The sequence below is a fragment of the Papaver somniferum genome, chromosome 7, assembly GCF_003573695.1.
Source record: "Papaver somniferum cultivar HN1 chromosome 7, ASM357369v1, whole genome shotgun sequence".
Taxonomy (NCBI): Eukaryota; Viridiplantae; Streptophyta; class Magnoliopsida; order Ranunculales; family Papaveraceae; genus Papaver; species Papaver somniferum.
Genome location: NC_039364.1, coordinates 164,500,055 through 164,572,143, shown reverse-complemented (window position 1 = coordinate 164,572,143; position 72,089 = coordinate 164,500,055). Strand labels below are relative to the sequence as shown.

At 35.6% G+C, this 72,089-nt stretch overlaps 2 protein-coding genes across 3 annotated transcripts; one reads left to right on the top strand and one right to left on the bottom strand.

Moving 5' to 3' along the window:
- The first annotated feature begins 42,437 nt into the window (after positions 1–42,437).
- Positions 42,438–43,978, top strand: LOC113295492. The gene is made up of 3 exons (XM_026543823.1): positions 42,438–42,693; positions 42,809–42,878; positions 43,120–43,978. The coding sequence occupies exons 1-3, from the start codon at positions 42,438–42,440 to the stop codon at positions 43,976–43,978; spliced, it is 1,185 nt and encodes a 394-aa protein (XP_026399608.1).
- Positions 43,979–51,723: 7,745 nt separating this feature from the next.
- On the bottom strand, positions 51,724–55,140 carry LOC113298974 (methyltetrahydroprotoberberine 14-monooxygenase-like). Of its 2 annotated transcripts, XM_026547881.1 has the most exons (4): positions 54,762–55,140; positions 53,054–53,613; positions 52,641–52,978; positions 51,724–52,555 (listed from the first exon to the last, which is right to left on the bottom strand). In XM_026547881.1, exons 2-4 carry the CDS (start codon positions 53,514–53,516, stop codon positions 51,947–51,949), a joined length of 1,410 nt encoding a protein of 469 aa, XP_026403666.1. In that variant the 5' UTR covers positions 53,517–53,613; positions 54,762–55,140; the 3' UTR covers positions 51,724–51,946. The 2 variants fall into 2 exon arrangements, with proteins under 2 accessions (XP_026403666.1, XP_026403665.1); XM_026547880.1 differs by lacking the exon at positions 54,762–55,140 and having other exon boundaries at positions 53,054–53,840.
- Positions 55,141–72,089: the final 16,949 nt, after the last annotated feature.

The following is a 72,089-nucleotide window of genomic DNA, read 5'->3' as shown; positions in this document are numbered from 1 at the left end:
CTGCAGCTTTTGTGTTTATGAATAAAATATCTAATACCAGAAAGTAGTTGTCCTTGTGGAATAAGAATACTTTTGGTCGTATTCAAAGAACTATTACTCAGCTGAAAGAAAAGTTGACCAATCTTCAATAAACATATTCAAATGGGAGTAACACTGATAAGGTTCTTCAATTGGAATATGAAATGCTCAATGGAATGATATTGAGTCAAGTTTTTGGAGACAACAAAGCAAGGATAAATTTTATGGAGAAATGGATCTGAACACAAAATATTTCCATACAAAAGCAAACATGAGAAGGTCAAGGAACAAAATTGATAGTCTTTTATCTCCTGATGGTACTTGGTGTAGTGATAGAGTTTCACTGGATAATCTTCTAACTTCTCATTTTAAGAAGATCAGTACTTCAGTCGAGACAAAAAATTCTTATTGTTTTCTACAGCATATACCTCAGTGTATCTCAGATGAAGACAACATAAAAATTCTTCAAATTCCTTCAGAAGCAGAGACATTTGATACTCTTATATCTATGGAAGCTTGGACTTCACCAGGACCAGATTGTTTCCATCCTAGGTTTTACCAAACTTAATGGAATCCAGTAAAAGTGGATCTTATTGAAATGATCCAAAACTTCTTTCATTCTGGTTTTCTTCTCAAGCAACTCAATAAAACAAGATTTTCTCTTATTCGTAAGACATCAACACCTCATAAACCTGAAGATTTAGACCAATATATCTTTGTAATACCTCTTACAAATTAATATCTAAAATCATAGCCAAAAGGATGAAAAAGCGTATAGGGAAGATAATATCTCCTATGCAAGCTGCATATGTTCCAGGGAGGTTAATATCTAAAAATACTTCCCTTGTCCAAGAAATGGTTCATAGTATGAAGAGACAATCAGGTAGAGTTGGATCTATGGCTCTGAATATGGATATGTCAAAGGCTTTTGACAGGTTAAAATGGGACTTCCTAATGCAGGTTTTCAAGAAATTTGGCTTCTGTAATAAATGTTGTCATTTGATCCACTAGTGCGTTAGCTAGCACAACTCAAGTTCAGTTTATTCTTCTTAATGTTTCTCCATGTCAATCCTTTCACCCTACTAGAGGAATTAGACAGGGAGACCTATTGTTTCCATATCTCTTTATTATTACTATAGAATCTCTCTCTAGGAAGTTGGCATTCTGTGAGCAGGCTAAGACTATAACTGGAGTCAAAATATAAAAAGGAACACCAAAAATAAATCATCTTTTATTTGCATATGATTGTTTGCTTTTCTCTAAAGCAAACCTTGATCGAACTAGGAATCTCCTTGAAGTCATTGATGAGTTTAGTAAATGTTCAAGACAAGTTATTAACTTCAATAAGTCTTCAGTTTACTTTAGTAATAATGTCAGTCCATGCCTGTTGTGAGACATTAGCTGGTATCTTAGAGGTTAATATTATGGAATATAAAGAAGAGTATCTAGGGATACCTTTCTTCATTGATGGAAACAAGAAAGTTCCTTTTTCTGTTCTGGTTTAGAAGATGGAAACTAGACTATCCAAATGGAATTCTTCGAATCTTTCTGAACCAGGTAGGACAGTTATGGTCAAGCATGTTCTTAATGCAATTCCAATTCATCATATGTGTAGTTGCAGGAAATCCTACACTACACCCCTCATAAGATTTCATTAAGATTCAACTCATTTTAGATTAATAATCTTAATTTTATTGATGAATCTTTCAACAATCTTACAAGAAAAGATAAAGGAATCGAGAATAACCACTGCTCTAGATTTTCTCTCTCCTATTTACTTGCTTCTCACTCAGAAAAGATCTCTCTCCTTTCCTTTACAACTGAATCGGCTATTTATAGGGAATTACATAGTGGATGATAGCTAATCTGTCCTTTATTTTCGGATATGGCCTGCGATATTCTCGCAACCTTACAAATGTTAATCTCGCAAACTCTCTAATTTTCGCAGGACCATCAAATTTTTCTTATGATTTAGCTGACGTCGTTTATTATGTCCTTTCTGAAATTATCCTGCGACACTGTTGTGTTGTGTTGTTGACAATTTCCCTGAGGCAATACTGCTGCGAGATTCTGATCCTACATCTTGCCTCTTCTCATATCTTCTCCGCGAAGTAGAGAACGATGTGAGAAATGCCGCAACTGTTCATCTCTTCATATTCTGCATTTATCACACGTATCCTTTCTTCCATCTATTTCTTGACACGTCTTCTGTAACCGTTGCTTTTTAACCGCTTACGTCTTTTGGTATTAATGGTGTTTATCTCTTTGAGAAAAAAAAATCTTCTCTATATATTCTTCTTACTCTTTTTTCCATTTTGTTTTTACTTTCTCTTCTCTTTTTATTCTCTCATCTCTACAACTCTATTGTTCTTCCATAAATTCCGTCATTGCAACTTTTTCTTCTTTCTTCTTCTTTTAGTATTTTAATTTCTTCTTCATCTCCATATTGTTCCCTCTGTAGATCTTCACTGTTCGTAACTTTCTTAACTTTTACGAATTAATCTTCCTGCTAGTGTTTTCCATGGATTCATCGAGGTTCGTTTTATTTTTTCTTTCTTACGGGTTTTGCTGAAATTGATCTTGCTTACTGCTTTATTTGATGATGCTGTTTATGTGATTCCCGCACTGTTGTTATTTCAGCAAAAACGCCTCTAACACCAAATTTACGGTTCAGAACCCTAATATTCCCAAATCGCAGCATAATATTGTTGTAAACAAAATAAAGTCTGCGAATCAAAAGGTACTAAGAAACATTATTCTTTTCTAATAACAATATTGTTGCCTGTGTTTCTTATCTGGATTGTTATTCGCAGGGTGATAAGGATGCCAACAAACCTCTCAAGAAATCTCGCCACCTTAAAACCGTTGAAACCTCTGTTCCATTCCACTTACTTATCTCTTCTAAATCTCCTGCGACATCTTCGCAAGTTAAACCATTATCTCCAATTCGCGAAAAGGATGCCTCAGATTTCATTTCTTCAACTGACCTTTCAATGATTGAAACCCCTCTTATTAATCCTTGGTGAATGAAACTTCTTCTCCTCATATTGATAATGTTTCTCAACCTTCTATCATTGCCAGTTCTCTACCTGAGCCTCTTCCTTTTTCGAAAGAAACCGTGGAAGGAATAGATATTGCTTTCAAAGTTTTGTCTGAGGTCCTGGATGATGGCAAGAAGTCTCCCATTGATCCTGTGAAGTCTGGTATTTGCGAAATTCTGATTTTGTATTTTGGCTCTGACAGAGCTGCTTCGCAAACAACTTAGGAAAAAGAGTGTAATGCTCTTCGTCTCGAAAATCAAAAGCTCCAGAATGTTTTGCTGGATCGCGATAATCTTCGCTAGAAAAATGATGAACTGAGAGGTATGATTTCCTTATTTGTGTCTTTAGTTTGCCTTTTTAATGATTTTATCCTTTCCATATTTAATTATCCTTGAAATCCCTCTTTCGCATGTTAAGCCTTAAACCAGAAACGAATACTGGAGAGATATCAATTTGAATCTGCTTTTGAAGAAGCCCGTGTTGATAAAGAGATTTTGATGGATCAATATAACCAATTAGATAACCTCTATTCATACTCTGTTGATCATATAAATAATCTTACCAATGAAAATACTCAATTAGTACGGAGGCAAGATTTATTAAGTAATGAAATATCTCGCCTCTCTTATTCTTTAACTAAAGCTAATCTTGGGATGGAATCTTTATCAGAAGAGAATAAAACTCTATCTCAAGAGAAGCGAATTTGTTTAAATAAGATGGCGATATCTTCGCAACAACTTAGCATCCTTCAGAAAGTATGCGATGACCAAGAACAATCTCTTCGCTCTTTGAGAAATGAACTTAAAGAAGTAATAGAGTCATCTATCGCTGAAAGAGATGCACTCATTCAAGGTAGAATAGCTTTAAGTGTAAAGGCGAATCAACTTAAAGAACAATATTCCAAATTAGAATAATTTTATTCTTCTCTTGCGAAGAAAAATGCCTTTCTTATTTCTAAAGAGAAAAATCTTCAGTCTCGACTTAAAGGTTTAGTCGGAGATAAATTTGATGATGCGATGGACCGTTGGGAGAATAGTTGTCTGACCTTGATTCAACACCTTATTTCGCAAAAGGAAGGTAGTCATAATAGTTTGACTGCCTTAACTATCTTTTCTTTGTCATATCTTTTGAGTTCTTCATCTTATTGAAATTTTGTATTCTACTTTTCGCAGAGTCTGAGAAAAATCTTCATTCCTCCATTTCTGTTTTGGAGGCTAAATTTGCCAAAATTCGCAAAGAAAATGCACTACTCGTCTCTGTCCTTACTGGTTCTCGCGACCGAGCAGAAAGAAGACTTGATTATCTTGCTTACTTTAAGGATATTCAAGATAGGAATCATCAGAGAGCAATTCTTCGTCAAGTTCATCTCCGGGCTGAAGTCCTTGTAAATGATATTTTATTGTCTAAATCTCTTCCTCCTACATCAATCGAACCTTTGGAAGTAGATGATGATGAAGTTCCTCTTCCTGCTGACAATGATTATGATTATGAAAGTGGTGAAGAGAATAGTCTTTTGGAAGATGGAGGTCTTACATTTGTCTTATATGACGTACTTTAGGTCTTACATTTGTCTCTTGCGAAATTTTATTCGCGAACTAGGGTGTACGCTTCGCCCCTTTCTATTATGTCATTGTTCTATGATTATCTCTGCGAAATTTTCGCACATCATGATCTTGTTTCGATATGAATAATCTCGCAACTATTCTTTCAGAATCCGTAACTTCTCAAAGCTTCTTACGGAAATATCTTTTTAAGTACAATCTGTTCCATGGTCTGTCAAGTCTATGACCAACATCTCTACCTTCTGGATCCATTAATTTATAAGCTCCTGTTCCAACTATCTCCTTAATGATGTAAGGTCCATCCCATTTTTTCGCTAATTTTCCACCATTTTCTCGCTGATATATTGGTGTCTCTCGCAGAACTAAATCTCCTGGTTGGAATTCGCGTACTTTGACACGTTTATTATATTCTCGGGCTAATCTTCGCTGATAATTCTCCATATGTTGTAAAGCTCTTTCTCTTTTTTTCTTCTAATTCATCAAGTTTGTTTAAGATCAAACCCGCACTAAGATTTTTCTCCAAAGCTTCTCTCTTTGTTGTCGGAATAACAACTTCTGTCGGTAACACCGCTTCAACTCCGTATGTTAAACAAAAAGGTGACATTCCAGTAGCTTCTCTTCTATTTGTATTATAAGCCCATACTGCATTATGTACTTTTTCGCACCATGCTCTATGATGTCCTTCTAATTTCTTCTTTAATATATCTGTAATTGTTTTGTTTGTTGCCTCTGCCTGCCCATTAGCTTGTGGATACAAAGGAGTAGACTTTCCACATTTTATCTTAAATGCATTAAGTAACATTTCTATGTTCTGTCCTTCAAACTGTTTCCCATTATCAGATACCAACTGCGCAAGAATTCAGAATCTGCAAATGATATTTTCAAATATGAATTTAAAGATATCTTTGTCGCGAATATGCTGTACTGCCTTCACTTCTGTCCATTTTGTGAAATAATCTGTTGCGACTATTAAGTATCTTCTTTGTCCAGATCCTGGTAAAAATGGACCCACAATATCTAAGCCCCACTTTCCAAAAGGCCACACACTGGTTAAAGATGACAATGGTGCTCCAGATGCATGTATTTTCTTTCCATGCCGCTGACAATCTTCGCAACGTCTTGATATTTGTTTTGCATCTTCGTGCATGTATGGCCAGTAATAGCCTTGCATTTTTTCTCTATGTGCCAAAGATCTTCCCCCGCTATGATTGCCATCATCTCCACTATGTAACATTTTTAACACCTTTTCTCCTTCTTCTCGTGTCAAACATCTGAGGGATGGTCCATTAAAGGATTTTCGGTATATCAGCCCATCTCTTAATTCATAATTTGTTGCGTGGATTTTTAACTTGTGTGCCTCCAGTCTATTTCTTGGTGTTTCTCCTTTCGCCAAATATGCATGAAGTTCTGTTCTCCAATCCGTGATATTGTTCGTTTGTTCTTCTTCTTCACCGTCTATTATCATCACGTTAACTTCTTCTTCTTCTTTATTGATTGATGGTGACAGAAGTGTTTGTATTTTTATGTATCTCGCAGTTGGATCTGTCATCATGATTGAGATGAAAGCAAAAGTGTCTGCCAGTCTGTTATCCTTCCTTGAAATGTGTCTCCATTTTATTTTTGAGATTTTCGCTGACAATTCTTCAACGAGCTTCTTGTATTTCTTCAAGGATGGTTCATTTGTAGTGTACTCCCTTTATTTGGCGAATAACTAGATGCGAATCACTAGTGATTCTGGCATTTTCTAGTTTCATTTTTATTGCGAACTTTAAGGCATGTATCACAGCTTCATATTTCGTTTCGTTATTAGTGGATGCGAATTCCAATCTGAATGAAAAAGCCATCTTCACTCCTTCTGGAGAAATTAAAACAATTCCAACTCCATTGCCTTCTCCATTTGATGATCCATCTACCAATATCTCCCATCTATTTGGTTCTGTTAATAATTCTTTTGGATCTCCGTGTTCTTCTTTTATATCCATCATTTCTTCTACTGCTTCATCTTCTTCTAAAGGAAATTCTGCCAAGAAATCTGCAACAACTTGTGATTTTGGTGAAGACAAAATTTCATATTTAATATCAAAGTTGCCTACTTGTGCATTTCATCTCTCCACTCTTCCTGATCTTTTTGAATTCTTCATCACTGATTCAATTGGTACTTTTGTTAATACCTTTATCTTGTGTGCTTGAAAATATATGCAGAGCTTAAATGATGCATAAAATAATGCTAAGATTATCTTCTCAATCTTTGAGTAATTCTTATTGGCAGTATTAAAATTTTTTCTAATGTAATAGATGGGTTTCTCCACTCCTGCGTCTATTCGCAATAATACGACACTTAATGCATGCGACGTCGTCGCAAGATAGATTAATAATTCTTCTCCTGATTCTGCTTTTTGTAAAATAGTTGTATTCATAAGATGTACTTTGATCCCTTGAAAATATTTTTCGCATTCATCATTCCATTTGAATTTCGCACCCTTCTTGAGTATATCGAATAAATATTTTCATTTGTCTGATGATCGCGAAAAGAATCTCCCCAGCGAAGCTAAAAGTCCATTCAACTTCTGTAATCTTTTATTATTGCTGGTGTTGGCATGTCACGAACTGCTTGCACTTTTTCTGGATCAACCTGTATTCCTTCCTTTGATACAATGTAGCCTAAATTTTTTCCCGATGCAACTCCAATAGTACACTTCTCAAGATTCAGTTTAATGTTATACTGCGGCATTTGTTCAAAAATCTCCCTCAGGTCCTGTACATGGTCTTTGGCTTATTTACTCTTTATTAACATGTCATCCACGGATACTTCTAATGTTTTGTGTATCCATTTTGCGAACACCTTCTCTACCATTCTTTGGTATGTTGCTCCTGCATTTCGCAAACCAAATGGCATTTCCGTGTAACAATATAAACCTCTAGGGGCGAAAAAAGCAGTATGCTCTTGATCTTCTTCAGCGAGAGGGATCTGGTTATATCCTTTGTACCCATCTAAAGATGATACCCTATCATTTACCGCTGCTGATTCCACCATTTGAGGAATATCTGGTAACGTAAAGCTATCTTTAGGGCAGGCTTTGTTTAAATCAGTGAAATCTATGTAAATCCTTATTCCTTTGTTTTTATTTGGAACAATGACCATATTCGCTATCCACTCTGGGTATTTAGCTTCTCTTATAATTCCTGCATCAAGCATTTTCTGTAGTTCTTCTTCTATTTGGGAATGGTAGGTTGTGGCGATTTTTCTTATTCTTTGTTTAAATGGTCTCACATTCTTGTTAATCTCCAGTTTGTGACATGCAATTGATGGATCTATTCCCGGTCTCATCCATGCTCCCTGCGAAAATGTCTTTATATTCTCGCAAAAGGTTAACAGTTCTTTCTTCTTCTTCTTCTACATTCATCTTGGTTCCAATTCTCAATATTAGAGGTTCTTCTATAGTCCCAACGTTTACTTCTTTTATTGGTTCTGCGGCAGTGTAACTGGACTTGGGTTCTCCCATTGGTGTTGGTTCTTTTATTGTTTTCACAGGTCCTTCTCCTTCTTCCGGAATTTCGCTGGGTATTCCCCTGCCTTCTTTTACCCTTATCGTGTACACTCTAAATTCTTCTTCTTTCTTTGCCTTATTTGCCAACTTTCTGCGAAATTGTTTCTTTTTTGCTCGTCCTTCATCATGCTTTACTTCAATTTGATGACATAATTTCGCACTGTCAACATCTCCTCTGATTTCACCTATTCCATTTGGTGTGGGGAATTTAATACATTGATGCAACGTTGATACTACAAATTTTATCGCATGTATCCATGGTCTTCCTAGCAACATATTATATGGCGATTCCATATCCACCACGCATAGTGTCACATGTGTTTCGATCTCTCCTAGTGGAATTCGTACCACTATTTCTCCTTTAGGTTTTGTTGTGGATTTTCCAAAGCCATGAAAAAGATATGTTGAACTGGACATTTTTTCATCTTTAAATCCCATTCCCCTGAACGCATGATAAAATTTTATATCCACTGAACTTCCTGTATCGACTAAAGTTCTGTTCAATATCCATTCTTCCGTGGATTTTGTTGTTGTCCCCTTCTCTTTTCGCGTAATAGGCACTGTAATAACCAATGGAGATGTGTAGTTCAAATTTTCTTTTGGTATTTCTGACGCCATGAATGTTATTTTTTGCTTTTCCAAATATTTCAAGGGTGATGTCTTTTCTACCACCATAACCTTCCTTCCTTCAAAATTTCGTTTATGTATTCCTCCTTTGATGTTTTCATGGAATTCATTAACCATTGTTTTTGTTATCATATTACACTCCAATATTTTGTCATCTTCATTGATTCTAATCATTTTTCTTTTAACTGGTTCACTAATTTGCTTAATCACTTTCTTGATTTGAACAACCTCAACAACAATCTTCAACTTTCAATCTTCAACCTCCATGTTTCTAGCGCCATTATGTAGTTGCAGGAAATCCTACACTATACCCCTCATAAGATTTCATTAACATTCAACTCATTTTAGATTAACAATCTTAATTTTATTGATGAATCTTTGAACAATCTAACAAGAAAAGATAAATGAATCAAGAATAACCACTGATCTAGATTTTCTCTCTCCTATTTACTTGCTTCTCACTCAGAAAAGATCTCTCTCCTTTCCTTTACAACTGAATCGGCTATTTATAGGGAATTACATAGTGGATGACAGCTAATCTGTCTTTTATTTTCGGATATGGCCTGCGATATTCTCGCAACCTTACAAATGTTAATCTCGCAAACTCTCTAATTTTCGCAGGACCATCACATTTTTCTTATGATTTAGTTGACGTCGTTTATTATGTCCTTTCTGAAATTGTTCTGCGACATTATTGTGTTGTGTCGTTGATAATTTCGCTGAGGAGATACTGCTGCGAGATTCTGATCCTATAATATGATTTCTTTTAAGTTTCCTGATCAAACAATTAAAGATCTTAATTCTATTCAGGGTAAATTCTGGAGAAGAAAAGACTCTAACAAAGGTGTTATTATTTCTTGGACTAACTTGAGTAGAGAAAAATAAGATGGAGGTCTAGGATTTAAAGATTTAGACTGCTTCAACAAAGCTGTACTTGCTAAATCTGCTTGGAGACTATGCACAAGAGGCTCAGATCTTTGGTCCAAAGCTATGTGAGCCAAACATTACCCTGATGGAGATATTTTTGATTATACAGTGAAAAGTGATTCTTCTTATGCTTGGAGAAGTATTAGTTTTCAAATTCAGTTTATCAAGGATAACAGTTCTTGGGGTCTTGGAAATGGATCTTTAATCAGGATTTGGAGGGATGTATGGATTCCTGGTCTTCATTCCCCTTTAGAGACAAAATCAATGCAGTCAAGAAACTAACTCATGAAATATTGATCTTCTATATGATCTCTTCTCGCCCGAGCTAGCAAGTACCATTTCTGGTTTATTTATTCACCATCAACAAAAAGATAAACTCATTTGAAGGTTGGAAAATAATGGTTCCTTCACGGTAAAACACTACACCAAATATGGGGTTTAGCAACTCAGATTAGCAACATCTTAGAAGCTGTTGCGAATTTTCAGTTGCTAATTTTAGTTGCAAAAAATTCGCAACTGTTCTATTCAGTTGCGAGTCACAACAGAATTGAGTTCTAACCGTGTGAATCGTGCGTGTGTTTCCCACACTTTCAATCTGACTCGGTTTCAGCCTATTCAGATTCTTGGAGTCAGCTTTAAAACTGACTCGGGCATTATCATTATCGAGAACACCTCTTTCTCTTCTATTCTCTTCTCTTCTTTACATCTCATTCCCTCTCTGGTTCTCTTCCTCTCTTCCTCACTCTTTGAGTCGATTTTTTCCCAATCATAATAAGTCGCTTGTGAATCGTATTAGGTTTTGCTTCCTCTTCTTCTTCAAACGGATCTATCACAAATGAATTTCTTAGACCTATAGTTTTGAAATTTCTCTTCTCCGAATTAGTATGAAGAAATCAAAGGTTCTTAGAATGATTTCTCTATTTCACAAATTTTTTTTGCAATAATGGAAAGACTTTTGTATGAATTTTATTCAATTTCTGTTTTGATTCTTAAATTTGGGTTCTAGGATTTTTGATAATGAATAAATTGATTTTTTTCCTGTTCGGTTGGTGTTGAAAAGGATTTTAAATGAACCGCTTCAACGACTTATAAGGTATACAAACATTATTACTTCCTCTGATCAACTTCTTAAATTAAGGCTTATTCAATTTAACATTTTTTTTTATTATTTGGAGTTTAAATTCGTAAAAATTTGGGTACTTTTGATAGATTTAATTGCTTATGTTGTTAGTAGACATTCAACTTTGGTACGGGTTTTCAGTTTTTCTCTTTTTTTTTTTCAATTTGTGTTGCTGGAGATTGATTACCTATGACATGTTGTATTGCTCATCTAGGCAGCTAGAATCACCTGTGAGCAACAAACTATTCTTACATCAGTGAATCCAAGGTCTGATTACCTTCTATTTTATTTTGCTTTTGGTTTGGTACTCGCGAGGTATCCTTAACAAGAAACTGATTTGAATGTTTCAGCATATGCAGATGTACTGATGTTGGATCTTAGACTAAGTTCAGAGCTGAAGTTGGCATGTAATTCTGAATTGCTTAACAATCAGGTTAGTGAAATTTTATTCTGGTCCTTTGTTAGTTTGCTTGGTAATGGAACTAATCCATTATTTTCTAATTTTCAAAAATAATCCATGGAATATTCAATTGAGACTGCAATATGAAAAACTGTCTCCTGTTACGGTTGGAAAGGTATCGTACTTTCCTAATTTGGACTTAAATGTTCTATTGTCATGCTTCTTACTGTATGCGTTATAAACCTTATGGTTCTGATTTCATCTGTCATTCGGTTTCAAGTGAAGCAGCAGTGTTTAACCTTAGTTTTGTCCCAGTATGATCCATTCAGATGCTTACTGTATATTTGTTGTCTATAAATTTTCCAGTATTTAGCTGTGTGTCGAAATACTTTTCATTTAATTAAGGTTTTCCAGGTTATTGTGCCCTTATTAGAGTGAAGATGAGAATACTCTCATTTCTTGCATCAATTTTTCGACCAAGGTATGTGTTTTTCAACTCTTATTACATACCCTTACATGTGTGATAAGTACGAAAGTGCGATGCTTTTACAACCCATAATTACATTGGCTATGCCTCATTTTTTTGCTTATAAACTTGTTTTGAGTCTTTTGAAGGGAATAAGCTCTTGAGAAGAAAGTCGCTCGAAAAGCGGTATTTGGTCCCAGAAAAGTACTAAAGGCACCCCCAAAAATGTGTTAAATGCACTCAGAGGAGTTGATAAAGGCACCTAGGAGTTTTTGCTATCTACAGCCCAAAATTACTTCTTATACCCCACGAATTGCTACTCGCACCCTCAAGATTGCTAAATACACCCCCGGATTGGATAAGGGGAGGTCATCTTCAACCTTTTGAATTTTAAAAATGGCGGGAAAACTGGTTTTCAATGGAAGAGAATTAGGGTTTGCGATTTGGGTGAATTATAACGAGATTCAATGGCTGAAATCAAATGGGTTTGTTGCTCGGGACTAAACAGGGCTGACATGGGTCTTTCTTTCGGTTAAAATTGGCTAGATAATTGGGACTTCAAGAAAACAGAATAGGAATTTTGGCGGGAAAATTGTGCAGCGAAGTTCAGAGTTTGGATTCAATTTCTGGGCGAGTTTATGGAGATTCAATTACTGTATTTGAGTGGGCTGGACCTGTTAAGACCAAGCAAGGCTGGTAAGGTCCTTGGTATCGATTATATTTGGCTAGAATCGTGGATTTGAAGAAAACATGGGAGGAAAAGTATTACCAAGTTTCTGGATTGGATTTGACCGTGATTTCATGGGGTTTCTTCATGGACCTGGGTTGATTTGAGTCTGTTAGGATCAAACAGAGTTGGTAACTTCATCTCGATAAAAAAAGAAAGATTACGTGGACGGGTAGTTATTCACGAGATTTTGTGAGTCTTATTCGTGGAAGTAACATGGAGAAATCATCCTGGGAAAACTTTACTCAATTTACAAGTTGTTAACAACCTGTTTGGAGTGTGCAAATCGATAGAAAAGTGTAAAATAGAGAAAAGAATATCTTGGGATTTTTGTTGTCTTCGGAAAGTTTACATGGATAAAACAGGGAAGATATGTTTTCTCTTTAAGTCGTACTCTATCCTTGGATGGTTCGGCAGCTGCAGAGGAGAGAAGAAAGGAAAGACTGGAAATAAGATCTTGAAAATACGCAGGGGAGTAAATGGAGAATATATGGAGTTATTACAAGGATTCATATGCTTGTTGAGTATAAATAGAGTGCTAGGGAGAGCCTGAGAGGTCATGGAGAGTTAGGGGGTAAAGTTATGGTTCGTAGAAGAAGTTGCAGACGAGTTCTGCATTTCCAGGGAGGATGAAGAAGAAGAAGAATATAACGTCCATGGACTGCCGCAGAGAACTGTCATTTATAAACAATAACAGTCAGTTTGGCACGCTTATTTTAAAATTGCAACAACTCTTCTAACAGTGAATTCTGTAACGTCAATAAAGCGTTGCAAAGTACCTGTATTATTACTCTTCTTCAATAAAAACACCATTTGAGCTATGAGTTATCTTTTTGAGTGTTTTTTTACGATGTGAATCTAGACCCCTGCACTAGGTCGACGGACGAATCCGAATTTCATACATGGATAAATTTATTTTATTCTTTTTATGACTTTTGAACTTAACTTAAATTGATTTATGATTTGAATTAATTAGTTATTATTTTATTTGATGGGTCATGCTTTCTTAAATGTTTGATGTCCTATGCTTACGATTTATAACTAATATTTTGAGAATCTACCTTGGCAAAATCAGAGTCGATGATTATTTTATTTATTGAGCGATAATTGTTGAGAATAAATAATTGAACCTTATATTATGAATTCGGTTAAATCCTAATCCCAGTAACTCTCGCTTTTATTTATTATTTTCATTAAGTCTTTAAATTTAATCTTCACAAGTCTTAGAGTTTGAATCCTATTTACTGCAACAAATTAAAAACCTATCAATGTGCTGCTGCATATCATAATGTTCTGCTGAATTCTTTGACCTGAAATGATATACATCACATGGGGCATCATAGTTCTACTGCTACCGGGGGGGAATACCAGAGAGAACTGTTTTCATGCAGAGGTAGAAAGGGTGAGAGGATGACACCTAGTAGATAGAGATGAACTTAATTAGATGATATAAATGAGTTAAAGAGAATCATTTATCTTGGTTGATATCTTGTAGAGGCTAGAAGTAGTAAATATAGAGAGAAAACTAGTGAGATTGTCTGTTGGGTGATGTAAAAGATTGAAAGGAAGTTGAGAGTATACATGAATTGCGAGAAATTTTTAGCTAGAGAAACAGAGGGACATCTAGAGTAGTGATAGTTGTTGGTGTGGGTTAACTATTTAGTCAGGGAAATAAATTAATGGGAGAGGTTATCTAACTACAAATCAAATCGATGGCTATATAGTGAAGATGACAAATGAAATTAATTTGAGAAGGACTCAATAATAGAGAGACGGACGAGCTCTAGAGCTAATAAGGAAGTGCTCACTTGGGTAGGATGATATGAACCCTACCTCTTTAACTTAAATTAAAGATTAATGTAGCTAGTGATTCGTGTATATCATTTAGTTAAGATGAATCATTAATTATGTTTAATTGAATAGCTAGTGAACAAGAACTTGTTATGGTGTAGCTAATAAGTCAAATTTATATTTGTGTGAATAAATACAGTAGACACGCTATGTTTTAGGAGGAAGTTGCAGGGCCTTCAAGTGATATGAAATTATGGATCATATGATAGTACACCTTCTCATGTTGGTCCAATTAGTACTAATCAATGCCATTAGATTCTAAATTTCATCCAGGTACGAATATGCAGGGTATGGACAGTCATCTAGGAGGTTTGTCTCCATCTGAATTTGTCCGTATCAAAATTTTCCTATACTAAACATTGGTAATTACAGTGCGACAGTAATTAATCTGATAACTTCTAATTTCACATGCCATGTTGTGCAGTCAAGTGAGCATAACATGTTTGCAGATGTAGAAGTTGTATGTAAGTGTGGCGCAAAACAGGAAAAATATCATTTTTTACGGTCAACCGGTTGGAAGTGTTCCCAAGATGGATCAAACAGCTCGTTTTTCTCAATTAAGAGTCGTTGTTCTCCACAGTCCTATACTGTCAGACTTTAGAGTCTTGTATCATGTAAAGCGAACATACTGGTTTGACACCTACAAGAGTCTTATCGAATGTTGAGTCTAAATGGGTTTGAAAAAAGTTAAGCAAATTCATCTCATACCAAAAGTACTCAAACACTGAACATCTTGTTTTCTTTATCATATTTGTTTATTTTTTCGTTGATTTACATCTCACGAGGACTGCTGGATTTTCAGGTTGTTGGTTCTACATGTTGACCCTTGATTTCAAGGTACAGGGAAAGTGCTAGTGAAGAGACTCATATTTGTGTCTCCCATTTTCAGGGCTCAACGACAAGAAATAAGCACTTCTTGTGAGTGTTTTACTGATCTCTTTGGTCTGAGTTCAGGAAATTTAGTAAATAGAAGTTCTAAGGTTCCACTTTTGACTGTGTCCAGGTTTGCTACTTATATATCGCGGAGCAAGGGAATGAATACCTCTAGTTCATACGCCACCACTGCACTACCAGTCCATTCCACTACCACCTGTTGTTGCTTTGGTTTGCTAATTTGGTTTCAAATTGCGAATTCATGATCAGGTATTCAGGTGCATATATGTTTACTATTAGCGAATATCAAATACTGGTTTTAGTGAACGTATTTCCTATGAAGATTCTAATCTAGCTTTACCCTTGTCCTAAATTTAGATGATTATGTTGGAAGAAGCAAAAGCTACAACAGAGACTGTTGCAATGGAGTGGAGCTGTTGCAGTGAAGGCTATGCAAAAATCAACGTAAGTAGATGCTCCTCCTTCCTCTCTCTCTCGGAGTATCTTTCTATATCGTTGCACGAAAGTTGATGTCACCCTCTCTTATTCAAACATATATATGTCACTATCATTACACTCTCTTTTTGGTGCCTTTTAAAGACTAAGAAAAAATATGCTTGTGCGAAAGTGGAAGCACTTAATTCAGGAACTCCAAAGTAACATAGATGGTCCTTCACCTTGTTCTGCACGCTCCATGCCTTCATATAACTTTGTTATCATCTCTGTTTTTTTCTTACTGACACGGTGCTTGAGTTTAGCATTAGGCATTTACATGTCTGGCGAGTAAAAGGATAGCGTTCTCATTTCGCATACTGAATACGAATAGTAAATTGGGGTTCGAGCAGCTTCACTGAAAGTAGGCGTGCGATATCTATCACATTGCTCTTGATGGTTCCGGTTGAAAGTCCTCACAACCCATGGTGACAACTTAAACTTCAACCTTTGGTCATGCCTCATGCAGCAGAAATGTTCACCTAGGTAACGAGTTTCCTTAGTTCCAAAGAATGTGAGAGTTCTTTTTTCTTTAAATCATTTTGTAAGAACCTTGGTGTGAAACTGAATTTATAGATTTATCCACATGACAATCCTTCATATGATTTTTGTGATGTGCTTCATGCTTTTTGTGTATGAGTTCATCATTGTGAATTAACTCTAAGAACACTTTCTTGATACTTTTGTTGGATTAATTTGATTTTCAAATGAACAGAGGAAACTTGATTTTGCTACAGGGAACTCTAATATTGACCTGGTTTTGACCGGTCGATCTGGTCAAAACCACTATTTTTTAGATGTTACAAAAATTTCGCAACTCAAGAACCTGTTGCGAATTTCCAGTTCGCAACTGTTTGTAGCTGTTCGACCAATCAATTACGTAACTGTTGCGAACTTTCAGCGTTGCAACAGATGTGAACTATTGCGACCGAACATTTGCCGCGAAAACGAAGCCGTTGCGAAATATTGCAACATCGACTTTCTTTACAGAGCAGAACTGTTGCGACCCCACTTTGCAACTTCCACCTTCCGTTGCTAATCACTAAAGTGGTGTAGTGAAATCTGCATATAAGAAACTATATTTAGACACTCATGGTCAATCAGACACCTCTGAAGAGATGAAGAGAATTTTCAAGATCATGTGGAAACTCCATGTTATTCCCATATGCACTTCATTTGGAAATGTTTACGTGATATTGTTTCTACAAAAGCTAGAACTCTACGATATACTGGGAATGATGGTATAGGTTATCTTGTGTATGGACTTGCCGAGGAAAGTGCATCTTATATAATACTACATTGTAGTTATTTAAGGGAAATATGGCTTGGAAGCTCTGGCTTGCAATTTGATTCTCATTGCTTGATCAGTCAGAAATGCTCTAACTGGATTCTTCAGTTCAAGCAAGGAATTATTACTTCTGAAATTATCATAAGAAGAAGGGTGACAGCTTGGGAAATCTGGAAAGACAGATGTTCTAAGGTTTTTGAAAATAAGTATTTAGACCCTCAGAAACTTATACACAATATTTCTTCCTTATCCATAGATCAAGTAGTCCCTAGATTGAAAACTTCTATTAAGTTAGTCCCAATAGAAGTTAGATCTAACCTAAAATGGATTCCTCCTGTGCAAAGCTTTTTCACTGTTAACTTAGATGACTCTAATAAAAATGCAGATATTGGAGGTATTCTTCGTAATTCTGCAGGTACTGCAAGAGGAGCAAAATGCAACTATGTTGATCAAGCACTGAGTCTAGAGCATGTGAAGAGAACGACGTTATGGGAAGCTGTTAAGTGGATTGAGCAGCTGAAGCTGGAGACAGTTAACTTTGAGATACAGATTTTATGATCCTAGTTGAAGCTATTACTAAAGGCCATGGAAGTTTCGTAACTTTATTAGAGATATCATCTTATGTAAATGTTTTAAGAACTTTAAAAACCGGAAATGTAATTATGTTCCAAAGGAAAAAAATAAAATGATAGTAGTAGCTTGAACAGAGAAGCTAACAAAGATATGATCTGATCATCAACCTAATTGTATCTCACATCAACTCCGTCTTGAAATTAAGGAGTGATCTTTTTATTTAATGAATGTTTCTTCGTACAAAAGAAAACATACGCTAAATCCCGGATCTTGTGTCGTACGGGGTCGAGTCTTGACCGTGATATAATTTTTGTAATTTGCATTCCTCTTATATATCCGTAGGCATTATGAAAAAAGAAATAAAAAAATTCTACATTAGTATTTCAATATATAAAGGGAACTGTTCTACATACGGTTTCCCTTGAAAATGTATTATTTTTGATCATTTTACCCTTGTATCTATTAAAAAGCATTACCTAGATGAGTGAGCGTTTGTGTAATATTGTGTAATCTATAGTTATAATTAAGTTCAACCTATCCCTATGTATAGTTTTATGAGTATATTTTTTGTTCTTTTTCAGTTTGACAAGTATAAGCGTGAATTAGTTACTCCATAAAAAAAGTACTTTTACAAGTACAAGAACAAATACAAGTATAATGGATTAACGTTATATGCTAACACGGATTGACTTTTCATTTTGTACTACATAAAAAAAGAACCAAGCGATCAACTAAATCTAATATTTTATTTTGGTTTTTCAGTTATACTCGGTGTATTTTTATTTTACTTTTTAATAACGAGGGACTCAAAAATTTTATAGGTCTTGTCTGGTAAAATTTATGATTATCTATTTATAATTATAGATAATAGTCTGCGAGTTACAACCCCAAAGATGTCACTATCTCTTCACAAAAACTCCAACAAAACAAATTGTTCACAAAAACCCCATTTAGCATAAACTGTCTATATTACCCTCCTAGTTTAAATCACCCCAACAAAAATGAAAAATAACCCCACTTTTAATTTTTATTATAACCCACCACCAACAACTAGCAACAACCCCGACCACCATCCGCCGCCGACCACCACCGCCGATCATCGCGCCACCGCCGTCTCCGCCCACCACCAACGCCGCCCACCACCACCGTCACCCACCACCACGCCATCGCCCGCCGCCCAACTGCCACCGCTGCCCCCAACCACCACCGCCGAGCAACACCACCATTATCTCCGGCCACCACCACCACCACCAACCAGCCGCCATCGCCACAAAAAATGAGTTTCATGATCAATATCCAACACAATGAGAAATAAATGATGAAACCAAACAGAAAAAATGATGAAACCAAATTTTGGTTTCATCATAAAAGAAATGAGAAGGAAGAAAGAAGAAAAAATGAAACACAATAAGATGAAACCTACCACCACCGTCTGCACAACCCCCATCACCGCCACAACCACCATCACCACTACCATTACCTCCTCAACTAAAACTAGTTTCAACAAAAAGACAACCCACTTGTGTCTCACCATCAAAAATTGGTTTCATAAAGAACAATATTCAACAAAAATGAAAAAAATACGATGAAACCTAATTAGGTTTCATCATTTTTCCACATATTGTCATTTCACCAACACAACTTCAATGATGAAACCAAACACGCCGACTTCCAAGTCAGGCCGAATAAACTAGGAAAAAATCAGGTGCAACCAAAATTTGATTTCATCATAAAAGAAAGGAGAAGGAAGAAAAAAGAAAAAATGCAACACAATAGATGAAACCTACCACCACCGCCAACTGCACCACCCCCATCGCTGCCACAACCACCAGCACCACAACCACCACTACCATTGCCTCCTGTACTAAAACTAGTTTCAATAAAAAAACTAATCCACCTGTGTCTCACCATCAAAAATTTGTTTCATAGAGATCAATATTCAACAAAATGAAAAAAATATGATGAAACCTAATTGGGTTTCATCATTTTCCTACATATTGTCATTTCACCAACATAACTTCAATGATGAAACCAAAAACGCCGTCTTCCAAGTCAGGCCGAATAAACTAGGCAAAAATTAGGTGAAACCAAAATTTGGTTTCATCATAAACTTAATTTTCATCATTAAAAAATTTGGTTTCACCAACCAAAACTGTCAGAATTTGATGAAACCAATTTTGGTTTCAACATAAATCTATCATTTCCCCAACACAATATTGATTTCGACGATGAAGATTTATCATCAAAATTTTCTGAAGAAACCTGCTAATTTACAACCACCAAATTAAAAAACAACAAATCCCAAAATTCCAGCCCAATTTAAAACAAATCAGAAACAAGAAATTCAACCTAATTTTCACTCAATGTCTCAATTAGAAACAAGAAATCCCCCAAAACTTTCAACGTAATTCAAAACAAATCAAATACGAGAATTCCCCAATTTCGGCCTAATTCTTACTCAATCGAAAACCAAAACCAATTAAAAACAGAAAATCCCCCCAAATTTCAACCTAATCTCGAAAAACCACCTATATTTCATTTCCAAATCTCATAAATTCCCAAATTCCACCTAGATCGGATTTCATATAACACGATCCCCTAACAAAATTACCTTTCCTCTCATAATTTTCGCTGATATACAACCAAGATCCAAATAATAAAAGGCATCAAAGAGACAAACTAAAAGAGACGAGAAAAAGAGAAGGAGATCCTGAGTGCGAAACTTCAAACCCTAGATTTTGAGGAAAAAAACGAGAAAAAGAGAATGAGATGGAGGTGTTGTTGGCGGAGCTATTGTTGCTGCTGGTGGTGATGGTTGTGAGGAGAAGGAGGCGGAAGAAACAAGAAAAAAGAAAGGAGAGAAGAAGAAGAGGAAAAAATCAAGGTAAAAAGGGTATGTTTGACTATTTTTTAAAAGTAATAAAACTAAATTTAAACATTTTAAATAGAAATGGGGTTTTTGTGCCATTTTTTAATTAAATGGTTTTTGTTTATTAAAAACAATATGGCTGGAGTTTTTGTAACTCAATGAGTATCACCTTGGTTTTTTAGAGCTTAATATGTATAGATAATCATAAATTGATAAATGATTTTGATATAATCATTTTTAAAATAAATTTTTCCAATTTTTCGAATAATTGATTATCTTAGAATGATGATCTCGAAAAAGAGAAGAAAGAACAATGATCTACGATATTTTTCTAGTCACATGTTGTTTTTTTGTCTCTCTCTTGATAATTTATAGAACATAAGAAGAAAAAATTCAATTTGAGTTTATTAGAAAAATAATTGATTATAATAAATTTTCAAAACAACTTTTTTCGTTTATGAAAATAATGGATTTTTTCAATTATGATTAAAATAAGCAATTATTATAATGGTTACTAAACGCATATATAACCATTATAATCTGCATAATGGATTATGGGCTGATAATCCATTAAAATAATGGTTACCAAACAACCTCATAAAGGTCTCTGAAAATTTCTCTATCAATCAAACCCTCGATTTCGAAATTTACATGAAATAACAAAGAATTTCAAGGATTTTCTCCAAGTCTTTATCCAATGATTCCTGCACTCGTTTGTGTCATCTAGTGTTCCATAAATAGAAAATTTTGTGTTGAAATTGCGGTCAGTACTAGCGGTGGCAAAGTGGCACATATCTAGGTATATGGTGAAATGGTGTGGGTGGTGGGTCTTTGGTTGAAATAGGGGTCACTCGTGGTGGCATAGTGACAAATTATCTCGGTGTGGCTGATGGGGCTTGGGTTGAGATTGTTGACTTGATCGAGCCATCACGCAAGTAACAGTGTCTTATCGTAGGAAAACCACCCTACGCAATCAGCAAACTCATGAGGATGATGCGCACTGATTATCCACGATACACGCACGTGACGCAACCTGTACCTAATTCACCACAAGAAAATTGTCATTTATTATCGGCCAAAAGACAAAGGTCACCATATATGATGGTGAAGGAAAGCAGCCGCATGTTGTTCTATTTTAAAACATTTCAATCAACTTGATTTCGGTGACAAATGAGATGAGACGTGAGTTGCGAGAATAGATGAAATAGAGCTATAGAAGTGGATTGATTTTCTTGCAACTTCAAGCCGCCTCAAATCATTGTCATTATTGAGAAAAATCAGGATCAGATGACGATCATGTTTCTATTTTTCCTTCTTTTCGATTAGCGATAACGATAATCGTGTTTCTCTATAATTAAACTGAGGATCATATAAGCCAAGAAGTAGTGGGTGGAGAAAGTGTACTATGTTTGCATTATTGTGAGTCACTTGTTACGTAGAAGTTCCAGATGCACATAGATCAATTGAACCGAAGGAGCTGACGTTCACCAACTACTGTCCTTATTTCAGGCTGCATTATCTTTCGATGTATTTGGTCTATGCTAACTCCAACCAATGAGCTGATCTTGCTCACTGTTGGCACTTAATCAACTAATACCATAATGGAGCAATTCGTGAATAACGCGCGGGCTACAATCCCAGGGTTGTCACTATTGGTGTAAGATAGGTCCAACGAAACAAATGACATTAAAAAAACCCAAAATTCCAGATTTGTCTGAAATACCCTTGCTTTTTCAGACCAAAATAAGTATTTCCTCGTTCCATCGTTCTCTTTTAGCTATTCTCTTTCCTTTTCTTCTCAAAAATCAGAAACAGGTCTAGGAAAATCTAGGATTCGCCTGATATACAATCGATTGGAAACCTAAGATTAGAATTCAATCGATTCTCCTGAAACTTAAGATTAGAAATCAATCAATTCTCCTGAAACCTAAGATTAGAAATCAAAATTGAATCAAATTATGACCTAAAATCAGAAAAGCTGGTAAAAATGGTGAAAAAAAGTGCTCAACAAGTGAAGAAGAAAGATGAATTTCTCTGTAAAACGATCAAAAATACTCCAAAAGGTAAACTGAAGCTTTTGTTTCATGTTCTTAGTAAATTATTAAGTGTGTGAACTAACATGGATCGGCATTTTACGTGTTTGGATTCATCATCGTTTATCTGTTCTTCATAAACTAATGAATTGCTTAGTAAAATAATTAATCATATTGATCTTATTTAGACTGAAACCATTTTTTGGGCAAGTAACTCTAGTCAAATTTGGTTAGAGTATTTTCACTTTTGTCAAATTTGGTTCCACCAAAAATTTGTTGATGTGTTGATTAACTCTGTAGTTTTGATGAAACCATTGTTGGTTGCATTATTTCAATTCGTATAATTCGGTTCCACCAAAACTTTGTTGGTGTGTTGATTAACTCTGGTAGTTTTGATGAAACCAAAAATGGTTTCATCATTATTCCCTTGTCGAATTTGGTTCCACCAATACTGGTTTGGTGGTGTTGGTTAATTCTGGTAGTTTTGATGAAACCAATTTTGGTTTTATCATTCTTCCCTTGTCGAATTTGGTTCCACCAATACTGGTTTGGTGGTGTTGGTTAATTCTGGTAGTTTTGATGAAACCAATTTTGGTTTCATCATTCTTCCCTTCTTGGTTCTACCAGTATTGGTATGGCAGTGTTAGTTTATTCTTGTTTTGGCTGCTAAAATCATTTTTGTTTTGCAGGGAAAAGACGTGAAGATTCCCTTGTTGGTTCTACCAGTAATGTTTGTAATTTCATACCAACAATTTTCTTTTGCAAGTGCTAACCATTGAGAAATTTGTTTTGTAATTTCAGGGTAGATTGTGGCCTTCATGTTTGCTATTACATGAAGAGCCTCTTGAAGAGAAACATGGAGTCTCTTGAAGAGGATATTTCAGAAAAGGTGGAAAACATGAGAGCAAAGTTGTTCTACAAGATCCTGATGGACAACCTACTAAAAGAATCATAAAGGAAGACATAAAAATTAGTGTACTGTCAACTAGTTGTAAACTTAAATGCTTATAATAGTTTATAAAATGTTTAAATGGTTTATGAATGGTTTCGATTAGTATACTATCAACTAGTTGTAAACAATGTTTGTAATGGTTTTGCTTATGTTTAACCCAAACCATATTGTCGCATAATGTTATGTCTGTTTTTCGATGAAACCAAAAAAAGTTCCAGCATATTTTTATTCCGCCGTAGTAGTAAAATGATGAAACCAGAAAGGGTTCCAACATATTGCATGTGAAACCAAAAGGAAAATGGTCGTATCACGGCTTGTTTTAAACTCAAAATTTTGATATATTTCAAGGCGTTGAACATTCTCATGTTCCAGGGAGAAGTCTAATTACAACGAAATATTAAACTATAACAGGAAACACACCAATGGCTTTTTTTTGGCGATCGACATTCAACACAATGTTATCAAGTCATGATAATAATTAATAACACAACAAGCCAAGCCAAATTCGATATACTTTGAAAACTCAATAGTGCACAGTTAGAAAATCAATGATGAAACCAAAAAGGGTTCCAACCTATTTTAGTTCCAAAATAACAGTAGAATTGATGAAACCAAAAAGGGTTCCAACATATTGCTGGTGATTATCTTCACTGCTCGTATCCTCCATTTGAAGCAACTACAAATGCATCTCAGTCATGAACCAAAACAATATCAAACGGGTTCATTCCCTTCATTCTTCAACTGATTTTACATGCACAAACTCAATCACTGCAACTTCAATCATTCACTACCTCTATTAAACCCATCTTTTCATCTCCAATATTGATCACCATACCCACGTTGATGTTGCTGCCAATCTATCAAATCCACCAGCAAAGCCATCTCTTCTTTATAATTTCCGACATTAAACATCACCGCTCTTATTTCCGTGAAACCCATGAATTTCAACAACAACAATCAACCAAATTCATCAAAATCTCAGCTACATCGATCTTTGTCTACTTCAACAATCAATTCCACCATCAGTTCCATAAATAACCCATTTAATCTCCTACATCGATAAATCACCAGTCTCAATCTCAGATCCAATATGAGCTCTCAGCTGCAACTAACTAATTTGGGGAAAAAATCGAATGAGAAGGAGGCGATGAATGAGGTGGTGTTGATGTCAGATCTGAACATCATAACCTGTTTGGTGGAAGCAGATATGTTGTTGGTGGCGATGTGAAACGATAATAGGAGAAAAAAGGAGGTGTTGGTGGATACGAAGTAGGAGGAAGAGGATGAAGTGTTGGTTTCTGATCTGGAAGTGGTAGTGGTTTGGTGGTGGTGCTGTGGGAGGAGGTGGTGGTACTCTTAGGGGAAGGAGGCAAAAATAAATAAAATGAAATCACGAGAGGAGAATAAAGATATATACGCACATCATAAGGGCAGGTTTGGAAATACATAAATTAATAAAAACTAAATTTAACAATTTTAAATGGAAACGGGGTTTTTGTTTCATTTTTCATGGATATGGTTTTCATTCAGCCCAAATAATATGGATGGTGTTTGTGTAACTCAAAGAGTATCACCTTGGTTTTTTATAGCTTAATATGATTCGTGAATACAGTAAAATTCGTGAATAGTACGCCAAAAAATAACTTTTTTACAATCTCTCCGTATGACTCCCTCTCTCTCCTAAAATCTATTTTCTCCCCCCGGCGAGCTCTTCTACTAACCGTTGGCATGTTTGGTAATGTTCCAACGGCTAATTTTAGCCGGAATTTTTAATCGGAACTCATGTCTACCTACTGATTCTAACCCCCTTTCTTCTTTTGGATGATTCCCAACACTCTTTCTATCAATCTAGTATCTAATTCTACATCAAATGTCTGATCTCATCGAAATCACTGTTACTCCGGCAATCTCAAAAAACTCTAAAACTCATTAGTTCATCTATAATCCGAGAATTACCCGCAGCATTGAAATCACAGATGTTTCTAACCTGACCCAAATCGAAGAAGATATATACAAGTCTGGAAGCTGGAACTCCCCCTTCCATGAAATAACAATCACAAACCAACTCATCTGAGAAAGGAAATCTACTCTCAACACAATTGTCAATGTAATTGTCTCAATCTCAATGACTCTGTAATAGATGATAAATTTCGAAATGGAGAAGGTATTATACACCACCCCATTACTCCGAAGAATTACCTAAACAAGAATCTCAAGTATCAAAAGACACTCTCACTGGTCTCTTTGAAAAGCTTATGCAACTGGAATCTGAACAATCTTCACTATCACCTTCACTACAACATTCACTACCGTTGGAAGTACCTAAAATTGGTTTGATCTGGTATGTCCTCCTAATACTCCTCTCTGCATCTCTATCTATTATGTCTCTGAGGCTTTACCTCAAACCATTCTAAGCTTATTTCAAAAACTAATCCATCACAACTGCCTCCTCATCAGTAGTCTCATTCCCAATTCATCTCTAATTTATCTAAGATATTATAATAACAATCACAAAACCCCCTATTTCCTATCTAATTTTTTTAAGCATGCTTTAATTAGAATCATCATAAACCATTGGTTTAGTTCTCAAGAAAACACTAGTCTACTCAACAAGCATAGTTTAAACACCTGTTTCAATTTAAATACCACATTCAAATTAAGCTACCAAATCACTATAGATACCAAAAATCTATTGTGCCACATGGCACAATATTAAAGGTGGAGCAACTTATTATGTTACAACAACCCGCACTACATCTCTACTTAGGATGATTAGTTATGAAGTTATATCCCTCAACGTGTGGCGTACTATTAAAGGAGGGAGTAGCAAAGAACGCTACAACGGAATACACCAAATCACTACCAAGATTGCTTAGTTATTAAGCAATAGGTTGTAGTATAGGCACGTGGGTGTGTCTGTCTGTCAGAGGTAGCTGAGCAGTCTGCACAGCTTTTAGTACGAGGGCGCAGTCGTCAACCACGTGGGCTCAGAGTACGTGTCATCCTCTGACTGGCGAAGGTACGCGGCCAACGAAGGTACAACTTGTATGGAGGTTTCACATTTCACGATGGCACGTGGGGGAGCTAAGGTGGCATCTTCTGATTGGAGATGGTGGGCGGCCAACAAAGGTACCATATTGACCAAGGACCATCAGATCTCGATGGAATAGAAGACAACAAAGATATCATGGACACAAAGGGTCTATAAATACCCATCCTTATACCACAAGAGAAAGAGGATAATTGGGTTAGCTATAATTAGGGAAAAGACTCACTTCCTCTCTCTACTTTCTCTCTTATTTTCTAGAGCTTCATACTTTCTTTAATGGAGTTCTTCCACCCAAATGTAGCAAGATCAATAATAAACTTATCATCTTTACCCGTGGACGTAGGTTAAGATTAACCGAACCACGTAATCTCTTGTGTGATTTATCAACTTAGTTGCACTTACATTATCTTCTCACTTAACTATTTACTTACTGAGTTATCTCTGTTCTCTGAGTTATCTCTGTTTTCTGAGTTATCTGTTCATCTGAGATATCTCTTTATTTAGCTAATTTGCTTATTTATCTTTGTTTTACAAAGATACCTTTGTTTTGTTAGTATCTTCTCTTGCGAAGTATCTTTACTTACTTAGTATATGATCTTCTGAGTAGATCTTATTTCGAACATACCTTTTATTTACTCAACAGTATCAGTTCAACTTAGGTATCCATACTACTTAGTATCGGATTCTCTGAGCTGTTTATATTACGTAGATTATGGGAAAATTAGTAGTCACAGTTTGGCAGTAGAACGAGCTGGACCGATTTTCGTTATTTTTGTTATTTCATCATCTTTTTTCTTTAGATCTTCGTTAGAAAATCGGATCTAAGAATAAGAGAGTTGGATCTTACTTTCTAGTAAATATTTATCATTCTTTGACAAGTTTTCCAGTATTAAACCTTGAAAAAAGCTTGAAATCTTACGGATCTATAAAAAGTGGTTATGACACACCATTAAAAACATTTTTCAATGCTTAAAAAGCTATTAGTTTATTGTTATTTGCTTGCTCATGAGAAAACCTTATCTTGATTTGAATACCTTTGTCTTCAAGGAAATCTCAGTAAAAGTTTTGGAGTAAAATCCCTAAGTGTTAGAGCATAGCTCGGTTGAATCCACCAAGCATTGATATGTCAAGTTTGGTTGTCATATTTTAGTGAATCAAAACTAATTTAAAGAGTCGCTTGATTATGTACTAGATTCAACTTCGTATAGGTTAGCTTGAAAGTATTAGGATATGAGACACTACAAGTATTGCGAGAACTTGAATAAGTGAATAAGTAAGAAGCTACAACGACAACATCATCCTTCCACTTGAGGTTAGTGATATTTTACTTGAACTGTTTCATTCCCTAACGTATCTTTCGAGTCGTGCATATTGAAAACAAAACTGCGAAGCATGAACACTCTAGATAGACATAGTATTAAGGAATACAATACGAGGTTTATTGCTTAACCATTAAAATTTATAGATAAGACATCGACATAATCGTTTAAATGCTATTGCGATTATGTATGGGTATGAGGTGAGGATTTCATCCTAGGACACAATGTTTTACATGTGTTTTAAGGAAGTAAATTCATGAACTTGTTTTGTGAATCGGAAAGGAAATCGGCAGGCGTTATTGGTATTGTTATTCATTGCATATCTTGTGAACAACCAATATGTGTGATTAGTATAACCGCTCATGACTTTTTTGTGTTCTTGGTAAAACTATTCACAAAGGCTTGACTTTTTTATTGGTATGACTTTTATTAGTGAAACCGATCTTAAGTAATCACTTGAGATGGTATGATCGAGTCTGTGATTTTGTGTAAGACCGACTCTGGGTAAAGGGGAACCGACCCTAGTAAGAGGTGCACCACATCACAAAGGGGAACCGATCCTTGTATGAGGTGCATCATGTTTTAGCATAAAGAGGAACCGATCCTATGAACATGTGCAACACGTTTTTAGGAAAAGGGGAATCGATCCTATGGACATGTGCAACACATTCAAGTTAGATACCAAGATCTACAAACAGTCTAAAGATCATTGTCGAAACTTTGATCTAGTTTGAGTGAATCTTATATCAGAAGAGAAGATCTCAAGCATAAACAAAGTAGGTGCAATCAAAGTTCAACCACTGTTAGTCAATCAAATCAATCGAAAACACAAGATAAACCGTAATTATCTAGTTTACCACCAACGGTACTAATAGAGCTTCTGAATCCCAAAGAAGACTTTAAAGTGAGCGGTCGTAAGAGATTTCACCTAATTAGGTTACTCTCCTGTCCAAATAGGCGCTTTCACCAGTAACAACACAACCGAGGAAGTTTGTTGTCACGAATGATTAGTTTGCTAGAAATGTAAACTTCAAGTATTTATAGACAAGGAAGTTTGGACACCAAGGAATTTCCAAAACCAAAAATATTCTCAAGATATGCAATATATTCCAAATTCGGTTTCCATAATTCCTAAAAATGCTTTGTCCAAAATATTGACCGAAAATCTCTTTGAAAAATCTCCAACTAGTAAATGCTCATTACTAATTCTCATTTTCCTAAAATAAAATTAAAAACCTTAAATAAAATATTCTTAACTTATTTATGTTTCGATCCTGGGATTTTCTTCCTTTAGCTATTAAGGAATAACTTTGAACAATTAAAGATTAGCGTTACTGCACATGTTCAAAGTATGTCGACATCCTTACTTTTTTAAGTCCTCTTTCATACTTACAATCTTGAAACTGATTTTTCACACTTCCAAACAAGTTTAGAATTGGTTCATATGACTTTCAAGAACTATGTGATTGATCAAGAACACTCAATCACAAATCATGGGTTTCACAGTTCTACCAAAACAAGTTTCGGTTCTACCTCCATGTGAGTACTGTGCATAGTCACACTATCTTTCCAAAATTCGGTGTAGGGACTAGGATCGATTCCCTACATATATATGGTATCTAACTTGAATGTGTTGCACATGTCCATAGGATCGGTTCCCCTTTGCCTAAAAACGTGTGCACATGTCCATATAATCGGTTCCCCTTTCTGCTAAAACATGATGCACCTCATACAAGGATCGATTACCCTTTGTGATAGGTTGCACCTCTTAATAGGATCGGTTCCCCTTTACCCAGAGTCGGTCTTACCAATAACACAAAATCGATCATACCATCTCAGGTGATTACTCAAGATCGGTTTCACAAATAAAAGTCATACCAATACAAAAGTCAGGCCTTTGTGAATAGTTTTACCAAGAACATAAACAATCCATGAGAGGTTATACTAATCACACATATTGACTGTTTAAAATATATGTTATGAATAACAATACCAATAACGCCTGGCGATTTGCTTTTCGATTCACAAAACAAGTTCATGAATTTACTTCCTTAAAACACATGTAAAACATTGTTTCCTATGATGAAATCCTCACCTCATACCCATACATAATCACAATAGCATTTAAACGATTATGTCCATGTCTTATCTACAAATTTTAATGGTTAAGCAATAAACCTCATATTGTATTCCTTAATACTATGTCTAACTAGAGTATTCATGCTTCGCAGTTTTATTTTCAATATGCACGACTTTAAAGATACGTTAGGGAATGAAACAGTTCAAGTAAAATATCACTAACCTCAAGTGGAAGGATGATGTTGTCGTTGTAACTTCTTACTTCTTCACTTCTTCAAGTCTTCGCAATACTTGTAATGTCTCATATCCTAATACTTTCAAGCTAACCTATATGAAGTTGACTCTAGTACATAATCAAGCGACTCTTTAAATGAGTTTGATTCACTAAAATATGACAACCAAACTTGACATGCCAACGCTTGGTGGGTTCAACCGAGATATTCTATAACAAATACTATTACTCTAAATGGTGGTGAGATTGACACAGAGGAGAACACTACTGCTCCTTATAATCTAAATCTCAACAACAATATAGATTTTGGCATTATCATCAAAACATGCACACTACAAGATCCTAATAGCCTCACTTGTTTTTCTGCACTAATTATGTTGGACTTTGCAGGACACACCATTGGTACCATAGGACATTCAGGATACACTGGAGAATGGGGAGCAACAAGAGGAGCGGATTTAGCTTTCAGCTGGGCCAAAGAAATGCAACACATCAATATTGAAATAAAAGCTGAGTCCATGGAAATCCTGATCAGATTCAAACTCTTATACCATCAAGCAGTCAAAGGAAGATTTCACCTCAACTACTATGACCATATGAGAAGTGAAGAACAAGACGTTATCACTAGAATTAGTCCAATTACTTTTTTTTAACTAGTCTTAAAATTATCCACAGACTCCAAAACTTGGATACTCTTAATATTGCTATGGCTTGTAAAAACAATATCAGCAGGCGTGATGGCATTCTTTCCCCCGCTGTGCTCGTTTCTTAGACTTCGGTCTAAGTTTTTTCTATAAAAAAAAGGGTTTTCTCCTTGGGCCGTGCTCCATGGGGAAATAGGGGTGAGTTTTGAGTCTCACAAATTTAGGTTTTCCATAACTTTTTTGAGATTTAGGTACGCCTAAAAAATCTGTCATAAGCAAGCTAAAGCGGATATACCCGTAGGCATTTGTCACAAAAAAAATATTAAAAAAAAAGAACATATATTCTACACTAGTACTACATTATATAATCAGGAACTGTCCTACTTACAGTTCCCTTGACGGTGTAATATTTTTGACCATTTTATCCTTGTATCTATTAAAAAACATCACCTAAATGAAGTAGTGTTTATGTAATTTTATGTACAATTATAATTAAAATTCAATTTATGCGTATAAGTCTGAATTAGTTCACTTATTGAGGGGCCAAAATGTTCTTAACATGTTGAGGGGCCAAAATGTTACATATGAGATTTCAATGCGATTTCTTCAGTTAGAGAAAAATATGGAGGTGACCAATCCATGAACAGCACGATAACTCACTTCAACAACTTTATTCGAGATAATCATCTCCTAGATTTGGGATTTTCTGGTCCAGCGTTTACGTGGACAAATGGAAGGAAATTTCAGAGTTTGATTAGACAACGTTTGGACAGAGTTATAGATTCTCCGGACTGGTGTCTATTGTTTGAGAATTCTGGGGTTTTACATCTACCAAGATTATCGAGTGATCACTCTCCAATCATCCTCAATACTTGTAGAAATATCCCGCGGAATCCACCTTCTTATAAGTTTGAAGCTTACTGGTGTTCTCATCCGGATTTTCTGAAAGTGGTATTTGAAAGTTGGAATATTAACCTTTCTAGTGATCTGATTGGAAAACTGAACTCTCTGGGTACTTTTCTTAAAGCTTGGAGTAAAGAAAAAATTGGCTGCATTAAAAATAAAATCAGCAAACTAAAAAAGAAATTACTCCATCTTCAGGGGCTTAATCCTACAGTGGAAACTATTCAACAGGAAAAAATTACTTCAGATCAGTTGAATGAATATATTATCATGGAAGCAACTTACTGGGAACAAAGAATGAAGCAGATTTGGTTGAAAACGGGGGATCAAAATTCTAAACAATTCCATTTATCGGTCCAGCAAAGGAAAACAAAAAATAATATCTCTAGTCTACAGGATAATAATGGACAATGGATTTCAAACCCAAGTGCGATAGCAGATGAATTGATTACGTTTTTTAAAACCCTTTCAAGAAAATATGAGTATTCAACCTCCATCTGATTTGCAACAATCTTCTTTCTCTATGGATGAAACCTGTAATACTTTTATTTCTTCAATTTCTACAACTGAAGTCATTTGGAAATTGGTGAAAGATATGACTTCGTTTGGCTCTTCGGGACCTGATGGATTCCCAATTATCATTTACAAAAAATGTTGGTCAATAGTGGGAGAAGACACAACAAAATTCATTCAACAACTGTGTTAGAGCATTGCTCGGTCGAACTCGCATGCGTTGCTATCTCAAGCATGTTTGTCAATGTTAGTGATCAAAACTATAAGTCTTGATTTCTAGTCTACTATAGCTAAGGTCTCGGACTAGGATAGAAAGTGTAGTTGAGCTCAAGAACTCCATGGCAATCATCATACAAGACGAATGACTACTCAAGGAACCGTTGGATCTTCATCGACTAAAAAGTATGTGGAGACTTGAACTTATCTATCACTCAAAAGTCTATTTATCTCCTATCTTGAGACAAAAGTCGTTTTGCTATATAGACTTAGATTATACACATTTGCTATTTCGAGCCGAGTTTATCTCGCCTATCTATTTCTCGAAATATGTGTTGGTAAGCTTTCGCTTTATCCAAGTTCATCTTTACCTAGTGATGAAAGTCATGACAAGTTTCAGTCACTTTGAAAATTGCTTACTTTGGCGAAAAATAGTTTGTGAATAACAATTATAGAATATCAATGTATTCTAAGAATGTTTCAATGATTGAAATAAGAGTTTAGATAACATAACCATTGGAGGATATAAACATTGTTGGGGAAACACATATATGTATAAGTCCTTATTCCTTGAACCGAAGTTTGCGAACTTTGTTAATCAAGAGAACCGGAATAGTGGCGTGAGCTAAGTCTGTGAACTCAGTCCGCGAACCCAGTCCGCGAACTGGCGGAAGTTCTCGACCTGACAAATTCTGCTGGAGTTTGTGAACTCCGTCCGAGAAATTAATTCCGCGAACCCAGTCCGCGAACTTGAGTAGGTTATATCTAAAAACGATGTTTGTGAACTTATTCTTATATAAAATAAGGAATGCAAATTGCAAACCGTGGCTATATAGTTCATGAACCGATTCGAGTCAATCAAATCGTTTTTGCTTCGATTGTGTCTTGTGTAGTTACATAAGATTTCCTTGCAATTGAACAACTCTCTAACTAGTTCATTTGAGTCACTTGAACTAGTTATAGTGATGAAGAATATGGTTGATATGAAAGTGATCATATGGATAACCATTTGGTTAACTATTGTTGAACCAACAAATGTACAAGTTTGGGTACGTTTACACAAGCCTAGAAACGTGCATTTCATTTGTGTGTAACAAGCTAGCTTTCGATCTAATGGTTGAAAGATATTAGCTTGAATCTAATTAGGTTTTCATCTAACGGTTAATATTGAATGCTTTGTTACCAAGATAACATTGATTACAAACCCTGATTTGAAAGACTATAAAAGGGAGAACTCTAGCAACTGGGAAACCTAATCCCCGCACCATCTGTGTGATACTAGTTGTGCTAAGCTAGAGTAGATTCTCCTTTAACCTTTGGTTTATTATTCTAAACCAGGTTAACGACTTAAAGACTTCATTGGGATTGTGAAGCCAGACCGATACTACTTTCTTGTAGTTGTGTGATCTGATCTTGCTGTTTCTATCATGGGAGATGGATTTATCTATTATCGTAGACTTTTCTGTGTGATACAAATTTGTTTATTAAAGTATTCGATTTTGGGTCGTAGCAACTCTTAGTTGTGGGTGAAATCAGCTAAGGGAATCAAGTACGTAGCATCCTGCTGGGATCAGAGACGTAGGAGCATAACTTTACATTGGATAAGTGTGAGATTTATTGGGGTTCAACTACAGTCCAGACCGAAGTTAATTTGGAGTAGGCTAGTGTCTGTAGCGGCTTAATACAGTGTGTGTTCAGTCTGGACTAGGTCCCGGGGTTTTTCTGCGTCTGCGGTTTCCTCGTTAACAAAATCCTGGTGTCTGTGTTATTTCTTTTCTGCATTATATTTTGTTATATAATTTAAATATACAAGTTGTGCGTTGTTCAATCAATTATAATATCCGACCTTTTGGTTGTTGATTTAAATTGATTGACACTTGGATGTTGGTCTTTGGTACCATCCAAGTTATCTCTCTAGTATTTGATAAAGACTCGCAGATTTCTATTTTCTTGAGTATATATCAAATCGAGAGATTGAGATATCAACTCTTTGATATACTTTTTATCTAGATTGAGTCTGACTGTCTAGTTGATTCTCTAGAAAGTATATTGGAGTTTGTCCATACAGATTGCTAAGCGAAATATTGGGTGTGGTTGTTGTACCCCCGCTTTTTGAATTGGTATCAGAGCAGGAAAACACGTTTAAGACCTTACAACTCTGTGTTTGTAGCGATCTGACTCTATGGACGATAAAGTATCTTGTAACGCTTCACCAGGTTTAAAATCAATCGTAGAAAAAGTTCTGATAAACTGGTTATTCTCCAGAATAGGTTGGATGAACAAATCCGGATAAATTCTGATCTTGTTGCTGAAATTGCGATACTTAAGGATTTGAAACCCATTATAAATCCTTTGATGGATTTGAGTAACTCCTGTTGTTCCTCTCTGAAGAACTGTCGTAGATCAGATGATAAACAACGACTAGATGTTGTGAAAACTGATATGACTCATGCTCTGCCAAACTAAAAGGTGTTGGCCCATGTTTGTTTTGTGATTCCTCCAATCACTTTCAACATGATTGTGTGTCTTTTCAAAAGAGTCTAAAAGTTGCAAGTAATCTTTACAAGAGAACTAAACAACTTTTTGCTTCTCTAAAAGAACATACAAAACTATCAGGAAACCTTAAACAGAATAGTACTAATAGTATGGGAGCTTTTGCTTTAAAATCAACATCACCCTTTCAATGGTTTCTTGACAATGGATATAGCAGACATATGACAGGTGATCTCACTTGGTTCGTCTCCTCAGACGACTATGAAGGCGGGCATGTAACATTTGGAGATGGGAGTTGTTGCTACATAAGAAAGAAAAGGACGATCAAATTACCCGGTGTACCTGAAATCCATGATGTAGTCTACGTAAAAGGTATGACTGCAAATTTTCTTTCTGTTAGTCAAATTTGTGACAAATGTCATCGAGTTGTCTTCAATGCAAATGGATGTGACATTGTATACAAAACTGGGAAAGTAATTTTTCAAGGAACTCGTGGTAAAAACAACTGTTATCTTCTTGATACTCAGTTCAGCGATTGTTGCAATTTGACTAAGGTGGAATCTACACATCTTTGGCATGAGCGTTTTGGTCACATCAACTATCGTCTTCTAACTAAGATCATAAACAAAGAACTTGTTAGAGGCGTTCCTAAAATCAATGCAAAGGTTGAAGGTGTATGTGGTGCCTGTCAAAAGGGTAAACAAACAAAAGTTCACCATAAATCATCTCGATATATTCTCACTAAAGCTCCACTTGATTTAATTCATATGGATCTCTTCAGACCAATTCAACAACCCACGGTTGCTGGTAAGAAGTATGCTTTAGTTATGGTAGATGACTACACCATATTCAATTGGGTTACATTTCTGTCTCATAAGAATGAAACCCTTGATGAATTCAAGATTATTGTTAAAAGAATCCAGAACGAACAAGGTCGCAAACTAAAGAAAATTAGGAGCGACCGTGGAACTGAATTCAAGGACACCAAAGTATTTGAATTTTGTGACGAACTAGGGATCATTCAACAATACTCACTACCCATTACTCCTCAAGCTAATGTAGTTGCAGAAATAAAAAAATAGGAATATTCAGGAAATGGCCGGGCTAATGCTCCATAATAAAAACTTACCATTAAGGTTTTGGGGAGAAGCTGTTTTTACAGCATGTTATTTGATCAACCTTGTTTACTTACGATCTAAAACCCTAAACACTCCTTATGAGTTGTGGTATGGAAGAAAACCCAACCTACACTATCTCAGAGTGTTCGGAAGTAAGTGCTACATTCTAAAAGATCTAGAACAGGGAGGGAAATTCGATACCAAAAGTGATGAAGGTATCTTTCTTGGCTATGCTTCTGATAGCCGTGGTTTTCGAGTATTTAATCTCAGAACCCAGGTCATGATGGAATCCGCTAATGTTATCATCAATGATATTAGTGATTTTCATCATGATAATCCTCCTGCTGAATTGCCTCCAACTGAGACAATTGAGAAATTCAAAGAAATCCCAGATTCAGTTGAAGTCATCCCAACTGTCACTGATCCTGATATTTCTAGTGACGAGGAGAAGAGCACTGATCAAGCTACTCCTGACGAACAAGAACGTGTCCCTCCACGACACCTCTGGGTTCAAAGGAATCATGATCCCAACAATATTATTGGAGTAAGAGATTCTACAGCCAAGACAAGATGACAACTTCAAAATATTTGTAATTTTGGTTGTCATCTTTCACAAGTAGAACCAAGAAATATTGATTAAGCTCTGAGCGATCCCTTTTGGATAAATGCGATGCATGAAGAGTTAAATCAATTTCAAAGACAAGACGTATGGGAACTTGTACCTTGTCCTTCCAATATTAATATTGTTGGTACTAAATGGATATTCAAGAATAAGTCTGATGAATTCGGCACAATTGTCAGAAATAAAGTCAGACTTGTCGCTCAAGGATATTCACAGATTGAAGTTATTGAATTTGACGAAACCTTTGCTCCTGTGGCATGCCTTGAGTCCATCAGACTTTTATTAGCTCATGCTTATTTTCTTAAGGTTAAGCTATTTCAAATGGATATTATATCCACATTCCTAAACGGTATATTAAAGGAGGAACTCTATGTCGCTCAACCTAAGGGGTTTGAAAACCCTGATTTCCCAGATCATGTTCTTAAACTCAATAAGGCATTATATGGGTTAAAACAAGCACCTAGAGCTTGGTTTGAAAAACTCACCACTTCTCTTATTAGAAAAGGTTTTTCAAGAGGCGGAGCTGATAAAACTTTGTTTACCAAATGGAGTGGGAAAGATTTTTTCATTGCTCAAGTCTATGTAGATGATATCATCTATGGTTCAACTTCTGAGAGATTTGCAAAGGATTTCCGAGTCTCTCTTGCTAAAGAATTTGAAATGAGCAATGTTGGTGAATTAAAATTCTTCTAAGGATTACAAATTCAACAACATAAGGATGAAATTTACTTATCCTAGGAAAAGTATGCAAGGGATCTTGTGTCAGGATTCGGTCTGGATAAGTCATCTCCAAAACTGACACCTATGCCCACTACTGGTAAACTGCACAGAGATGAGAAAGGAGTAAAAGTAGATCAAAAATTGTATCGATCTATTATTGGTAGCGTTTTATATCTTAAAACTACTAGACATGATATTTCTTTTAGTGTTGGTTGATGTGCTAGATTTCAGGCTAATCCAAAGGAATCTCATCCTGCAGCTGCAAAAAGGATCATACGATATGTCAATCACACTGTCGGGTATGGTCTATCTTATACTTTTGATACTAACATTGACCTTTCTTCTTATTCATATGCTGATTGGGCAGGAAAAGTACATCAGGGGGTTTCTACTATGTAGGACTGAATCTTGTGGCTTAGCATAACAAGAAGCAGAATTCACAATCCCTGTCTACGTGTGAAGCAGAATATATTGCTGCTGGCTCATGGTGCACTCAACTTCTATGGATAAAACAAATGCTAGCTGATTATGGAATTGGTACTGGAATAATGAAGATCTTTTGAGATAACTCTAGTGCGATTCGAATCACTGAGAATCCCGTTGAGCACTCAAGAACAAAGCACATTGATATAAGGTACCATTTTATTCGAGATCTTTATGAAAATGGTATCATAAGTATGGAATTTGTGCCTTCCAAGCAACAATTGGATTATATTCTCACCAAATCATTAGACACTACTACATTTCAACACTTACGGCAGTCTATTGGTGTTGTTTTAGTTCATTAATTGTTTCTATGATTCTTTCCCCTGTGCTTATCTCGATCTTTTGGGCAATTGAGTTTGAAACTCCAGTAGTGTTTCCGTAGGATTGGTTTTTCTGTCAGAATTCTTTGTACATTGTGTCAAAAGAAATCCTTCTTTTCTTTCGAAATTAAGGTCGCTCTTGTTGTTCTTTCGGGAATGACATATTATGGGGGAGAGTTCTTAATTGAACTTGTGCTTAATTTCCAAATCTTTGTGGGGAGTGCGGATGTGGAATATTATAGGGGTTATATTGTATCTTTATAAACTCCTTGATGAATGCATTTAGCTTTGGCTTTATGATTGCATCTAAATAAGATGATATGTGTTTCTTTCTTTTGGTCATGAAATGTATCTTTCGGAAATTTCATTAGGATCCCATTCTTGTACCTTTGCCAATTTTATTGACAAAAAGGGGGAGATATAATATGTAGTTCACACTACAAATACATATGGTTTTCGGATCATTATGTAAGGGGGAGTGGTTTCCATGTGAGATGGAGTATTGACTTAGGGGGAGTGATACATATCACCATAGTATTGTTGTTGAAGTTGTGATACAATTGAACTTTGACGCTGTGTAATGATACTATGACACTGTATAACAATGATATAGAACTCTTGTTTTCTCGTTGTTATAGCTACGGATTTTCAACAACGATGATGTTGAACTGACAACCTTTGGGATCATTGGAGTATTTGGAAGTGACGAAGATTTCAAGTAATGTTGAAGATTAGGCGTATGGAATAGGAGCTACAAAAGTTAATTTATTTATTTTTTGTATTTTATATGTATTGATAGTTTTGTCACTAAAATTGAAAAAGGGGGAGATTGTTAGAGCATTGCTCGGTCGAACTCGCATGCATTGCTATCTCAAGCATGTTTGTCAATGTTAGTGATCAAAACTATAAGTCTTAATTTCTAGTCTACTATAGCTAAGGTCTCGGACTAGGATAGAAAGTGTAGTTGAGCTCAAGAACTCCATGGCAATCATCATACAAGACGAAGGACTACTCAAGGAACCGGTGGATCTTAATCGACTAAAAGCTATGTGGAGACTTGAACTTATCTATCACTCAAAAGTCTGTTTATCTCCTATCTTGAGATAAAAGTCGTTTTGCTATATAGACTTAGATTATACACATTTGCTATTCCGAGCCGAGTTTATCTCGCCTATCTATTTCTCCAAATATGTGTTGGTAAGCTTTCGCTTTATCCAAGTTCATCTTTACCTAGTGACGAAAGTCATGACAAGTTTCAATTACTTTAAAAATTGCTTACTTTGACGAAAAATAGTTTGTGAATAACAATTATAGAATATCAACGTCCTCTAAGAATGTTTCAATGATTGAAATGAGAGTTTAGATAATATAACCATTGGAGGATATAAGCATTGTTGTGGAAACACATATATGTATAAGTTCTTATTCCTTGAACCGAAGTTTGCGAACTTTGTTGATCAAGAGAACCGAAATAGTGGCGTGAGCTAAGTCCGCGAACTCAGTCCGCGAACTGGCGGAAGTTCTCGACCTGACAAATTCTGCTGCAGTTTGTGAACTCCGTCCGGGAACTTAAGTCCGCGAACCCAGTCCGCAAACTTGAGTTGGTTATATCTAAAAACGATGTTTGTGAACTTATTCTTATATAAACTAAGGAATGTAAATTGCGAATCGTGGCTATATAGTTCATTAACCGATTCGAGTAATCAAATCATTTTTTCTTCGATTATGTTTGTGTAGTTACATAAGATTTCCTTGCAATTGAAAAACTCTCTAACTAGTTCATTTGAGTCACTTGAACTAGTTATGCTGAAGAAGAATATGGTTGATATAAAAGTGATCATATGGCTAACCATTTGGTTAACTATTGTTGAACCAACAAATGTACAAGTTTGGGTATGGTTACACAAGCCTAGAAACGTGCATTTCATTTGTGTGTACAAGCTAGCTTTGGATCTAACGGTTGCAAGATATTAGCTTGAATCTAATCAGGTTTTGTACCTCATCAGGTTTTGTAACAAGTTAGCTTGGTAACAAAGCATTCAATATTCACCGTTAGATGAATATTGAATGCTTTGTTACCAACCTAACATTGATTGCAAACCCTGATTTGAAAGACTATCTAGCAACATGGAAACCTAATCCCCACACCTTCTGTGTGATACTAGTTGTGCTAAGATAGATTCGATTCTCTTTTAAGCTTTGGTTTCTTCTTCTAAACCAGGTTAACGAATTAAAGACTTCATTGGGATTGTGAAGCCAGACCGATACTACTTTCTTGTAGTTGTGTGGTCTGATCTTGATGTTTCTATCGTACGAGTACAATTGTAATAATTGGCTTGAGATTGATATCTCCGATAGGCAAGATATAAAAGTAATCACAAACACTTCGTCTTATCGTTTGTGATTTCGCAATATCTTTTTTCGCTGCGTCGATTAATATTTTTGTGAGGTGATTGATAATACTAGGCTGTTCTTCGGGAATATAAGTTCGGTTATCAATTGGTTCTTGTTCACCTTGATTTATCAAAAGACGGAACAAAACTCGTAGGTGTATTCGTGGGAGACGGATTTATCTATTACCGTAGAATTTTCTGTGTGATACAGATTTGTTTATTGAAGTCTTCGACTTTGGGTCGCAGCAACTCTTAGTTGTGGTTGAGATCAGCTAAGGGAATCAAGTATATAGCATTCTGCTGGGATCAGAGACGTAGGAGCATAACTGTACCTTGGATCAGTGTGAGATTGATTGGGGTTCAACTATAGTCCAGACCGAAGTTAATTTGGAGTAGGCTAGTGTCTGTAGCGGCTTAATACAGTGTGTGTTCAATCTGGACTAGGTCCCGGGGTTTTTCTGCATTTGCGGTTTCCTCGTTAACAAAATTCTTGTGTCTGTGTTATTTCTTTTCCGCATTATATTTTGTTATATAATTGAAATATCACAGGTTGTGCGTTGTTCAATCAATTAGAATATCCGACCTTTTGGTTGTTGATTTAAATTGATTGACACTTGGATATTTGTCTTTGGTACCATCCAAGTTATCTCTCTAGTATTTGATAAAGACTCGCAGATTTCTATTTTCTTGAGTGTATATCAAATCGAGAGATTGAGATATAAATTCTTTGATATACTTTTTATCTTGATTGAGTCTGACTGTCTAGTTGATTCTCTACAAAGTATATTGGAGTTTGTCCATACAGATTGCTAAGCGAAATATTGGGCGTGGTTGTTGTACCCCCACTTTTTCAAGGTGTTCAATTCCGACGATCTACCAATTAAGTTAAATCATACTAATATCAGCTTAATTCCAAAAGTAAAAAAATCCAGTCTCGGCTATGGAGTTTCGACCAATTTCTTTGTGTAATGTTCTATATAAATTCGTTACAGAAATCATTGTTGTTAGATTAAGTCCTTACATGGATAAGTTTATATCTTGGTCACAAAATGCTTTTGTGAAAAGAAGACAAATAACGGATAATATTGTAATTGCAAATGAGTTATTTCATTCAATGCATAAGTCTAATTCGAAACAAGGATTTTTCGCTCTAAAGTTGGATATGTCAAAGGCGTATGATCGGGTTTCTTGGTCTTTCTTGAGTTTTATGCTTCATCAAATGGGTATACATGGCCATTCTCATAAACTGATAATGAATTGTGCATGTACAACAACTTTTTGAATTCTTGTTAATGGTGCTCAATATGGAAGCTTTAAAAGTGGAAGGGGATTACGACAGGGTTGTCCCCTATATCCATCTTTATTCATTATCTGTTCTCAAGGCTTGTCTCTTCTCATGGCAAGGTTTGAAGAATTAAATTTGTACACTAGATACAAATTCAATAATACTGCACCTTCAATAAGTCATCTTATGTTTGTTGATGATCTGTTCTTCTTTGGAAAAAATTCAGAGGAAAACGTGCAGAAATTGAAGTCTATTCTGGATACTTATTCTTCATTGTCGGGACATATTATAAACTTCTCAAAATCTTCGATACACTTCAGTAATGGTTGTTCTTATTTTAACAGATGGAGAACTATTCAGAAATTTAGAGTTAAGGAAATGGAAGTTAATGAAAGTACTTAGGATCTTTTCCCTTGAAATCTGATTATAGTATTGAAACACATGAGCCTTTAGTAGCAAAGTTTGGAAATAAACTTTCTGGATATCGGTCTTTCTTTGTTAACTGTGCTGGTAGAACGGTTTTATCCAAAAATGCGTTATCTGCAATCCCTATCTACTTAATGGGAACTAATAAACTTCCAAAAGGAGTCACAAATCATATTTCACATATTCAGAGATCTTTCTGGTGGGGCCATGATACAAGCACCAGGGAATGCCATTTTATCAATTGGGGAAAAAATGGCAAAAGCCAAGGAAGATGAAGGTCTTGGTTTAAGAAATATGGAGCAGGTTAATGTTTCTTTGGTCGCAAAACTGGTCTGGCGGTTTTTAACAAATGCTGATGCAACATGGGTGAAGCTATACAATGCCAAATACTTACAGTCAGTCTCTTTTTGGGATTGTAATCCGAATCCAGGGGATTCAAAAACATGGAAAGATATGTTATCTGTTAAAGAGATCTTCATAAATAATTGTTGTTGGTCTATAGGTTCAGGTAATTCAATCAATATTTGGAATGACCCATGGGTGCCAAATATACCGGGTTTAGACCAACAAGACTTTCTCATTCGACAATTCAGGTTAAATGGACTTCAGATCTTTTTATACAGGGTCAAAGGGTATGGAATGTGGAACTTCTAATGCATCTTTTTCCGGAGAATCATGTGGAAGCAATCTTAAGTATCTATATTCCACAAGATGAGTCTGTTGAAGATAAACTAGTTTGGTTAAAAACTAAGTCAGGAATTTTCACTACGAAATCCTGCTACAAAATTTTGGCAGACAATGTGGCTACAAGTTCTTCTATTTCTTCGTTCCCGTGGAAAAGTTTTTGGAAAAATATGAAGACTCAACCAAAAATACATACATTTATATGGAAGGTTCTTCACAATAGGCTGGCTGTCTATGGTAATTTATCTAGATTTAATACTCATATTCAGAATATATGCCCTCTTTGTCACTCAGAAGAAGGATATGTTCATCATCTTTTATTCTCCTGTCAATTTTCAAAAGCCGTATTTCAAGAAAGTCCATTAAATATTGATATCCAGGATGGCGTTCTATCTATGGAAATTATCCAGCAATGGTTAGAAAAGAATGATCAAGGCATAATGTTAAATCTAGGTTCGTGTATTCTTTGGAATATATGGAAAATGAGGAATGATAAAGTCTTCAACATCACACAACCTTTAGTTCCAATTTGTATTCGTAAAGCTTTGGAAGATTTCAAGTTTTTCGACTTACACCATGCATTGAATTTTTGTTCTTCAGCTATTTTACAGCGACAAAATTCAATTCAGTGGAATCCTCCTCCTCCGTTCTACATTAAGATTAATGTAGATGCTGCATATAATAACGGTAGAGGAGCTGCATCAGCAGTGGCTAGAGATTCCTATGGCCTACATTTAGGAAGTGGTGCATTTTGTTTTGATTCCTTCTCATCAACGGTGGCAGAAGCTAAAGCATATGGTCTTGGTCTACAGTTGGCGAGAAGATTACAATTCTCTAAAATCATTGTTGAAGGTGATGCTGAGGAGATTCCGAAAGCTATAATAGGGAACATGAACGATATTCCTTGGAATATTCGATCCACTGTTCTCTCTATTCATGATCGCGTCAAGGATTTCAGCGAAGTTAGCTTTTTAGTTGTTCCTAGAGACGCAAATTCAATTGCTCATGACTTGGTTCAATTTGCAATTTCAAACTTTTTAAACAGATGGTGGGTTTATGATGTTCCACCTAATTGTATTATGCAACGTCTCATTTCTAATGAGGATTAATATACTCCCTCCGTTCTTTTATTATAGGCTGGTTTCCTAAAATAGATGTTACAAAAATATAGGCTGGTTGCCTAATTGGGAGGGTACTAGATTTCAATTTTACGCTTTTAACCTTCATAAAATCGTTTTTTTCTCTATCACCATTATATCACCGAAACACCTTCACCGCCATTACAAGCCTCCTTCAGCTCCATCTTTTCCCACAAAAATCACCACCAGCAACACCATCGCCGCCATTACAGCAAAGACCATCATTGTAACAACAAACCCAATCTTGTGCCCTAACCATCATCGTAACAGTTACTTTTTACAACTCTCCAGGTGATTTTTCTTCCCCATCGATTTCACCCTTCTCTTCTGTTTGATTTTCTTCAATTGCATTCCATAAATTGATATATCCATCTTTTCTTGGTAGAAGTATGAGAATTTTCAGTAACTCGAATCGTTGCTTCTTTTTGTTGATGCATAACCTACAGCGCCATTCAAGTGATGGGTTCTGTGTATAGTTGACTGAAAATTACCTTACAACCCAAAGAACAAAATCTGAATGAATCAAGCAAAGTCCTGGCACAAATTTCACATGTATTTGTAACTCCTTTACCATGTCTTAATTGAGGGCGTTCGTTGAGAAAAACGATTTCAGCATTGTTGATTGCATAATGTTGAACACCAGAAATGTCTATGTGCTCCTGAACTTCATTAACCCTTATAACGTTGTGGTAGTTAGACCTCCTTATCTGCAATTGGAGTAATAAGAGTTCAATCTTCGAAGTGGGTTTTCAAAAATCCAAAAAAAAATAAAGAAAAAGAAACGAAAAAACTTACTTGAACAATACGATATTCTTTATGATGAATCAGACAGTAAGAACAGATGGATTTACCCATACAATCCAAGCAGAAATATTTACATTCACTTTTGGACATTTCTTCCCCATGGTCCGTACAAGGAATGAAATAGTTTGCTTCCAGTAATGGTCTTAACCATTAAGCACCAAAGCCATTGTTTTCTTCCATTGGGATAAGCGGAACGACCTAATCAGAACACACAAAGAGACAAACATAAATAACAGAACATAAGGCTATTGTTAATAAGAGCACCAGTTACACCACCAGTTAAAGAAATGACCAAGTTTCCTCCGCGGTGGATTTAACAACATCAAACTTCCAACAAAATCATCTGTGAGATGGATAGATGTATAGAAAAGAATCATTAAATGCTAAACCACATGGCTTTAACAACATCAAGTTTCCTCCGCAGTGGCTTTGATCAATAATAGCATCGTGGTATAAAATTCAGATGGATATATGTATAGAAAAGAATCATTAAATGCACAATTTGCATTCGAATGGGTCAATTCTCGGATCCTACATGTTGGCTTGTCATCATTGCCACCCACTACAGTGCATATATGATCGTGCACAAGTAGTAATTCATAAAGGCCGGTGCAAGAAAAACTCTAGCTATATATAAAGAGGGACAGAGAGGAAGGCATTATATAGAGAGTTACAAGACGAGAAATTAATCATTAATTTAAGAGAGATGGAGAAGATAGACAATTAAAAATCAGGCATTTCATCTATCTGTATAAGTTATTGTTCAAAGGTGTCTCAAAGCCACATGAGGCTAATAATTTATCTGTGTATATTTAAACCTTAAACCAATCAAGATAATACATTGTGGATCTATAAATTTACATTTATGGTCTGTCTACTATAAATTGTTTGCAATTGTGGGGGCTGCTGGAGTAGTTGCATTGTTAAAAAACTGTACGCAATTGTATGTACGAAATCAAGCAAGAGATAATAAGCTTACTGGTTCAGGTGGCTTGGGTGCTGAATCACGAGGTGGACGAATGTGGATGCTTCTCCTATATAGCTCAAGCAGTGGCTTCAGATAATAGACCTCTGTGCAGTGCTTTCCTGCCAACCCACATACAATCGCTACTGGAGGAAGGTCCATGAGCTGTGCTATCTTCATTTTATTGATAGATTTGGCTCTCTGCAAAAACATCATAGTACAAAGGTGTTTTTAGCTACAAGGAAAAGACTGCAGAGTACATAGAAGGTGGTGCAATATTAAAACCTTCTTTCTTCCAACAAGGTCAGAGGCGTCCTTAAGCCAGCTCTGGTAAGTATCGTTGCCAATGATAGTTTGTTTAAAGTCCATAGCAATCTGGCCCGTTCTTTTTCTTTTCGTATTCGCCTTCATTTGATTTGCTTTCATAGGGTCAAAAACTGATCAATACCCAATAGGAAAAAAATACATGGTTCCATTAGCAAAGATTATTTAAAGTTGCTAATGAGATTTGTTTCCAGTTATAGTGCAATGCAAAGGCGACATAATTTACAGAATCTAGCAAATAGAGCCTAATATTAACAGCCCTATAAGCCGCACTATGATTTGCAGCAACTGAGAATCTAGCAAATAGAGCCTCAAATTTGCACATTAAAATGTCTTCCAACTAACATTTGTATGCACTGTTAATGGTATGGCTGGGAAAAATGTTAAAATGTTAAAGAGAGCAGGAAACAATAAGTTTTCTATAACCCAGCAGTAGCACATGCTGTACAAACTGTTATTATGGAGAGGGTAGATAATGACGCAACTGTAATTCCGGAGCTATGGAATTTTAAAGAGAGCAGGAAGGCAACATTGAAGGAGGGAATAAAAAAACTGAGCAAAGAGGTGAAATATGTTAACATCTGAGAGAGGCAGCTGGCTCAAGAGTTGAAAGTTCGATTAGTGTGGTCTAGTCGAAAATTCATAGCATGAAGTTTTCTTGTAGTCTTATTTATGTGGTTCAGTTCTGCGGAATGTATACTGAATTCTACTTCAGATCTAGATACAGTAATAAGCAAATTCATTGAGGGCCAAATATGAGGAAAACAACAATGAGGTAATTATAAAAACAATCAATTCAAGGCAAAGAAAAAACAAGTATGAAATCACATACCTGAAGAACTTTGTTGCGAAATTTCATACTCCTTGATAAATTCCCTTGCCTCATTCAATTCTTGAGGATCACACTCAAGTACATTAGGGAGTTGGCCATCTCTAATTAAACGCCATTTATGCATATGGGGAATCTTGTAGTGAATCCCACCCTTGATTCCAAGAATCTCCTTCATGCAAGATTGTAAAGTTATGAAAACATTGTTTGCTTCTTCAACCGAGAAAATTTCAAACGCTCTCGTAACACTTGCGATAAACTCGTCTACTGTGGTTGGAGCATCAGTATGATGAAGTGCAGATATAGCGCTGAAGAACCCCATGTCTAAAACATTCAAGTCGGGGCTGTTCGGAGGTTGACACAACAACTCGATATCTAACCCGTAACTTCGAACCGCTTCCAAAAATTCTTTATCATTCTCGTGGACATGCGGTTTTGCATTATCTTGTTGTATAAAGATTTTATTACAATTATTAAATGGCCATTTCTTCTTGATAGCAGGCAGCAATTTCTCAATCAGAAAACACCTCATAACATCTTTGTCAATAGATTTCATTGCCTTGGTTTCCATTGTCCCAGCTTTGCGGTTTTTGCTGGTCCTTTTTGCGGCTTCTTTAACAACAAAAGGCCATATTCCGATCTTACCATCAAAACCCAAGCGAGGACGAGCCACGGCTGTTAAAAACATGATTTTGGTGATAAAATTCTTACTTTTGCATGTGCGTAAAGGCTCTTCTTCTTCGGAATGAAGATAATACTTTTGTGCTCTTCTTGTAATGTAAAACCATTTTTCATATATATGAATCCGATCCAACATGTCAATGAATGAATTTGAAGATTGGTCCATACCTTTGTCTATCATTTTCAAGCAAAACTTCACCCTTGCTATCTTGTTTTCATCCGTAAGTCCCGGCCTCAAGGAATTTGAATGTGGTCGAAGATTTCCATTCTTGATTAGTCGATGTACGGTTGATGTTGACAAGTTTAGTTCGTGTGCTATTCCTCTTATTGTTGTTCGTTTGCGAAGAGGTATCAACTTAATTCTATCTAAATCTAATTGAATTCTCTTTCTACCAACTCTATTGACCATCTTAGAAGAGATATCAACTACATCTCCATTTGCATTAGCCAGTTTTGCACAATTCCATAATCTCGAAACCGTTCGAAATCCAACTCCAAACCGAGCCGCAGTATCAGTGATTAGTCCCCTGTGAAGTTTCCCATCTATGCTCCCTTGCATCAATTTTTCAAGAATTCTTCTCTTCACATCAGAAGTTAAATTCTTCTTCTTATTTCCATGGCGAATAGGTTCTGGTTCTGCAATGGTGTTAAAGGGACAGTGTATCTCCTCCTCCTCCTCCTCTTCTTCTTCTTCTTCTTCTTCACTATCACCATTATCATTTTCTTCCGGGTAACATTCATTCAAATCGATGAGACAATATTGATTTAAATCTCTAATAGTTGGAGATGGAATTGTAATTGGAGATGGAATTGTAGTAATTGGAGATGGAATTGTAATTGGAGTAGTTGATGGAAAATTACCTTGAGATAGAGTATCCTCAGGAGTTTGATTCAGGTCAAAACCCATTTCACTTGGTAATTTTATCAAACAGTTATAGGGTGAATCCTCATTGATTCAGGTCAAAACCCATTTCACTTGCAGGAAGTATTTGGTTATTGAAACTCATCTTATCTTCACAATCGCATTTTTACTTAACCAATCAGACCTACAAACTAAACACAGACTTTCTTTAATACCAACCCATGATAAACCTCAATCTAACTAATCAATTGAACAAATTTGAATTGGGTGAAAACCAGGAGGAGGAAGTAAAACGACCAAAAGAAGGAGATGAAGAAGAGTAAGATATCTGATAACAGATTTGAATTGGGTGAAAACCCTAAATTAAAAACAGGAGCAGATTAAAATCCATGGAAAATTGTTTCTCAGTTTGGAATTTTTTTTTCTCCGTTTCAGAAAGAATCACTCACTGAAAAATTGTTTCTCAGTTTCGGAAAGAGGAATTTATCGGGAGAGAAGGCAAAAAAGGAAAAAACAACACGGGAACGGTCACAGATATTTAATGGTATATTGACCTAAAAAGTATTTCCTCTTTCATCTTCCTCCTCCCCACCGAAACAAACATCCACCATATACCTCATGCAATTTTGATTGGGGTTGTTTGGTCGATACAATTAAAGTCGGTGGTGGTGTTTTGCTGGTACTCGAATGTATTTTGCCTGAGATGATCTTGCTTAAATGGTGGTTGTATGGGCAGTGTTTTAGGCGTGAACGGATGTGAAGGGAGATGGGGTTTCTGTGTAGAGAGTGGTGAGATTTGAAATTATATGGTTTCTGTTGGTGTGAGATCGAGACTTCAAGGATTCAAAACAGGTGCCAATAGAAGGGTTTTGTATGGAGGGATTGAATCACTGATGTGATATCAGAATTGATGATATTGAGAAGTGGCATTAGATTGCGATTTTGCTTCTGGAATTCAGAAAGAATTTTTTTGATTGGGATTTGATTTGTTGTTGGTTTGAATTAGGGTTTTTATTTTGTTTGATTTGTGTAAACTCGTTTGGATTCCCGTCTGGAAATCAGTTCCCTTCAATTGATGGGAATGTCACTGAGTTAGGGTTACGGAGAAAGCTGGAGGTGGTTGTGATGGCGGCACAAAAAGTGGTGGTGGCGGCGGTGATGGGTTTGGAGAGGGTAAAAGATGAGTTCATGTGAAATGTTTGGAAAGTGAAGGGCATGATAGTAAACTTCATAATAATTTTATTTTATTTAGTTTTTTAATATAATTTCTAAACAGAAGTAGGTATTTAACCGAGTCAACATGGGTCAACGTCAATTCCAAATACAAAACACCAACCTGGACAAATGTTAGACCAAACTTAAAAATTGGACAACCAAAAACAAAATAACCCTAAAAGAAATTACTCCCTTTGTACCTATTATATAGGCGGAATTTTCATAGGCGGAGTCCAAATTTCAAAACGATTTTTACTTCTATATTTGCTTGGAAATCATCACATTTGAGTGTATGTCTATTTTGACTATTCCGCCTATATATGTATGTGGATTGCATCATATAAAGAAAGAATCAATAAATCAGCTAAATATAATATTTTTGTTTTTCAATTTTTTTTATATATTTTTTTATATATTTTAATAATAAATCAGCTAAATATAATACTTTTGCTTTTCAATTATTTTATATTTTAATAATAAGCGATCCCAATTTTTTTAAAAGGTCTCCCAATATCTTTCTGCAACTCAGGTGACTCACATCCTTGATTTCAAAATTTACATCAACTAAGAAAGGATTTCAAGTATTTTCTCTTAGTCGCTGTCCAATTATACCTGCACTCGTTTGTGTCATCTGGTGTTCCATAAATAGATGCTTGAAAAATAGAAAATCTTATGTTGAAATAGCTGTCAGTACTGGCGGTGGCAAAGTGACAAATATTTAGGTACATGGTGAAATAGTGTGGGTGATGGGGCTTAGGTTGAAATAGGAGTCACTCGTGGTGGCATAGTGCTTGGGTTGAGATTGTTGACTTGATCGAGCCATGACGCATGAAATTATGTCTTATAGAAGGAAAACCACCCTACCCAAGTACGGAATGAGCAAACTCAAGAGCATGATGCGCAATGGTCATGCGCCATACCCGCAAGTGACGCAACTTGTACCTAATTCACCACGAGAAAACTGTAATTCATTGTCGGCCAAAAGACAAACGTCACCACATATTATGGTGAAGGAAAGCAGCCGCATGTTGTTTTGTTTTAACACATTTCAAGCACTTGATTTCAGTGTCAGATGAGATGAGACGTGAGTTGCGGGAAAAGATGAAATAAAAAAACTACTCGTATATATAAGTACATTGTTTTTTTCTTTGCATTTTTGTCTCTTGCAATTTCAAGCCGCCAAAAATCATTAGCATTATTGAGAGAAATTAAAAAAAAAAAAATATTTAAGAGAAAAAATCAGGATCAGACGACCATCATGTTTCTTTTTTTTCTTCTTTTCGATAAGCGATAATGATAATCATGTTTCTCTATAATTAAACAAAGGATCATATAAGCCAAGAAGTCATTGGTGGAGTAAGTGTACTAGGTATGCATTATTGTGAGTCACTTGTTACGTAGAAGTTCCAAATGCCTAGATCAATTGAACCTAAGGAGATGACCTTAATTCACTAACTACTGTCCAAACTTCGGGCTGCATTATCTTTCGATGTATTTGGTCCATGCTGACTCCAACCAATGAGCTGATCTTGCTCATTCTTGGCACTTAATCAACTAATACCATAATGGAGTAATTCGTGCATACAGTAAAATTCGTGAATGATATGCCTAGATTACTCGAGATAGAATGTTTTGTTTCGGAAATCATCGAGCACGACGCTTATTTCCCGAAAGATGTCCCAAAAGATATCTAGGACTGGGTGCAAAGAATAGAGTGGTCTTTCGTACACACTAACGGCTCAAGCTTTCGTTTCTCTATTGAGGGACACCATTAAGGAGTTTGGAGGAAAAGATGTAGCAGGAGTGTGAGTTGGGAAACGGCTTTGCTACATTATTGGTTTTGCCATGTCTTTTAGGTATCTTATATGTTGTTGCTCCTTTGCTTTCTTAAAGATTTGAAGTACTTCAATGCGACAAGCAAAAGGAAAAATAAGTACTTTGGAGGTTCACATGAATACTTTTTATAGTCTTTTGCTTGGGATGTCATATTAGTTTTACAGCAATTTGCATTCGAAAATGCGATCCCGAGAAACATATATGCCAACATTTCAAGGAAACGACCGTCCCAAGCTTAACATTTTATTGAACAGTTAATACAGAGTACATAGGAATAGAACCGTAAAATCTCCATACAGTGGATTACGAACATAACCGCAGGACAACCAAAACTTGCAACTACCTAGACATCGCCAAAGAGAATTTTGGCCGTCAATGTGGGTGCAAAAACGAGAATGGTGGAGCAGTGAGCAATATGACTAATTAAAAGCGTTTGGTCATTATTACTTCAAGAGGGTTCTTGTTAAATGTAACCATTCCTACTGTTTCTGTCATATCCGCCTTCCCATCTGGTGTTGCTGCCCTCATTTCAAACCCGTGAATAAGACGAGCCACCACCAAATGCATCACTTGCAACGCTGAAGTTACTCCTGGACACATCCTCCGACCCACTCCAAACGGTATCAACTCATAGTTCTGACCTTTTACATCCACATCTGCTTTCTCTTCCGCTAAAAATCTCTCCGGCCGGTATTCCGATGGGTTCTCCCACACAGTTGGATCTCTTTGGATCTTCCATATGTTTAGATACAAATGACCACCGGCTGGAACTTGAAACCCACCAACTACACAGGCCTCCATTGTCATCCTCGGCAGCAGCGCTGCAGCTGGATACAATCGCATCGATTCTTTGATGATTGCTTGTATGTACACGAGCTGAGGAATGTCGGATTCTTCCACTTGTTTATTTTTTCCGACGTGCATATCCAGTTCTTCTCTTGCGCGTTCCATTACGTGCGGATTGTTCAACAACAGGCCAAGAAGCCAAGTAAGGGTCACGTATGTTGTGTCACTACTGCCAGATAACATGTCCTGCACATATGTTCAAATTAATCACGTATAAGAACTGCAAGTTAATAAACAGAAGTAATCAACTACGTAGCTAACGCGATTATACCAGGATCATGGATTGGATGACTAGTTCATGGTTTTCTCCAGGAAGTTGGGATTTTTCCCCAAATGTCAAAAGAACGTCGATGAAATTTTGGTCACCATCACCTTCCTTATGTCCTGATGATAAGGACGACGACCTCAAGCGTCTCTTTTGACGACGCTCTTCAATAAAACCCTCAGCAATAGAGTTCAATTCATCTCTGCAAGACTGCATATCCCTTACAAGACCTCTCAGTCGATCAACCCACTCGAGGCATGGAACTACATCTGAAATTGAAAATACCGCTGTAAGATTCAATGCCTTCTCCATTGCCTTCTTGTATAGTTCCCGAACTACAGAACCTGCAATAGAATGATAATTAGAGTTTGATTAAAATAGCGATAAAAAAATCATTAATTGATGGAGTATTAATTTACTTTTCGGATCTTGGCTTTCGCACCCGGCGACGACTGCAGCAGAGATGTTGTACGTCATGAACGCGAACCAGTAGTCCATCCTAACTTGAGCAGTACCACCATTTTTGTCGCATAACTCATTGAGATCATTAAACGAAGCATCGATTTCTTTATACTTCAAGTGTTTCCACAGCCTTAGTTGCTGATTAGAGAGGAGTTGTTGCGCGGATATCTTTCGCAGTTCTTTCCAGAGCGGCCCATAAGGTGCGAACCCCAGCGATTCTTCGTAGTTAAACAAGTGTTTAACATTCAACGGAGCTGGACGGTTTGAAAACAATGCGTCGTTGGTAGTGAAACAATCTTTTATCATCTCCCAACTACTGAGGACTAGGATTTCATGGCAGCCGGAACGAATGGTGAATGCCGGTCCGTATTTGTCAGCCATGGCTCCTAGAGTCATGTATGGGCTTTCGGTTTTGCTCATCAGTAGAAGTTGATGACCTATGATTGGCCATGCACCTGATACTTCTGGGGCTTTTTTGGCTTTTGATGATGACGATGATGAATTCGTCTTCTTAGTACTGGTTTTGAGCAAGACATTAGTGATGATAATTATGATTATAAGAACGAGGATATAATAAGGATTCAAAGAAGAGTAAATCAGCTTTGAAATGTTGATGAACTCCATTAATTTATGAAGCTTCGAACTTTGTTGTTGATTAGAACTGGCACATTTGAAACACTAATATATAAGTGGAAAATGAGAATTGGGCTGCCTTTGCATGGCGGCCTGAGTTTCTAATTAAAAGCGTGTAGTATATCTTCGAATACTTTTTCATTTTATATTTGTTTGTATTTTCGATATAAGTCCTCAACACGAGCTACCCGTGACTCGTATTTTTACCGTCAAGTTACGGTAAACAATGGAAGACAAGTGGATATCGGTCACAAGTTTTTAGCCAATAAAAGCAAGGCTGCTGATGGGTACATTTTGTTTGGGGGTGTACCAATATATACAGGACAAAAAAGCAACTGTCTTTGGGTTGGTATACCACCAAGCAAAATGATATCCCTATTAACAGCCTTGAATAAAAGGAGCAGACAATGTGCAACCCGGTAATTAAAGGAACGTGTTTTCAATTTATCCTGATAAAAAAAAAAAATCACGGCTACAAATGGGATACCAGTTTATCGGAAATGCATTAAAAAACTCGGAATATGACACCTCAACAACATTGGCAGTAACAAATGACAATCAAATGCATAGACTTCTCAAAAAATAAAAGTAAACAAATTCGTGGATTTTTCGTTTGGATTTTAGAGCTTATGTAGATGGGATGTGCCATGTGACGAGACATAAATACAATAAACTTAAAATACTACCGGCCTATCTTTTTTGGAATGGATGAAGTAATAAGTTTGGAATATTCATGAATATGAATCAAATAAGTGGAGAGGTTGGTTTGTAGGCTACAAAGTTACAAGCATAACATTTTAACGCTTAAAAAAAGAAAAGAAAAGGTGGCCCGATAGTTGAAGTAACTTTTGCTATAGGGAGGAAACAAAGTTAGAAAACTTTCTACATTATTTGGTTTAATTTATGACAAATTCGGACTTAGATTGATTTAGTTTACACCAAACTTAACTAATTCATCTTCTAATCACATTTTCATATAACAGATCGAAATTTATGGAATATCAGTTGTTGTAGTTATTATCAAAAAAGTACCTCCTTTAAGATTTTAATTTCCTCACTGTGGCAAAAACCAAGAACTAATCACCGAGGCCAGACCCAGTTGAATAGTCTCTTCGAATCATGAACCATCTGTATTCAGTCGTTTCGAATTCAACTCGTTAAGACACTCCAAACACCATCTTGAACAAGTGTTAAAGCAGCTATCCCGAAGAGAACTGCTACCATCCAGGAATTTGAACTCCAGATGCAAGCTTAAACAGAGCCAGAGGTATACCCAAGAATTTCAAATAACCCAAGGTGGATATTTCTTACAAGACGAGATACTTGACTCTGAGCCGACCATCTACCTCGGCACAATTTTTAATTCGTCTGCAATAACAGGAAAAGGCAAAGACGATTAAGGAGGAAGATGGTACTACAATTACGACTACAATTGAAGCATACAGATTGGGAAATACAAATAGATCAGGACCAAAGATAGCGAAAGCCACCTAATCCGAAGGCATGAAGACATACTACTTGAAGCCCATATTCAGACAACTTGCAGCCAACAAAAGCCCAATAGTTGCAATTTAAAATTTCACTAGCAATCAGTTTGAAAAGGGGAAATTAGGTTCAGACCCAACCCATGGATAACCCATAATATGAGGCCCTTAATTAAAAAAAGTTTAAATTTAGGCCCCGAGTTTTTAAAAGACCTTGATATCCTTATGCATATTGTCAAGCCCATAATTAAATAAAATTTAAATCTAGGCCCAAAATTATTAAATCTAGGCCCGAAATTATTAAAATACAGTGTGAAGGTGTAAACAGAAGTTACACATGCATATGGCATGTGTAGCCAGAAGTTACACATCTTATGATATGTGTAATGCAAAGTTACACTTGTATATATATATGTAGAAAATAAACATCAAAAAGAAAACACAAAAGAAATACATGTATTACTTTAATATTCATTTACAACAATTTCTTAGCATGTGTAACTAGAATTTACACACACATCTGTCTAGTGTAATTGAGAGTTACATATGTGTCTATCTAGTGTAATTGAGAGTTACACATGCATCTGACTTGTGTATTCAGCGTCAACTCCAGCTCCAGCGAGACCATTACCACATTTAAGCAATTAGCTTTTAAGAAGTTATCTGAAACCTAAAATATAACAACAAACAATCAGTATTTATAAGATTAAAATGAACAGTACATACAACAGTGTATATTCAGTTTCACAAGCATCTGACTAGATGCATCTAAATTGTGTAACTGAGAGTTACACATGCATATAACATGTGTAACTAGGAGATACACATGCATCTGGCTTATGTAACTAGGAGTTACACCTGCATATGAAATATGCCATTTATCATGAACTTGCAAGCGTAAGTTACCTAAAGCAAAGTATGTGTAAGTAAAGGTTACACATCTAATTAGCATATGTAACTAGAAATTACACATCTATTTAGATTGTGTAACTAGAAGTTACACATGTAATTAGCATGTGTAACTAAAAATGACACATCCATACCAAAACACCATCACTAAGACAAGCAGAATGTAAAGTAGATCCAAATTACAATGTCTAACACATCCATACCAAAACACCACCACTAAGACAAGCATAATGTAAAGTAGATCCAACTTACAGTGTCTAATACAGCTCTAACATCCAAACCAAACCTCTCAGCTTCATACCAAAACACCACCACTAACTCCAAATACAAATTATCCTCCAAATATGATCCAGTACCACCACCACCACTGCTTCCTCATCCTCCTCCAAAACCTGCACCTCCACCATCAACACCACCACAACTTAATAACCAATAGCTTCCGACAAGCTAAACATAAAATGAGTCATCAACATACTCAACAGGAGAAATATATCATATGCAGAAAGCAATAGATACAAATGTGTCTTAAAGATACAAATGCTACAACTATTTACAAATACACATGCAACAGGATATATATGTGTAACTTCAAGTTACACATGCTAAAAATAAAACTGGATATATACGTGTAACCTCAAGTTACACATACTGTAACAAAAAACAGCATGACTACATTATCAATTTGAAGTTGTTCTTCTGAAACAACATTGTTTCTTCATCCTCTTCTCAGTATAAAACAAAAAACTCACAAAAAATTCACAAAAAACAAGAGACAAACAGAAAAATAAAAATTCCATGCTAAAAATACAACAGGATATATATGTGTAACCTCAAGTTACACATACTGTAACAAAAAACAACATGACTACATCATCAATTTGAAGGTGTTCTTCTGAAACAACATTGTTTCTTCATCCTCTTCTCAGTATTAAACAAAAAACTCACAAAAAATTCACAAAAAACAAGAAACAAAGAGAAAAATACAAATTCCATGCTAAAAATACAACATGATATATACGTGTAACCTCAAGTTACACATACTGTAACAAAAAACAACATGTCTACATCATCAATTTAAAGTTGTTCTTCCAAAACAAGATTGTTTCTTCATCCTCTTCTCGGTATCAAACAAAAAACTCACAAAAAATTCAAAAAAAATAAGAAACAAATAGAAAAATACAAATTCCATGCTAAAAATACAACTGGATATATATGTGTAACCTCAAGTTACACATACTGTAACAAAAAACAACATGACTACATCATCAATTTGAAGGTGTTCTTCTGAAACAACATTGTTTCTTCATCCTCTTCTCAGTATTAAACAAAAAACTCACAAAAAATTCACAAAAAACAAGAAACAAAGAGAAAAATACAAATTCCATGCTAAAAATACAACATGATATATATGTGTAACCTCAAGTTACACATACTGTAACAAAAAACAACATGTCTACATCATCAATTTAAAGTTGTTCTTCCAAAACAAGATTGTTTCTTCATCCTCTTCTCGGTATCAAACAAAAAACTCACAAAAAATTCAAAAAAAATAAGAAACAAATAGAAAAATACAAATTCCATGCTAAAAATACAACAAGATATATATGTGTAACCTCAAGTCACACATACTGTAACAAAAAAAAACAGCATGTCTACATCATCAATTTAAAGTTGTTCTTCTGAAACAAGATTTTTTCTTCATCCTTTTCACAGTATCAAACAAAAAACTCACAGTAAATTCATAAAAAACAAAAAACAAACAGAAAAATACAAATTCCATGCTAAAAATACAACAGGATATATATGTGTAACCTCAAGTTACACATACTGTAACAAAAAAACAGCATGTCTACATCATCAATTTAAAGTTGTTCTTCTGAAACAAGATTTTTTCTTCATCCTTTTCTCAGTATCAAACAAAAAACTCACAGTAAATTCATAAAAAACAAAAAACAAACTGAAAAATACAAATTCCATGCTAAAAATACAACATGATATATATGTGTAACCTCAGGTTACACATACTGTAACAAAAATTATCATTCACTAGATTGTTGTAGAATTGGACAACACAACGTTTTAGCCCTTCTTTAATCTCATCAGCATAAGCTACGTAATCTATAGCATTAATAAGATAACGATTCGTTGATATCAAATCTGAAAACAAAATTTCAGTCGAGAATTAAGATAAAGAGATTGATTGATTCTCAATAAAGAAACCTAGCAAATTTTTGTAATATGTTTTCAAGATTTTCATCTAAAAACCAATGTAAACAGATGTAAACTCCGGTTACGAGTTCATCAAATAATATCATTTGAAATAGTAAAAATGTTTCTAATCAAAGCTGTTTACAAATCTGAAATCAAAAATAAAGATTAAAATCATATTACGAATCTGGAAAAAAATCCCTGACAGATATATGCAATTCATTTTCATTTGACTATTCCTCTGCGGCTCCACAAGAGCTTTGATTTTTTTTCTTCACTGTCCAAGGAGACAAATACAGCGTATGAGAGAGTCTTAACAAACCAAGAAATGAAAGCGAAATGCATTAATAGAAGATGATACTCATACTTAGATTTTTGATGAATTCATGTTGAATCTGCGGATCTATTAATTCGAATCTGTTTCGTGGATTTATTTTTTCTACTGAAACTGATACTCCTCCTTCTCCTGGTGGTGGATTTGTGATCTCCATCGTCGCCATCAATGATAATAATTTACCCTGATAGAGATAAAGATGAATCTCAGAAACCCTATAAACTATTTTTCTACAGCAAAGAGAGAGATCAAGATGAGAGAGAAAGAAAATAGAAAAATGAAAATGTATTATGATATTACTCTTGAATAAATACTAAAGGGTATTCTTGGTATTATTAAAATTCGTATTAATTAATTATGGGCCAGATCTGAAGAAAATTTGATTCTTTGGGCCTAGCAATATCATTTTCTTAAAGTATGGAGTTGACAATATATGATCCATTTGGTGGGGCTTCAAAATATTGAACCCATATAATAGGGTGTTTCTAGTATTTTTCACGTTTGAAAAAGTACACGGATAAGCAGTAAGCGAAGACCCGAGACAAAGACATCAAAAGAAAACATCAACAACAATGCAGGGCAAAGACTCGAAGAATTTTCTTAAGGATTGCTCTTCGAACAAACCTCAAGAAAAGGGGCATAAATGTAGTAGCAAAATATGTAACGGACATGTGTCGAGAGATCAAGTCAGAAGTAGCTTAGTTAGATGCAACCGTTTATAGGTGAAAAACGAGGGTCTAACAACCACACCCAATATTTCATCTAGGCAATCTGTATGGACTAACTCCAATATAATTCCAAGAGAATCAACTAGACAGTCAGACTCAATCAAGGAAAATATATCCAAGAGTTATATTTCTGTTTCTCAATGTAGTCAACAAATCAAACAGATAGAAATCCGCAAGCCTGATTATTATGAGAAACAACTTGAACGATACCAAAGACCAATTTTCAAGTGTCAATCAATTTCAATCAACAACCAAAGGTTGGATTTACCAATTGATTGAACTACGCACAACCTGTGATATTTCAATTATATAGAAAATATAATGTGAAAAAGAAATAACTCAGACACCAGAAGTTTTGTTAACGAGGAAACCGCAAGTGCAGAAAAACCCCGGGACCTAGTCCAGATTTGAACACCACACTATATTAAGACGCTACAGACTCTAGCCTACTATAAGTTAACTTTGGACTGCAACGTAGTTGAGCCCTAACCAATATCACACTGATTAAGGTACAGTCGCGTTACTTACGCCTCTGAATCCCAGCAGGATTCTACGCACTTTATTCCCTTAGCTGATCTCACCCACAACTAAAAGTTGTTGCGACCCAAGGTTGAGCACTTGATAAACAAATCTGTCTCACACAGAAAAGTTTATTTGAATAAATAAATCTGTCTCCCACAGAAATACCTACGAAGTTTTGTTCCGTCTTTTGATAAATCAAGGTGAATAGGAACCAATTGATAATCCGATCTTATATTCCCGAAGAACAGCCTAGGTATCAATCATCTCACAATAACTTAACTATATGGTAGTAGAACAAGTTATTGTGGAATCACAAAGAATGAGACGAAGAGCTTTGTGATTACTTTTTATATCTTACCTATCGGAGATAAATCTCGAGCAAATCTTAGAGAAGATAGTACTCAATATGATAGAACAAAGTAAGATCAGAACACGCAACTACAGAGAAAATAGTTGGGTCTGGCTTCAGAAATACCAATGAAGTCTTTAAGGCGTTAACTTATAATGGTTTTAGGAAAAACCTAGGTTAAAGGAGAATCGACTCTAGTCGCAACTAGTATCACACAGGAGGTGTGGGGATTAGGTTTCCCAGTTGCTAGAGTTCTCCCTTATATAGTCTTCAAATCAGGGTTTGATAACTTTGGATCAAAACAATCAATATTCACCGTTAGATGAAACCGGATGTAAAATTCAAGCTAATATCTTTCCACCGTTAGATGGTCTTTAGCTTGTTACACACAAATGAAATATACATTCATTTAGATATAGGTAACCGTACCTGAACGTGTATATTGAGTTAGCTCAATAACAGTTAACTAAAGTTAGCCATATGAACACTTTTCTCTTAACCTTGTTCATCTTAACACTTCTAGATCAATTGATAATCAAATGAATCTAATTTTGTTACTCATAGAGTTGTTCAATTGTTTATATTCTCATAGAAGTATACAAGACACAGTTGAAGCAAAATCGGATTGATTCAAAAGAATCAGTTCGTGAACATTTTAGCCACGGTTTGCAAAGATTGCATTCCTTAATTTATAAATGTATTTGTTCATGAGTATGAAATCATACTTAACCGATTTAAGAACTTGAACCACTTAAGTTTGCAAATGGGTACGCGAACTTAAGTTTCGCACATTGGTCACAAGCCTGCAAATGAGTACGCAAACTTTAGCTCCGGACCGAAACCGTTTGCGAACGGGTACACAAACTTGGTTCCCGGACTTCAACAGTTAAATTAGTTTGCGAACGGGTATGAAAACTTAAGTACCCTGACTTAAACAGTTGAATAAGTTTGCGAACGGGTATGCAAACTTCCGGTCCTGAATTCCGTCAAAACAGTTCATACACTAAGTACACAAACCATAATGTATCCAAACATGGGTTTTATCTCTTAACTCCGATTTCAATCATTGAAACATTCTTAGAAGACGAAAATAGCTGTCTCACACAAACTATTAGCTTATAAGAAATTTTCAAGTGATTGAATGATCAATATGAAACATTCCGAGCCTACATCAAATGACTGTCCCACACAAATCATGTAAGATGTTACCAGGTGATTTCACATGATCATCTTTTGACTTTCATAAATAATAATGATGAACGTGGTTAAAGCAAAAAGCTTTCCAACACATATTTCGAGAAAGATATAAGTGAGTTAAACTCAGCTCGAAATATCAAATGTGTATAATGTAAAGTCTATATAGCTATACGACTTTGTCTCAATAGGAGATAGAATAGAATAGACTTTTGAGTGATAGATGAGTTCAAGTCTCCACATACCTTTTTGTTGATGAAGTTCCACAATATCCCCTTAGTAGTTCTTCGTCTTCAATCGATGAACGCCGTGAAGTCTAAAGCTCAACTACACATTTTATCCTAAAGTAGACTAGAAATCAAGACTTACAGTTTTGACAACTAAACTTGACAAACAAGCTTGAGATAACAACGCTTGCGAGTTCGACCGAGCAGTGCTCTAACAATCTCCCCATTTGTCAATTTTAGTTAAAAACTATCAATATATATGGATTACAAAATAAATAAACTTTCTAGCTTCTCATTCAAATGCTTGATTTCCTTGGTTCTTCAACATTCCTTGAATTCTTCGTCACTCCAAGTACTCCAGTGATTCTGAACGTGTTCAACTCAGCATCATAGTTGTTGAAGATCCGTAACCATAACAATAAGAAAATAATTGTTCTCAATTATTGTTATACAATGTCATAGTATTATTACACAGCATCAAAGTTTAATTTTATCACAACTTTGACAATAATACTACGGTGATATGTATCACTCCCCCTTAGTCAATAATTCATCTCACAATGAAAACCACTCCCCCTTACATAATGATCCGTAAACCATATGTATATGTAGTGTGAACTACAAAATAATTCTCCCCCTTTTTGTCAATATAAATTGGCAAAGGTACGAAAACTAGCGGGATCATAATGAAATTCTCAAAGAGATACTTCATGACTAAAAGAGAACATATCAACTTTGTTTCGATGGTTTTACATAGTCGAAACTTAGTGTATTCATCAAGGAGTTTATAAAGATACAAGATAACTCCTACAATATTCCACAGCCGCACTCCCCACAAATATTTTGCAATTAAGAACAAGTTCAATTAAGAACTCTCCCCCATAAAATGTCATTCCCGAGAGAACAACAAGAGCGACCTTACTTTTACAAGAAAAGAATAATTTCTTTGGATATTAACAAATCACATGAAACATGAATTTGTATCCAGTAAACTCAATTAAATTAACCATAAGAGAATCTCAATGATTAATTTAATCTCAACATAAGAAAACTTATGGATCCGTACAATACTTTCACATAGAAGTGGATCAGAGAAAGATCAGTACTGCAGAATAGTCAAATATTCATTCTATTTTTCATCAATATTTGCATAATGATACCATAGACTTAATCTTTGACATATAATTAAAAAGTTCATTCTATTTTCCATCAATATTTGCATAATGACACAATAGACTTAACTTTTGACATATATGGGACAATCATAGTTCACGGACGTAAACACACATATCCCATAATATTATTTGCAATATATAAAACCAATAAACATTAAAACATTGCAAATAACTTAGAATTTAAATAAATAAATCTAAAAACATTGCAAGATGAAAATCGTTGGCAATAGCTATGCGTAATCACAATATATGCTATTCCAAACCCTAGTTATCCTTCTTAATACACAAGAATAAATTCTCATAAGAAGTTTCCTAGACAAAAAAAAATCAAGTTTCTTTGTTAACTTCATACCTTTGGATGACTCCATCATAAAAGGTATCACTGATATCCTTGATTCTTTGATAACTTCATACCTTTGGATCAAGAATAAATTCTCATAAGAGGTTTCTTAGACAAAAAAAAATCAAGTTTCTTTGATAACTTCATACCTTTAGATGACTCCATCATAAAAGGTATCACTGATATCCTTGATTCTTTTGACCATGGAGACTCCATGTTCATGGGTTAAAATATTTAATTTTCGATCAACAATACGGGCAAGTTGCCTAGCTTTAATGAAGTCCACGATGAGTTTCTTATGATTCCATATCAAGACATTTTGATTTTGAAGGATTTTAGTCTGACCATTAATGAGCTGATTTATTTGCAGTTGTAGATTTGCACATTCGACATTTGAGTCATTCTGAAAAAGAATTAAATCTTTGACAGTTTCACCAATCCAGGAATTATACTCTTTTTTTGCAATTATCTTTTTTAAGACAAGTTCTTGAACTGAATCACATTCTTTAATGTCTTCTTCCATCTCAAGATTCACCACTTCTTGAGGTCTTGATGAGTTCTCCATTTTTTTTAATAGGGATGGAAAAACAATATAATATATATATATTACGAATAAGAGAAGAACACCCTTGTTATGGAAACCCTAAAAACTCCCAAGTAAGGGACAAGTTATGGAAGATTAATGGATCAAGAAAAGATCCAAAAAATAATAAAATACACTCTCTTTTCAGATATCTCTTACCTTCATAGCTCAATAATTAAAAGATTTACTTTAAATCAGAGCATATGAAAAAGATACACTAGTTACTATGAGTCAAGATATGACTCACATTCACAAAGAAGAAAACAATTATTTCAAACACAAGACAGATGATGACCTACAGTAGACTTGAGCATCTCGCAAATTTCATCCTTCCAACTCTCAAGTTATATACAAGGATGAAATTACCTAGATCTAGGTAGCTAAGTAAGATGTAATCCCACCATGAATATTGAGAGATGAGGTGTAAATATCATCTGAATGTTTGAGCCTCGTATTCCTTACCTTCCTTCGATTGTTTCTTATCCCGGAGGAATAAGACATAAACCTTTTAGAGTATCCATCAGAAAGATTTTTCTGAGGACGAAATCTAGGACCTCTAGAGATTGGTTCTAGCGGGTCAGAATTGAGAGAATTCCATTTCCTAGACTTAGGTCTACCATACTTATTCTCATTAGCACTGGGAATGTGTAGATTTGTAACGCAACAATTAGCACCATTAAGAGGGAAACAATTCCTGTAGATATTTCTAGAAGAGTGACTTTGGAAACCTCGTGCACGAGAATTCTGGTTTTATGCAGGAATGAAATTCATTGTAGATGTCGTCAGAAAACTCACTCTGTCAACAGCAAAAAGAAGTAGATTTTGAAGATCAGAAATTTGTTTCTTTCTAGCAAAACAATGTGAATCATAATGATTTCTTTTCCTGCAGAAAGAACAGGTTCGTGGAAGAGAGACATTGGAAGGAACCTGTTTTAAACTCATAGCCCTATTGGAAGAATGCAAGTTATGTAAACATTTCTTAGCAGACGCTTCCTTTGGAGTAATTATATTCATGTACTGTAATCCTTCATGAGAATTAGAAAAAGGCACAAAAGAAGGTTTACTCATTAAGACAGAGTTTTCCCTTTTCAAGGAATTGCACTGTTTCTGGGCTAGGAGGAGATGCGACCAGTTTCTGTTTTTCAACACGAATGTTGTTCAGATCTGATGAATGAGTCTCGATCAAACGTTTTTCTCTAATTGAATCTTCTTTAACAATATCTTCAAGAATACTAATCTTTTCACGTTGTAGGGTAGCTTCTTGAACAATGTTTTCGATATTGTTAGAGAAAGACTCAACGATACTATAGAGTTCCCGTTCTCGATCAATAGACTTCTCAAGTTCATCAATGAGCTGAGCATGTTTTTCTTCAAGAGACTTTATTCTGGAATCTTGAATATCAATAATCTCAGCATATTTTTTAATGTTCGGGTGAGTTCCATTTCAGCTTCTGACATAGTGTCAACTGTCTCATCAGAGGGAATGTTATCAGAATCTGGTAGCAAAAATTTTCTACCTCGGGAGTCGGAAGAATCATCTAAGGAGTTATCCTTTGAGGTAAGCCCAAGATATTTGGCATAATCAAAAACATTGGAAGACATTTTTATGTGCGTAAAAATGAGACAATCTTCTATCCACAGAAATCAGATTGCTACAAACACAGACTTATGAGGTCTTAAACGTGTTTGCCTGCTCTGATACCAATTGAAAAAGCGGGGGTCTAACAACCGCACTCAATATTTCGTTTAGGAAATATGTATGGACTAACTCCAATATAATTCCAAGAGAATCAACTAGACAGTCAGACTCAATCAAGGAAAATATATCCAAGAGTTATATCTTTGTTTCTCAATGTAATCATCAAATTAAACAGATAGAAATCCGCGAGCCTGATTATTATGAGAAACAACTTGAACAGTACCAAGGACCAATGTTCAAGTGTCAATCAATTTCAATCAATAACCAAGGTTGGATTTACCAATTGATTGAACTGCGCACAACCTATGATATTTCAATTATATAGAAAATATAATGCGGAAAAGAAATAACACAGACACCAGAAGTTTTGTTAACGAGGAAACCGCAAATGCAAAAAAACTCAGGGACCTAGTCCACATTTGAACACCACACTGTATTAAGACAGCTACAGACTCTAGCCTACTACAAGTTAACTTTGGACTGGAATGTAGTTGGGCTCTAACCAATCTCACAGTGATTAAGGTACAATCGCATTCCTTACGCCTCTGAATCCCAGCATGACTCTATGCACTTGATTCCCTTAGCTGATATCACCCAAAACTAAGAGTTGCTACGACCCAAAGTCGAAGACTTGATAAACAAATTTGTGTCACACAAAAAAGTCTTTTTGAATAGATAATTAGTATAAATAGACTAAGGCGCGGCATTTTGAAAAACTCAACTGAACTTTCTCGCGCTCTGCAGCTCGGCGATTGAATCGAAGATTTTTCTGTTCTCAATTTTCTCGTTTTCAGTGCTTCGTCTTCAGGTGTTAGTTACGATTAAATTCGTTATCATTGTCTTCAGGTTAAATTGTAGGGTAATATTTGATATTAATATGTCTGAAAACTGAAGTTAAATGGCGGAAAACTCAAAATCCCGACCGGAATCTGAGATTTCAAAAAAAAATAGATCAGAACATACTTTTGCTTTTAATAATCCTATTCCATCGGTGTACATCCCTGATGAGGTTATTGATGAGAGTTTAAATGAATGGAGGTTTAGTTTGATTGGCAGACTGGACTTTGCAAAATTGAAGATGGCTACTGTTGAAGTGAGTTAGAGAATAAGGATGATATGTAGTTTGTTTATGAGGGTTTCTGGGAGGTTGAATCTCAATATCTGAAGCTTAGGTACTAGGAGCGTGATTTTAAACCTGAATTACAAAAATCTTCCAGCGGTTTTGTATGGATGTTGTTTCCAGAACTCAGTATTGAATATTGGAAGGAGGATATACTTATGTCAATGGGTAGTGCAATTGGTAGACCAATTCGAGTCGATCCTACAACTCTATATAAAGAGATTGGTTATTATGCTAGTATTCTGGTGGAAATTGATTTGGCCAAGGCGATTCCTAATAAGGTAGTGGTTGAATCAAAGTATTGTAAGTTTGAGCAAGACATCAGAGTTTCAAAATTTCCTAGTTTGTAGTCACTGCAAGATTGTGGTCATTGGGTGACAGAGTGTAGATTGGTAAGGATAGAACAAGTGCAAGGAGTAAAGTATAACATTGTTCATAAACCTCAAATGAGGTACACTCCAAAAAAAGTTTCACTGCAGAATTCTGGTGGATTTGATATTTGTTTTCCCTTCTACTAATAGTAAGAGTTTGGGTCCAATACAGGACAGTGAAGAAGATTAAGTGATGTTGAAGAAATTGATGCAATAATTCCTCCTATTACGAATAGTACTCCTCATGTTAGTAAGGATAAGGTATTTACTGGTATTCTAGAGTATCCTAAAGAATTCCCTATGTTATCTGTTGGAAAACTTATAGATGTGGGAACAAGTGTACAAGCTTTACATTCAGTTGTCGGGTTACCTTCTAGTGAAGCAATGGTAGAACCAATTCTTGTTCTGAGTAGTTCTGAAGCTGTAAAAGATGATGTTTCTAATATCAATACAAAAATGGGAAGTATGGAAAGCTGAAAGGAAGTAACAGGTAACAATACTAAGTTCAGAAAAGGGAATAACAATTCTGCTTCAGGTAAAAGTTTTACTTCTCCAAGTAAGTTTCAAGCATTACTTGAGGTTGCTGAAAAACAGGATCATATTTTTTCCAAAGTGATTAGTAAACCTGTTAAAGGAAAGAATGCTAAAGGTGCACCTAATGTTACAACAAGGAAGCAAGCCAATAATTCAGTTAAATCAAATGTTGGTGAGGGAAGTTCTAGTACTTGTCATTTAACTCAATCCCAATGAGAATACTTTTTTGGAATGTCAGAGGTTTGAAAAGAATTCAAGCCAAAGACAAACTAAGGAGTTTAGTAAAAAAAAATTAGTCCTTGTAGTTGCAGGAAATCCTACAACACACCCCTTGTATTATCATGACTATGATTTCTAGATCTAAACTTATTTGATATGAAAATAAAGATAAAGATAATGAAAATAGAAAATAAGACACAAGATTTACGTGGTTCGATCAATTTGATCTACATCCACGGGGTTAGGTTTTACTATGATTATTTGTAATTACATCTTGATTAAATAGAGACTCCATTAATGAGTATTTGGATCTCTAGGTTCTTGAAGGAGGAAGAAGAAGGAGATAATAATAATACAACCAATTCTACTTTACCTCTCTACAGAATGTATCCTCTCCTAAAGTGTGTCTCTTTTTCTGATTATCTCCCCCTTTTCTCTCTCTTGCCTTTCTCTTTATATAGGATTCTACCTAGTGGGTGACAGCTCATATGCAGCTAAGATTTCCCCTAATTCCGGATCTGGCTTGCGATGATATCGCAAGCTTATAAATGTTAATTTCGCAGATCTTCTAATCTTCACAAAGTTATTACATTTTTCTTATGTTTAAGCTAATATCACCTATTGTATCGTTTCTCAAAGTGCTCTGCGACATTTTTGTAATGCGTTGTTAAGAATTTCGCGAGCGTATCGTTGTCGCGAAATTCTGATCCTAAATCTTGCCTATTTTTCTTGAATATTGCTTGAAGAGCGATCTTCAGGAAAAAATCCATTGTTGTAGTTGTTGGAGTAGTCTTTGATCTTTGTTGATGAAGGAACGAGCGAAAGAATACTGGATTTGAAAAGTACGTACTTGCCTCTATTCTTTTGTGAAGTTCCGGAATGTTGCGAAGTAAATAAGAAGTATCATATTTTGAAGTATGCGAAGTATGAAGTATCCTTGAAGAAGTATAAGAAGAATGAAGTATCCTTGATGAAGTATAAGAAATATTCAATTCTCGAAATGTAAGAAGTATCCGTCCTTGAATGAGAGTATTACCTCTATTCATGCGAAATTATTACTCCATTTTTGGTGATTCTTGCCGAGAAGATAAAGAACATAAAATGTTTTCTTGGTAATCCATAGTTGCCTCTGTTCTTTATCTATGAGGGTAGAATCTTTGAGAAAATGTTGAATGTGCGAATCGTTTCTTCATTCTCATCTTTCCTCTGTCTCATGTTTTGTGCTCATGCGACAGTATAATCTCTTCAAGTTGCTTATAATTGTGCGAAATAATTGAGCGAAATGATCATATCGTTCGGAATAATCACATTCTGCGAAATAATCACATTCTGTAAAATTCTGACACATTCTGCGAAATTCTGTCACATTCTGAATAATCCTACGAAACTCTAAATAATCCTAGGAAATTCTGACACATTCTGGGAAATTCTGAATAATCCTGCGAAATTCTGACACATTCTGCGAAATTTTGAATAATCCTGCGAAATTCTGAAAAATTCTGCGAAATTCTGAAAAATACTGCGAAATTCTGAATAATTCTGCCAAATTCTGACACATTCTGCGAAATTCTGAAAAATTCTGCGAAATTCGGAATAAGTCTGCGAAATTCTGAATAAGTCTGCGATATTATTGCGAATTTCTGCATTATTATTCCGTACAGTTTTGTAAAGTACTTGTGCGAATATAATGCTTATGTGATGATTATGTTATGAAATGTGTATGCGATGTTTATGCTATGAAATGCTTCCGCAATGCTTTTATGATGCGAGTATGATGTTTGTATGATGAGAATGCTTATCTATTGCAATGTACAGCTACTGTTTGCGTTACTTAGCTCATTTTGCATGCTAAAATTGATGTAGCTTTAAATTGCCTCCATTCTCCATTTCTCTGGCTTTTTCTTTAGTGTATGCATTCCTCTTCGTGTAGTTATTGTTCCTCACAAGTTCTTACTTGTGTTTCATCTTTCCTTTTTCCTGCACTATTAGTATCTCATAATAGTATGATCATAATATCAAGTCTGCGGCATTTTCACTGCCTCAGTTTCATTTCCATGTACATATTCGCAAGCTTGTTTGCTTACATATAATCATTCTCGCAAGCTTACTTGCTTACTCATTTTCTTATGTGGTCTTATTTTGCCTTCCTAGTTAAAGGTATTATTTTGCCACCTCTTGTCATTGCGACAAAATCGCAGGACGTCTTTGCACTTTCATGCAAAAACCCATTGATCTTGCCTTCACTTTTTCTTTTGTATTATTGCCTCTTCAGGATTTTTGCGACAATATGACAGGCCTAAATATTCTTGCGAAAATAAAGCCCCATGACATTTCCGTCTTGCGACGAAATCGCAGGACGTCTTCACACTTTCATGTAATGACCCATTGATCTCGTCTTATCTTTTTCTCTAGTATTATTGCCTCTTCAGGATTGTTGCACAAATATGACAAGCCTTAATACCCTTGCGAGTAAAAAGACTCATGACATTTGCGTCTTAAAACACTTTTCATCTCCCTAATGGAGGGTGTCTCCCTTATCTCCCCCTTGGTTTCCCCTTCAAGGAGGCGTACTTCTACCATACAAGGTTAGCTCCTCCCATCCGGTCTTAACAACAACCAGTTGTTTTCGCAGCCTCTTATCCCTTTTACCTATAGGGCTTATGGTTACGAGACTGCACCCTAAGTGGGGTTTTCTTCGGGCCGAGTGCCGTATAAGCCAAGACTTGTCAAGAATGGCAAGGGCGCTTCAAATGCCCCTGGCACTCTTGAATCAACCGTGTACCTCGGCGCCTTGATCATATTCTGCTCTCCTTGGGAGAGTCCTTATTACCTTAGTCGCCCAACCTAAGTCATATGCTTAGGCTGAGAATCCAAGGTGCCTGTCCCGGATGGGCTTTATTGACCCCAAATCTCCATGACTCAGGTTCCAGGGGCGGTGTAACCTTTTCCCTGAGTCATGTTACAGGTACCCCCTTGTATGACGTACTTTAGGTCTTACATTTTCCTCTTGCGAAATTTTATTCGTGAACTAGGGTGTACGCCATAAAGGTTCGCCCCATTCTAATCTTAGATTTTTATGGATCTTAGATTGTCTCTTGCGAAATTTTCGCGTTTCTTTGTTCTTTTATTCTTTCATTCATTCTTTCATTCTCATAATATCATATCATTTGAAGAAAATTAAATATTCAAGAGAAGTTCTAATACATTATAATTGTGAAATCTTTGTAATTCTGCGATTGTTTCGCATTTTGTAAATCAAATCAAAAATCTTTTTATTCTCTGTGAAAGAAATATTCTAGAGAAACATATAAATTAAATTTTCTCAGTTTTCTGTAATTTTTAAATCTCGCAATCTTTGTAATTTTGAAGTCTTTGTAATCTTGAAATCTTAGTAATCTTTATAATCTTTGAAATCTTGAAATATTTGTAATCGTGCGATTGAATCTCTTTTTTGTAAATCAAATCAAAAATCTTTTTATTCGTTCTTAGTATAAAGTAAAATGTTCAAGGAAGTGGTACTTATCTTTCATGTGAGTCGTTGTTGTTGTCAAAGAAGTGAATAAATGCCTTGAAATGTATGGATTTCGCGCAGCAAAAATAAGTGTGAGAAGTGAGACTTGAACCCTTGATCTGCTTCTTGGATTTTCTCGCACCATACCAACTGTGCTAAGCCTCTTTTGCGAAATAATCAAAGTTTTGCGAAGTAATCAAATTCCAACTGTGTAACAGGCAATTCTGTATAAATTTCGCATAATAAAAATAAACATGCGAGAAGTAAGAATTGATCCCGAGACCTGCTACTTGCATTCATGCCTCCTGACCAACTGTGCTAACCCTCTCTTGCGAAATAATCAAAGACTGTGCGAAGTAATCAAATATCAACTCTGCGAAATGAATTTTTGCGAAGCAAAAGTTATTTGGTCGCAGGGAGAATCGAACCCATGTCCTCTAGTTTGCATATTCCTTCTCTGACCATCTACGCTACTTGTTGCTTGCGAAAGAAACAGACAATGTTGTACTTTATTCCATTTCTTCGCCTTTAGGATTTCAAAAATGTGCGAAAAATTAAGCTTGACGAGGGATTCGAACTCGAGTCTTACAACTCACTCTAGCGAAGCTTGACCAACTATGCTACCTCTTGTTTGCGAACTAATGAAATAATATTGCGAAATTATTCATTTTTTCGCTATCTGTAAAAAAGAAGAAAATTATGCTCACAGGGAAGTTCGAACTTGCGACCACGAAAGTACATATTGTTCTCTTGACCAACTGTTCAAGAATCTCTTTGCGAAATAAACGCACAATGTCTTTCTATTATTCTTTTATTCTCCATGCAAATGAGAAGAAAATGAAAAATATGTGTC

What these genes read in the sequence shown, in the direction of transcription:
- LOC113295492 (XM_026543823.1), top strand. Translation starts at nt 42,438, where the DNA reads ATGGCAAAAGCCAAGGAAGATGAAGGTCTTGGTTTAAGAAATATGGAG. An exon ending in TTGTTGGTCTATAGGTTCAG is followed by an intron (nt 42,694 to 42,808) that starts GTAATTCAATCA and finishes CTTTTTATACAG; the next exon opens with GGTCAAAGGGTATGGAATGT. An exon ending in TCATGTGGAAGCAATCTTAA is followed by an intron (nt 42,879 to 43,119) that starts GTATCTATATTC and finishes TAATTTATCTAG; the next exon opens with ATTTAATACTCATATTCAGA.
- LOC113298974 (XM_026547880.1), bottom strand. Translation starts at nt 53,720, where the DNA reads ATGGAGTTCATCAACATTTCAAAGCTGATTTACTCTTCTTTGAATCCT. An exon ending in CGAAAGCCAAGATCCGAAAA is followed by an intron (nt 52,979 to 53,053) that starts GTAAATTAATAC and finishes ATTCTATTGCAG; the next exon opens with GTTCTGTAGTTCGGGAACTA. An exon ending in TCATCCAATCCATGATCCTG is followed by an intron (nt 52,556 to 52,640) that starts GTATAATCGCGT and finishes ACATATGTGCAG; the next exon opens with GACATGTTATCTGGCAGTAG.